The sequence below is a fragment of the Lutra lutra genome, chromosome 2 (assembly GCF_902655055.1).
Source record: "Lutra lutra chromosome 2, mLutLut1.2, whole genome shotgun sequence".
NCBI lineage: Eukaryota > Metazoa > Chordata > Mammalia > Carnivora > Mustelidae > Lutra > Lutra lutra.
This window is the reverse complement of record NC_062279.1, coordinates 81,333,995-81,406,083: the sequence shown is the minus strand read 5'-3', so window position 1 is coordinate 81,406,083 and position 72,089 is coordinate 81,333,995. Positions and strand designations below refer to the sequence as shown.

The following is a 72,089-nucleotide window of genomic DNA, read 5'->3' as shown; positions in this document are numbered from 1 at the left end:
CAATAATTTAGAAATTTCTGCTTATATTATTTTTTGTTTGAGCCAAGTGAAGACTTAGAGAGAATAGAGGGTATTTTCTTTGAAAAGAGTTGATGTGTGTGTGTTTGGGGGATGGGGACTTTGTGTATGTTTTTATCATAAGACCAATATGTGTTTATCATAAGACCAATATTTAATTTGAAGATCATTCTTGAAAGTAAACTTTAATTGGATGTCTGTAGGGAAATAAAACATACAAAAACATAATTATCGATAATCTTTGCAATAATGCATTTAGGTTTTATAGATATTTCACATTGTTTTATGGCTCATCTGCTTTCTACATAAGTACAAAGGTACATATTTTCAGTGAAATTTATTTATGCTCTTATGCAAGGTATGAAATAGCTTTAGGTTTTCCATCATGATTTTGACCACTATGCAGTCACTTTTTAATGAAGTATTCTTAATTAACTGAGAATATAGGCAACACCACCCAGCTATCTAAGATCAATTAGGGCTAGTTCTAATGTAAGTCTATTCAATTAGTTATATTAAAAAAAATTAACACGTTGGGGAATTTACCTTATAATATATTTGTATAGTATATACTGTTAGGTCCCCCAGTAATGGGTCTGTGATTAAAGGAGCGAAACTGATACAGAGCGAAGGTCAAGCAAAGCTTTATTTCGCGCCAGGCATCAAGAATCAGACTGACCGGCCAGGGCCTCGCCTCTTACAGAGAGAGTGACCTTTCTCTGTTTCACAGACTAGCTTTTAAGGGCAAAGGCCATGCGGTCGGGCCTGGCCATGTACAGGTGGCCAATGAGATTGTAACACACACAGGAAACTCCAGTCTTAGGTCACACATAAGTGACCAATTGAATTACAATTTACCCTATAGTAGACATTTGACCTAGCCTATCACACTTGTTAGAATTGATGCCCAAAAGGCTCCCAAAGGGTGGGGCCCATACTCCTTGGTAGCTAGGGAGACAGTATGCAACCCCTCACTGATCCGATGTCTCCACCTGGCCTGACCCACCCTTGTATCTGGGCTTTGTTACCTGGGGCTGGTTTCTGGGACTTGTTTTTAAGTAAGTCCCCTGGGGGAAGGGGAGCAAGGATACTTTAAGGGTTAAACAACATTATTTTTTTAACCTTGATGGAAGCCTCTGGCTAAATAGGTCCTTACATATACCTCCATTTTTCTTAGAGCACAATGAAATATATGGTAACTGGTAAAGCAAAGGACATTTTATTAAGAAATTTGTACAGCAGAAAATGAAGTTAGTCACCGAAAAGAATGATGTGAATCAGAATCAAGTCATTATTTCTTTTAAATGACTCTAGTGGCCCCGGACAATGGAAACAGGCTGGGTGCTCAACATGAAGAAGTATAATTCAAGCAAAACAAAAAAATTATATTTAGAGGGACTGCTACATGGAAGGGTGTTATATAAAATTCTTACACTTCTTTTGTTTTGTTTTTTTTTTTTAAGATTTTTTAAATTTATTTGACAGAGAGAAAGATCACAAGTAGGCAGAGAGGTAGGCAGGGTCGGGGGGCGGTTGGGAGGGGAAGCAGGCTCCCTGCTGAGCAGAAAGCCCGTTGCAGGCCTCCATCCCAGGACCCTTAGAGCATGACCTGAGCAGAAGACAGAGGCCTAACCCACTGAGCCACCCAGGTGCCCCTTGTTTTTTTTGGTTTTTTTTGTTTGTTTGTTTGTTTGTTTGTTTGTTTTGTTTTGTTTTGTTTTGTTCTTGCTTTTGTTTTTGAGAGAGGTAGGAGAGGGGCAGAAGGAGAGGGATAGAAAGAGAATCTTAAGCAGCCTGCACGCACAGAAGCCATGTGGGGCTTGACCTCACAACTCTGAGGTCACGATCTAAACATAAATGGAGTCCAAGCCTTAACCAACTGAACCACTCAGGTGCCCCAAAACTCGAATGCTTTTAACATTTTTTCTTTTTTTGTTAAAATGAATGTCAGAATATATTGTGATTATGTGCTAAAAAATTTAGGGAAAGAAGAGAATTCTCTTTGACATTCATTTAAAAAACAGAACTTTTTCACAAACAGGATGTACAGTACCTAACTAGTAATTTTCTATCCTCCGCTTTCTATTTTTGCCAGCCTCTATGTAGAAATAAAAGCCGTCTCCCCCACAAACCTCCTTTCCTTTCACATTCAGCCAGAAGCAAAGCATAATAAAACAGTCACTTCACTGGTTGATAATGGTAAACTTCAGAACCAAAAATGTTCTATTAAAATGTTGTAAAACTGTAGAGAAATTTTAAGAATATGCAACTTATTCAGTATATAGTTTGTTCACTTCTTATTTTCATATTTTTTCATTTGGTTTTTGAGTTTGATTCTATAGAACTAGAGTTTGATTCCATTACTGGAATATTAGTGAGCTTAACTTCATTATTTTCTTTGTGATCAAAGAAGTAGATTTTTTTTTAACTCTTAAAGGCTTCATGATTGAATCTGTTGAATCTCAATTATTGTATTTTATAAAAATGAACAGACTTTTACTGTTGATAGATCTTCTACCCTATGTTGGGATCACAATATTACATTCCCCTCTGGTAACAAAGTGCATCCTCACAAGAAATGAACCACCAAAACTTTTCATGGAAAAAGCCTAAAGGAAATAAAGAAAATTTTAAGTTTTACAGTACTTTCTCCAATGGGTATTACAGTCAACCAGTCAATCAATTTTTAAACTGTATCATGAACCAAATATGAATGAGAAGAATTTGGCTTAATCCTCAACAATGAGGATTAGTCATTAAATGAGACAAGTCATTTAAACATTCCAGACCTCTGGTAGTTTGTCTAAGCAACATACAATAGCCAGTACAGTGAAAGGATAGTATGGTCAGATTCACATTTAAAATGTTTACTCTAGGGGCACATGGGTGACTCAGTTGGTAAGCATCTGTCTTCAGCTCATGTCATGATTTTGGAGTCCCAGGAATGAGTCCTGCACTGGGCTCCATGCTCATCAGGGAGTCTGCTTCTCCCTCTGAGCCTTCCTGGTCTCTTGCTCTCTCTCTCTCAAAATAAATAAATAAATAAATCTTTAAAGATAAATAAGTAAATAAAAATGGTTACTCTGCTTGGCTTATGGAGCTAAAAGAAGCAGGAGAAAGTATCAGTCCAAATGATTAAGATGAATAGGTAGAAAAAAAAATGAATAGGTAGATAATTGAACTTCAGTGGTAACATTGGATGTGAGAAAAGGGTTAAGATTGACAGATATTGGGGCACCTGGATGGCTCATTGGGTTCAGCCTCTGCCTTTGGCTCAGGTCATGATCTCAGGGTCCTGGGATTGAGCCCCGCATAGGGCTCTCTGCTCAGCGGGGAGCCTGCTTCCCCCTCTCTGCCTGCCTCTCTGCCTACTGTGATCTCTCTCTCTGTCAAATAAATAAATAAAATCTTAAAAAAAAAATTGACAGATACTTAAAATATAAAAGAGACAGGTTTTAGAAATGAACTGGATTATTCTTCACATTACAGTTCTATAAACTATAAAATTCCACAGGTTCACACACACTTCCAATTCTTCTCTGTTGCTTTTCTCCCCGCTACACTGGGTCTTCACCCATGTCTAGTGGTGAAAGCCCCAGCACACCCATCAACTTGAAGCTTTAGTTCCATGTCTCAGAAAGGTATACAGTGAGGGTAGGGTTTTGTGCTCTCCTGCAACAGCATTTATTTCTGTCTGGCTCACATACATCACTGAGCAAAGCTGTCTCTAATGTTCTACCTCATCCCCAAACTTTTTCATGTCACTAAGTGAAAATTTGTGGGAAAGAACCAACATCTAAGCACAAACTACCCATGCAGCTAAGGCCCTTCGTGGTTCTCTACTTTCATGATAATGCACACCAGGCCTTTAGCAAGACCTTTACTTTTAGCTGATTTATTTTTAACCACTTGATGGTAGCTGGTACCTCTTGCTTCTATTCTATTCTTCACCACAAGAGATCTGGGCATAGCACTCCTCCTGGAGATACCTGTCCTACTTTACAATTCAGAATTCTTGGTTGTCCCATAATCCTAGGTCTCTGATGGGTTCAAAAAATGATGATTTCATAGTTTTTGTGTCTTTTCTTCATTGTTAGTATCAGAGTGATGGGTCCCCTTTCCAGCTTTTTACTTTCAGAACAGAAGTAGAACTCCTCCCAAGATTTAATTGTTAATTACACATTTTTTAATATTTATGAATTCTGAAAGAAAGTTCAACACAGATTAACATATATATCCTATTATAAGTGGCTACTTGTAGAATTCACCATGGAAATCCAGACCTTGAAACACTTAGCAGGTTCCCTGTTTACTTATTGCTTGGCCTTTATATTGCTGGAAACTGCTCATGTCCTCTGCTCCAACTCCTTTCCCCAGCCCATACCACATCCCCACAACTACCACCAGTGGGAATCCACAGCTACCTGGAATCCACATATTCCCCATATGTGATCCATTGACCCTGGACTTTAAAGAAAGAAAAGACCATTTCCTGTTTGGAGAGTAATCTCTTCCCAAAATCACTGACTGTAGGACAAACAACTGCCTTTAGGGTTATCTCATTTTATCCACAAGGATGTATCCAAACAGGATAGGGTTATCTCATTTTATCCACAAAGATGCCATCTGCTCCTGTGAAGATAACTACAGTGCTGCTAAAATCCATTTCCCTAATGTCTGGGTGATTTATTTTTAAGCCACAACCCATCATGAAGACCAAAGCTAATTTAAAGTTTCCTGCTTTAAGACCAATGATACAGTTATTTTCTCAATCTTTCCTCCATTGTGAGGTAATGGGGAAGACAGAGCCTGCATTTACTTCTGGAATAATCCAGTATAAACTATTATCTCCTGTAAGCCCATGTTTGGACATTAGCTTGTGTGCACCTGCACACACACACACACACCCCTATGAAAACACACAAAAACTCATATATCTACACCATTCTTATTAATGCAAAAACAATTTGACAATCTTCATAATAAAGATATACAAGTACAGATAAGGAAAAAAAAACCCTACCTTTCAGAGACACAGTTTTGATTAAAGATTCCCATATTTCATTTGAACAAAAATTTTAGTTTTCCATTTGGACTTTTCCATTTGGAAAAGTTTTCCATTTGGACTTTTTCACTTAACTTTCCTTAAATTTGACTTATAGTTAAATTTAAAGGTCTACTGAAGTAGCTTATACCATACTCAATTCCCATCCTCTGGTAAAAAAATAGTCCTCTGCCTCAAAGGCAAATCTGAATTTCCAAATTAAAAGAGATAGTTACACAGTTAAAAAAAAAAAAATCTTAAAGCTTACCCTCAAAGAAAACTGCACAACATTTCTGACAAAGGTTAAAAATGAAATAATTTATTTTGATTGACTCTTTATAAGGTAAAATAGTATTTGGAAACATTTAAGACTATAGTTAAAAAAAAATGAGTTCTAATGGGGTCTATTTTTCTCCAAAATTACATTGTGTTTGGCACTTCTGAGTTGTAATAACCTTTGTCATCTTCTCACATTGACACCTCTAAGAATCAAACCATAACTTCTGTTCTCACACCTTGCATTACAAATTAGAGCTAAGAAAGTTCTGTCATGTTGGGAATTCTCATAACAAGATGAACTTTGACATTTCTCAGCCTGAAGAGAGGACACTTTCAAAATCTCCTGTCAAGATTTGATAAAAATTGTTTCTCAGGGAAGAGAAAAGGAGGGCTATTTCGTATTTCAGGTTTATACTATTACATGTATGTTAACTTTGGATATCTGTTAAATAATTTTCAAATAATTTCATAATAATGTAGATGAAATATATCTGTAAATATCAAGTTATAAGCAGAACACCATAATGTATAATTTATATGTTTTAATTATGAAGTGTTTCAAGCACAGAGAAAAGTAGAAGACATGAAATACCAGACCATTTATACTTGCTGGAGAAACTTCAAAGGTGTTATTGATTTTCAGTGTTTGCTTCACATCTTTTTTTTTTTTCTTAAATTTTAAAAACATAAAATCGCAACAATATAGTGTCAGCATTGCTTTCCTATGAACTTCTACATAAATATGATCTTGAAGTTGGTATCTAAATAAATCTCGTGTTTTTATATATCCACTGCATGTGTAGGTATGCATAGAAATGCACATAATATTTTTTATCATTAGTTTTATATTACTGGCAACATATAGTTTTTATCCTTTGGCAATATTTTTAGGATGCAATATTATGGGTTTTTTTCTTTAAATCTTTACTTATTTATTTATTTATTTATAAGATTTTTTACTTATCTGACAGAGAGAGACAGAGCAAAAGAGGGAACAAACAGGAGGAGTGGGAGAGGGAGAAGCAGGCTTCCCGCCAAGCATGGAACCACATGTGGAGCTCAATCCCAGGACCCTGGAACCATGACCTGAGCTAAAGGTAGATGCGTAATGTCTGAGCCACCCAGGTGCCCCCACCATGTTTTAAAAATTTCTTTTAGAGAGAGAGAGAGCATGAGTGGGGGTAGGGGGAGAAGAGAGGGCAAAGGAGACAGAGAGGGAAAAAAATCTCAAGCAGACTCTGTTCTGAGCACATAGCCCAACATGGGGCTCAATTCTTCACTGTGAGATAATGACCTGAACCGAAACCAAGAGGCGGATGCTTAACCCACTTGAGCCATAGACACCCATCAATATTATGTTTTTAGGATCCATCCATGTTGATGCAAATAAATCTTTTTTTTATTCATTTTGACTATAGTAGAGTATTACATATATAAAAATAATACAGTTTATCCATTCATCTGCTAAAGGATAGTTATTTTAGTCAATTGTTTTCACCTGATAACCCGTGATAAAATAAAAAGCCTTATAAATATCTCATGCACAAGAGTGAGAGTGTCTCAAAGGTAAAAATTTTAAAGTAAAAGTACTAGGATATGCACATTTTAAAGTATATTACCCTCAAAAATAAATGTGTGCTTCATCTAATCAGTTGAAAGCCTAAGAGCAAAGAATGAGGTTCCCGAAGAAGGAGGAAATCAGCCCCTAAACTGAAACCTAGAGATTCTACCTATGTCTCCAGCTTTTGGGTATCAGACTACTACTCTTGTGTGAATATCCAGCCTACCAGCCTGCCCTACAGATTTCAGACTTGTCAGCCCTATGTTGTATGAGCCAATTCCTTAAAATATATTATATATAATGTATATATGCCATATACTTATTTAATTAATTATCTAATTAATTACTCTATATTCTTGGTTCTGTTTCTCTGGAAAACCTTATCTTAAACATTCCCCCCGCCCAGAGGAATAGATTTCAAATTAATAGCTAAATATTTTCTACCTAATACCTGCCTCATGAGCTTCTATTTCAAACTTTCTTTCTTTATGCTTTTTATTATATTACTTTATTTTTCCCCTAGCATATTGAATTGAAAAATTAATTGTGTATTTTCATTCATTCATTTTTATTGATATAGATGCTTATAATTATAAATCTTCTTTTTCTTCATCACTGTAAATATAGCCTACAAGCTATAATAGGTACTTTTGAGCTCACTATTTTTAGAGATTCTGTCATTTCAATTTGTATTTTCGTCTTCACCAAGAGTTGTTTAATAGAAGCTTTTGTAATTTCCAGGTTGAAGGCCTTTTTACAATTTGTTTATAATTTTTTTTTTATACTACACTGTGGTTGGAGATTGTGATATTTCTGTTACTGTTATGTAATCAATAATCAATGTTGTGATGTCCCATGTAGATGGGAGAAAAGTTGTATTCTCTGTCATCAGGGTATTAAATTTCTATATTTATCCAAAAGATCTATCTTGCTGATCTCACTGTGTAGATTATCTGTGTACATATTTATCTTTCAATCTGCTAAAAGTCTTTTACTGAAGGTAGTGTACTAAACTCCTGTATCCATTCTCACTGGTGTAAGGTGGTATCTCATTGTGGTTCTGATTGGTATTTCCCTTATGGCAAGTGATGTGGAGCATTTTTTCATGTGGAGAAAGGGGAACCTTCTTACTCTTTTGGTGGGAATGCAAGCTGGTGTAGCCACTCTGGAAAGCAGTATGGAATTTCCTTGGGACATTAAGAATAGAACTCTCCTTAACCCAACAATTGCACTACTGTATCTTTGCCCCAAGGATACAGATAAAGTGAAAAGAAGAAATACATGCACCTCAATGTTCACTGCAGCAACGCCCCCAATAGCCAAACTTTGGAAGGAGATGAGATGTCCTTCAGTGGATGAATGGATAAAGAGGATGTGGTTCATGTATGCAATGGAATATTACCCAGCCATCAGAAAGCATGAATATCCACCATTTACATCAACACGGATGGAACTGGAGGGTATTATGCTAAGTGAAATAAATCAATCAGAGAAACACAATAATCATATGGTTTCACTTATATGTGGAACATAACAAATAGTGCAGAGGACAGTAAGAGTAAGGGAGAGAAACTGAATGGCAAGAAATCAGAGAAGGAGACAAACCATATGAGATTCTTGACTCCAGGAAGCAAAATGAGAGTTGCAGAAAGGGAAGTGGATGGTTGGATGGGGTAATTGGGTGATGGGCATTAAAGAGGGCATGTGATATAATGAGAACTGGGTGATATACTCAACTAATGAATTATTGAACATTATATCAAAAACTAATGATGTACTATACCTTGGCTAATTAAATTTAAATAAAATAATAAAATAAAATAAAACTCCTATATCTTTTTATATCTCTTAATCCCATTTACAATTTTAGTAAATATTCACATGCACTTAAACATGTGAAGAAATTTATGTTCACTAGATATTTTTTATCAGTTATGTTGCTCATATTATCTATTGTATAGTTTTTTTAGATTTTTCCTTTAAGTTGTTAGCTGCAAACAAGTTCAAAACTGCTATACATTCTTAGTGAACTCTTTTATATAATCATCCTCTTCGTTTCTGATAACCTATTTGCCTTAAGGTCAATTTTGATTACTTAATATTAAAACATTTATATAAGCTTTACTTTTATTAATTTTTTTCATATATCTTTCTATTCCATTCCTTTTAGTGTTTCTCAAATCTATATCTTGACATGTTTTGGGGGCATGTTTACATTGTGTTTTTCCAAACATAGCTAATAAAGATTTTATTTTATATTTCTTGTATTAATATTCTATTATAACTTTTGCTAATAATCTTTTATTTTAAATTGTTTTCAAGTATTTTTCCATATTCTAGTATAGAAATTTTCTTCACAACATTTATTAAATAACCTGTCTTTTCTTCAAATTTTGCCATTCTCCTTTTGTAATGTATCTAACACCCATACATATATGGGTCTTTTTCATTCACATAAATACATGGGTCTGATTTAGGGCACTTCATTCATGTATCTATTCTGTTCTTCGCTATTCTATACCACTGTCATTTTTCTTCCTTTATAATACATCTTAATATTTTGTAGGGTAAATCTCTCTCTCATCAATGTTCCACTTTTTAAAATGCAGACTTACTTTTTTTTTTAAGATTTTATTTATTTATTTGACAGACAGAGATCACAAGTAGGCAGAGAGGCAGGCAGAGAGAGAGAGTGGGAAAGCAGGCTCCCTGCTGAGCAGAGAGCCTGATGCAGCTTGATCCCAGGACCCTGAGATCTGACCTGAGCCAAAGGCAGAGGCTTAACCCACTGAGCCACCTAGGTGGCCTGCAGACTTAGTTATTTTTAAATTTTATTTTATTTTGTTCAGCTTCTACAGGGGCTGTGCATGAAAAGTCTTAAGATTCTTTTATCTTACATCCTTGCCATAATCAAACATCTATATTATTCATTCCTTTATATAATTATTTTAGGATTTCATGAACTAACCTGAAAAAAAACTTTTTAAAACTTAATAGCTATCCAGAAAATCAATGTTTCAAGGAATATATCTTTGGAAACAGCACTCTAGATCAACTTTATTTGTAGGTACATAAATTCTGAATAAAATATTAGCAAATGGAATCCATTTGTGTCATTAAAACTAATATACCGTGACCAAATTTGGTTTACTTTAGTATGCAAGAGTGATTTCATATTAGGAAATCCATTTGCATAATTGATTATAATAATTAGTTGAATCTAATAATAATTAGATTATAATAATTAATTGACTATCTCCATAGAATCCAAAATGTCTTTTGATAACATTCAACATCTACAAGATAGAGAAAATTTACTACCCCAAATAAACAAAACACAACTTTATTAGTATACTATAATAGAAAAGTTTTTATAAAAAAATCATATCTACCATTAAATTAATAGAAAAAATTACAGTAAAACAATGTTATTTATATGAATGTCAAATGTACATTAGTATCTTAAAAGTATATGTTATCAAGCATTTTGTAAAGCATCTTATTTGTGTAACATAATAAGAGACAAAATTGAGATAAAACATATTATCTATAAATAAATAATAAAAATCAAACAATAATAAAAACTGTAGCATAAATGTTAGAGTTCAGTAATATAGACTAATTTAAAATTACTATAGATATTCAGAACCATCAAAATGGTTCTAATAAAAGAGTTTGAAGGATAAATGAATAGAACAAAATGCAGATTCAGGAAGCAGAATTTATTTATTTATAATAATTTATAAATTCAATTAATTAACCATTACTGTATCATTAGTTTCATAGGTAGAGTTCAGTGATTCATCAGTTGTATATAATACCCAGTGCTCATTACATCACATGCCCTCCTTAATGCCCATCACCCAGTTACCCCATAGGTAGCAAAATTTAACATCTGTTAAATGAGATGTTTCAAATTGGTGACCAAGAAGTAAATTAATCAACAAATTTAATTATACTAATACACACTATTTCAATAAAGCTAAATCTCTATTTCACAGAATACAAAAATTTAACTCTGTATAAATTATGGATTAAAATGCAAAAGATAGTATGCAATGTATGAATATTATATTTTATATTATCATGCAGAAAATGACAACAAAACACTATATCCATAAGCTATAAATGAAAAAAGAAATTCATGGCTACATAAAATATAAAACTTTTTATATACTATCAATAGAGTAAAAACATAAATGATGTATGAGAAAGATATTTACTATTTTTTAAAAGATTTTATTTATTTATTTGACAGACAGAGATCACAGTAGGCAGAGAGAGAGGAGGAAGCAGGCTCCCCAAAGAGCAGAGAGCCCGATGTGGGACTCCATCCCAGGACCCTGAGATCATGACCTGAGCCGAAGGCAGAGGCTTTAACCCACTGAGCCACCCAGGTGCCCCAAATATTTACCATTTTTAAGACCAATAGATACCTAAATTCATTGTTACAGCAGGAATTTTTATAAATAAATAACAAAAAGATTATCAACATAATTTTTATAATGGAAGTATCTCATTCCTCATTGTGATTTTTTTTTTCAAATCTTCAGTCATTCTCAGCCTACTAAGAAGAGAAAAGATTGGGGCGCCTGGGTGGCTCAGAGGGTTAAGCCGCTGCCTTCGGCTCAGGTCATGATCCCAGGTCCTGGGTTCGAGCCCCACATTGGGCTTTCTGCTTAGCGGGAAGCCTGCTTCCTCCTCTCTCTCTCAGCCTGCCTCTCTGCCTACTTGTGATTTCTCTCTGTCAAATAAATAAATAAAATCTTAAAAAAAAAAAGAGAGAGAGAAAAGATTAAAAATTTCCCTAACTCAAATGAGAATCTTTGTTCTCTTGTGTATAAATCAGGTCTTGTTTTCAAAATCCTCCCCTGCATATGTGATTATATGAATTTGCCTGCAAGGGGATATTGTTATGAATAGGCATGTGTCTGAGGAGGGTGTGCTGATAATTTGTCTGGGTGTTTACACTCAGTCCACCTGGTGAATGGATGATCTTGTGTTTACCTCTACTTTCCATGCCATAGCATCAAATGACTCTCTCTCTGGATTAAGACTGCAACTTCAGAAGGTAGACCTGCAGAAAGTTTTCTTGGGCAAATTCCCAGAATCTACTGCTCTTGATATTTACTTAATTTTCTCCTATGAATATTTCTAATCATCTCAGGCTCTGTTTGCATCTTTTACAAGTACCAACTGTGTAACCGGAGTTCTACCTGAGCAGATTGTCTTATTTAGAAAGTTACTTTAAAAAAAAAAAAAGTTACTTTCAGATCTGTGAGCCTTGGAGAAAGTGCCCCTGTTACCACCTCTTATACTATTTGCAAAGGAACGTCCTAATGAACATGAATATTCAGAATCTAATTTTTCAATTAGTTGCTCTGATAATTGCATCCTTTTCCTGAAACTTTTTTCTTTGTATTTGACATTCTTCTGAGATACTGTAGTGGAAAAGTTCTTACTTTAACATTAGATTTATATTTCAAATGTCTTTAATAAAGTTTGTTTCTTCTTCAAATTTATCTCAATTTCCCTATATTTTGGAATTTCCTCAATATTTTTAAAATATCAATTGAACATTAGATCATTATCTTGTCTATGGTATTGTTTTGGAAATATATATTTCTTTGAGAAAAATGTATTATATTTACTATAATATCATATATATTCTTGAATATATAAATATGTATGTATTTGTCAAATTAAATACACTTGAGGCTAAAGAGGAAATAGACATTTTTTTTCCTCAACCACTGTGTACCAGTTGACCAGAAATATTTTATTGATTTTATTAAGCACCAGGAAAGTGTTCATCCTTTTAAAGAGTGTAAGGGAAAACCTTTTGTCCTATTCTCCATCCTCTGACAAGCTTTTTGCTTTGTGATAAGGACCAAATTCTCTTTATTTTCAATGACACTGCTACAGACCATGTCACAACTATCCCTATTCAAGAATATTGCAATAAACGTCTAACTTAAGTCCCTGCTTGCTGTAGCCCAACCCCCTCCAAATCTAATGCTCCGAGGGAGCCTGAATATAAATAATATCATAAATTTAATTTCCTAATAAAAACCCTCATATATCCTTTTCTCATACATATAAAAAAACTCCAAATCCTTTGACCTAGTATATTTAACCCTGCCTGCCAGGCCCCAGAAATCATTTATCAGTTACATTACATATACTATTGATCCCACCTTAGAATCTTCAAGACAGCTTTTTCTTAATTTTGAAATTCTCTTTCCTCTAATCTCTGCCTCCAAGAGGTCCTCCATGATTGCCTCCAAAGGGTCCTCCAGATTTTAGCTTAAATGTTTTGTCTTCAAAACAGTCTGCCATGACCACTTAATCTAGATTACTCCTCTAACCAGGCTAACTCATGATTGTAATTCACTTTTCTGATAGCTGCCTTCCAACCACATTTCTGATGACTACTGTATTTCTTTATTACCCTTACCGTGCCATAAAGTCTATGAGAGCAGGGACCTATTCTGTCTTGTTCACTTTATCTCTTGTGCTTAGAAACGTGCCAGGCACACAGAAGTTGCTCAATACATATTTATTGCCAAAATGTATGGCCAGATGGATGGTGAGATTGGGAAAAAGGCACAGGTATTCATGACTCAGTCTGGGTTCTTGGCTAGCTTTCTCTGTTGCTGCTTGTTGTGTTCTGATAAGGATTGGGGCTCTTCTCTGCCTCCTATCCACTGAGTGATAAACAGTCTCCTCCTCAAACCACATCCCAAAACCTCCATCAGTTGTACTTATGACTGGATGGGTAAAATTAATTCAGGGAAGAATGAGTAGAAAGTCTCTCACTAGGTTTTTACCTGCATTCACAAATCCATCTGTCTTATTAATAGAGCAGATATAGTGATCATTATTTGTCCTTGTGCATAAGTTATATAAGAATTTGGAATAGGAAAAAGAAATCCCTGAACATAATACACTCAGGAGGAGGAGACCCCATTAGAAAACTTATTGATTCTAGGAGATTACATAGATGTAAGTAAAGAGAAAGAAGAGTGCCAATCATATTGTTGAGATAAGGTATGAGCAAAATTACAAAGGTACAGACAAAAAATAAATTGAGAAAGACTGAAGACTCCATTTTTTACTGGAATAGAAAACCTTGTTCATCATTTGCTATTCTAGACTATGTCTTGCAATACTTCCATTACTCTAGTTCATGTATATTAAGCACTACAATTAAAAAAAAATACATATTTCTAAGTCTCCATTTCACTAGCACTTACAAGTTCTGCTCTACTTTTATTTTCATCTTAACTAATCATCCTAACATAACTATTAAACAACTTTATGTGAGCATTTGTGATAAAGGCAAAATTTAGAAACAATTTCTGTCTTCCTATGGCCCTGTCCATCTTAATTAAAATTGAAAAGACAATTAGATTAAAAATTACCTAAACAAACTGGCTTGATCTATTACAATCAGTGTATTAAACTGACATATCACTTATTCAGTCTAGTGGCTAAAAGCTCTGCTGAGAGTTATCTGATGTACTTGTAGTTTTTATTATAACATCTGTGCAAAAATTCATGCAAAAGAAAAAAAATGGTTGCTTGACTAAATGAGAATGCTTATGCTCACTAAAATAAAGCACAACCAGCACCAACTACCAGAGGGATGGGTGAGACCATTTTCAACAAAACAACCTCCCTCAAGCCACCAGATGAATGTAATGTAATCACCTCAGTGCCCAAGTGAGATTCAGTTCAAGTTGCTAAATACAAAATCATTGCAAGAGCAAATGGCTAGAAGTTTTAATTTTGAGAGATTTGGTGCTGGTTTGTTTTGTAGCAGTAGATAACTGAAACACTAACTTATGGAGTTTTTATAAACATTAAATGATTTAATATTCCTAAAATGTTTATAACAGTAGCTAGCACATTGTAAACACTCACCTCATATTGGCTCTTAATATCATTATTGTTTTTTCTCCTGGCTTTACTATGTATCTCAAGGATGGTAAGTATGAATCTAATAGCACATCCTTTATCCATAAGTTGGGGGAATAAAGGTAAAGGATGGTGTAAATGTAGGGCATTGAGATCTGATAAATAAAACTAATCCCTTTGCACTCATTTGCACTATGACCTTGGGAAATCAGTGTTCATCTCTGGTTCCTAACTTCCTCTTCCATAAAGTGAGATGGCACTAAAGTATCCAATCTCCTTCCATTTGTATATTCCTGAGTCTACATTGTGTAGATACCCAAAGGTTAACTTAGAAAGCACTAAAGCTTCTGCTTTTTTTTTTTTTTTTTGTAAAAAAAAAAAATCTGTGGATATTTTATTAAAATATGTTACATTTCCCAACCTTCGTGGACACAGCGTTGAGACAGTCAGGCACCTTGGTAACAAACCTCTGGGTACCTGGGACACTCCTTGGTGCAACTTTTGTTGCAGAATAACTTACAGGCTGTTTTTGTTTTGTTTTGTTTTGTTTTCTTGCAGAGCAAAGCACCAGCCAAGGAGCAAGCTTAGACCAATTCAAACTTGTCAGAGATAAGCTTGCCACCAAATGTGACCCTTCTCTGACCTTTTCCTTCGTCATATTGCTAAAAAACACACCCAGAGATGGAAACCTAACATGTAAATGAAACATATGATGTATGAAGAAGCATGTTTTATCAACTGCACCCCCAAAGTCCTGGATTTCCCTGCCCCCACATGCTTCAACATCAGTCCTTTCCCACCCCAGGCCCTTTCAAACTTTACTTGATTATTTTTCCAGAATCCAGTCTGACATGTTAATTGTGACCATGTCTCCCTTCAGGGGCTGCTATTGTCCCAATAAAACCTTGCCTGTGCTTCTCATGTTTGGGCCCAGGCTTGTTTCTGCTGTCACTGTGTCCAAGGACCTGAGTCTGGTGACAGTATGATCAATCTCATGGAACCATTACTAAATGACCCCTGATCACTATAGTATAATATTTTTCCAGATATAAGGACTGGCTCTCATGAAAGGAAATGTTGAAAGTTATCAGGCTATTTGTGTCTACACAACCTCCTCCCAGACTGTTGTGCCACATGAATATTTGTGTCTGCTTAATTTTTTCTAACTGTGTAGTTTCATCTATAACTTTACAAAGTGACCAACTGGTACCTATGCTGGGCATTAAAACAAAAACAAATAGTTTCTTTTATCATTGGCTGTGATGAAAAAGAAGAAGAAGAAGAAGAAGAAGAGGAAGAAGAAGAAGGAGAAGGAGAAGGAGAAGAAGACCTTTAGAACTATGGTAAAAAAGGAAAGTGAATAAGCACCAGTCTATAGTCTGGAGATCTCTTTCTTAAAAATAAGCAAAGTCGGTGAAATTTACATAAGGATAAATGCATGTAATTTACTGAGACACAGAAAAATCATTGTAATGAATAATAACAAAGTTCATGCTTAATGTATTTACAATTTTAAGAAGCAAAACAATGTTAGCAGCTTGAAAAGACTATTTGAGCCCTTGCTAATCACCCAACTCTCTCTATACATATGCATGTATACACATATATGTACTCATTCTTCACTTGTGTTGGATTTGGAAGTGAATGTTGTTTGGAATATAGCCTATAGAAAACAAAGAAACAAATGTACATAGACATCCATTTTGAAAGAGCAATGGAAGTTAAAAATGCTATGATAGTAAGATCTAATCTAAGTGAATTACAAGACGGTGTTTATTGGTAGGAAGGAAAATGTTAAAGGACTTAGTGAAAGGTGTTGAACATTTGTAGTAACTGACACATCCTCTCTCTGAAAGATATTCCCAGGGCACACCCACACTAAGTTTCAGGATGTTGGAGTCTTCTGGGTTTTTGCTTTTTAAAGATTAGGTGTGGGAGCAGAAGAATGGAAACAATAATTAGTTTTTAAGCTAGGGGAAAATTGGAGGTCCTCTTTTTGTTGTTGTTTTGGTTTGGTTTTGTTTTGAATTTTATTTTTTTTTTAGTGTTCCTAAATTCATTGTTTATGCACCACATCCTGTGCTCCATATAATACGTGCCCTCCATAATACCCACCACCAGGCTCACCCAATCCCCAACCAACCCCCCTCAAAACCCTCAATTTGTTTCTCAGAGTTCACAAACTCTCATGGTTCATCTCCCCCTCTAATTTCCCCGATCTCACTTCTCCTCTCCATCTCCCAATGTCCTCTGTGTTATTCCTTATGCTCCGCAATAAGTGAAATCATATGATAATTGATTCTCTGTGTTCACTTAGCATAATCTCCTTCAGTCCCATCCATGTTGATGCAAAAGTTGGATATTCATCCTTTCTGATGGAGGCATAATACTCCATTGTATATATGGACCATATCTTCTTTATCCATTCGTCCGTTGAAGGGCATCTTGGTTCTTTTCACAGTTTGGACCATTGCAGCTATGAACATTGGGGTATAGGTGGCCCTTCTTTTCACATCTGTATCTTTGGGGTAAATACCCAGTAGCAACTGCAGGGTCATAGGGTCACTCTATTTTTCCTTTTTAAAGAAGCTGTGCTGCCCTAGATACTCAAATTTGCAATCACACATCTTTTTTTAGAGTTTTAATTAATCCAAGGAAGGGAGCATATCTATAACAAACTCTTTTCCACTCAAATCCTGAGTTAATGCTCCATGCTTTAGTCTCTTCTTCCCTTTCAATATTATAAGAAACTCAAAGTCAACCTTTGCAATCTTCCTTTAACTATTTGTACTTTTAGATAGATAGTAGATAGACAGATAGTCACTGCATGGGACAAGGCTCGCACATATTTTGTCTAATGTCTCATTGTCAACTTTTGTGCATTTGTCACTTTTCTAAACCCAACTACATTCAGTAACCTAGTAAAAAACCAAATATTTGTCAAAACCTGTGAATAAAAATAACTTAAAAAATGCATACACAGTTATATGATATATATAATATAGATACATATATATACATATATACACATACTTGGGAAATACCATTTTCTTATTATTTCAATTTTAGTGCATACACTCCCTTCCCCACACACATACTACATACTTACACACATACATACATATGTTTGTGTGATTTTTGTCTGTTTTGAAATCATACCTAAATGGAAATATATTACACCTATTCCTTTATGATTTGCTTACTTTTTATCAATATCTGTGAAATTCATTCACATGGTTGCATGCAGTTGTTTTCTTTATTTTTTCTTTCTTTTTTTTTTTAAAGATTTTATTTATTTATTTGACAGAGAGATCACAAGTAGGCAGAGAGGCAGGCAGAGAGAGGGGGAAGCAGGCTCCCTGCTGAGCAGAGAGCCCGATGCGGGGCTTGATCCCAGGACCCTGAGATCATGACCGGAGCTGAAGGCAGAGGCTTTAACCCACTGAGCCACCCAGGTGCCCCACATGTAGTTGTTTTCATTCGTATTTATTGAGTTATGGTATTCCATTTGTGCCTATATGATACTTTTATTTGCTCTAATCTTAAGAAATAGTTGGGCTGTTCTAACTTGGGCTTTAATACACAATGATGTTACGGATATTGTATGCAGTTGCTTTACTCAGCTCAGGCTGCTACTGCAAAAATATCATAGGCTAGTTGGCTTAAATGACCAAAATTTTTCACAGTGGTGGAAGCTGGAAATCTGAGATCAAGATGTCAGCATGGTCAGGTTCTTGTAAGTGCTCTGTTCCTGGTTTGCAGATACTCATCTTATCCCTCCCCATATTTTTATATGGCAGAGAGAGAGCTCTAATCTATTTTTATATGGACACTAATCCCATTCATGAAGAGACCACCCTCATGACTTAATTACCTTCCAAACACCCTATCTCTAAATACGATCACTTTGGAGATTAGAGTATATATATATGCCTATGATAAATGTATATATCAATAGATCTATGCATTTTCGAGGAACACAAACATTCAGTCTATAGTAGCAAAAATTTCCCTACTTTTAAAATCTAGGAGTAACATTGCTGAGTTTTAAAATACAAGCATATCCAACTTCACTATATAATGTCGAACTGGTTTCTCAACGTGGTTGTACCAATTTTCTCTTATCAATAGTGTATTAGAGTTGCAGAAACATTCCAGCTCTTGCTATAAAAAATTACCAAGTCTTGGTAATGTCTGATTTAAAAAGTGTTGTCCATTGGGCATGTGTGTGATAGTATCCCACTGTGTTTATAATTTGTAAATTCATTGATCATTAATGAAATTTAGAATTTTATCCCATGTTTATTGACCACATGAATATTCTTCATGTGCCTCTCAATTCTGTACCATTCATCTATTGTCCCTTTCCATAATATACTATCTTTATAAGGCATATCTTTCCAACTTAATTCTACTTCTTCAGGGATACTAGGCCTATTCTCAGAATTTTGTACTTTCTAATACACTATTGAATCAATTTGTCAACTTCCGCTATCAAAGAAAAAAAGCCTACTGGAATCTGTAGAGACTGTTTAAATTTGTAAGTGAATTTAGGCAGAACTGATTTATTATAATACTGGGACTTCTAATCCATGAGCAAGATATATGTTTTAATTTATTAAGAATTATCTATATATCTCAATATAATTTCATAATTTTCTGTTCTTTGAGTTATGAAAAATTTTCTTATATGTTCGGTGCTTTACATTATAAATTTTATATGAAATATAATTATTTCATTATCTTATAAATTCTATATTTATATAAACTCTGTATTTCTATCCTCTTACCTTTTATGTACATAATCACACCATCTTAGATCAAAAGATTTGAGCTTTTCTATCTGAAACTTTTGTTTCTTTTTGTTTCCATTTATTCTGGTGAAGACCTCCAGTATATAATTAGATACAAAGGCCAATAAATGGCATCTTTGTCTTGTTTCAGATCTCAAAGGGACAGATACTTATTATAAGTTGTTTATGCTGATATTCTTTATCAAAGAAGGGAAATTGCCTTCCCTTTTTTAGTTTAATAGTGTTACTATTTATGGATATTTAACATTACTGAAAGCTTTTCCTGCCTCCAGTAAGATCACCCTAAATTTTGCTTTGTTCTTTAATCAGTTAGTATGATGGATGCCAATGATTAATCTCCTTTTTTAACCCTCTCACATTACTTGGATAAAACAAAATTGATTATTATAAGATGTTTTAAATTTTATGTATTTATGGATTCAGTTTTCTAATATATTGTTTAAGTTGTTTACATATGTGTTTACCACCAAGAATAATGTGTAATTTTCCATGTTCACAAATTATTGTCAGGTTTTATTATATAAAAGGTTGCCCTCATAAATTATATCAGGGAATTTTCTTTCACTATTATATGGTGATTTTTAATTGAAACTACTTATTTTTTAAATACTTGTTAGAACTCACCACTGAACAAAAAAATGAGCAGTAAGTTCTCATGATAATAAGATGCTGCTTACTAAGTTAATATTTTAATACTGAGATTATTGAAGTTTGCTGTTTTTATGAGTCACCTTAGTATTATTTTTTCTTTTAATTTATCTATTTAAATTATCAAATATTGGGTTCCTGAGTGGTTCAGTGGGTTAAGTATCTACCTTCAGCTCAGGTCATGATCCTGGGATACTTGGATCACATCCAGCGTAGGGCTCCTTGCTAAGCAAGGAGCCTGCTTCTCTCTCTCCTGCTCCCCCTGCTTGTGCTCTCTCTCTCTCACTCTATGCACACACTTGCTCTCTCTCCCTCTCAAATAAATAAATAAAAACCTTTAAAAAATAAATTATCAAATATACTGACATAATTTTATGACCTATTAGTTTTAATGTCACAAGCTTCTAAAACATAAGCATCTTACCATGCACCCCAAAAATGGTTATTTGTGTCTTTAGTATCTTTTTGTTGATGTCCCAGCCCTGGTGTGCCTAATTTGGGATCTCTTTTCATTGAGAAAAAAAATATACTCTGATACTTGTTTACCCTAACCTTTTTCTGATTTTCTGTTACTAAAAACCAAAACTATTTCCTAAAATTTTTTCTGTCATTTACCTCTACTGTTATCATTGATTTATAAATATCCAAACTGCAAAGTGTTTGGACAGGTGACTATTTCTTATTCTGTCCCTACTGGATGCTATGGCTTTGAGAGAAAGGCCTCTTTTAATACTCATATTAAAGGTAGTATTGATTGATAGTATGAGGAAGATAGACTTTCATAGAGGTTATGTTGCCAAAGGTTAAATAGTCAAGAAATACAGCCAGTATTTAGAGCCAAGTTTGCCTGAAACTAACCCTATACATATTCACAACTACACTGAATTTTCTTAAGAAATGCACAATGTAATTGTAATCTCTAAAGGTCCAGATGGAATTATTAAAATACTAGACCAAATAATTAATGCAGAACTAAATCCAAAAGTAAAATACGAGTTTTTTTAAAGCAGTAGATACAAAGTATCTACAAAGTAGATGCAAAGTATAAAATAATTCATATTTTCCATGTTATAACTTACATTTAAGTTTTTGTCTAAATACTGTGAAGAATGGTCCTGTACAATTTAAAGAAATCTTCCATACTTAATGTAACAGTATTCAGTTTTTGTAAAAATTATAGTAATGTATAATCTATTTAATAGTTTCATCATCATTACACTATGGGTAATTAAATGTATAGTGTGTCAATGCATAATTTAGAAAGGTAGATAATGTCAGTGCCATTTAGTGAAATTATTTGCTTGCCAAATGTTTAATGAGTAGAAGTCCCTAGATGCTTTTATATAATGTTAGGCATAGCTATTAATTCTTGCTTTCCATTGTTGTATCATTCTCAGATTTAGTAGACAAGAATCATAAAAGTAAGTAAGATTAAAGGAATGAAAGAATCACTGCATTTAATGAGCACACATGGTGCTCTGTCAGAACAGATTACCCCATGATGCTTGTGATTAATGCCTCTTGTTCTGTGAGCTTACAGTTCCAAGAGCCAAGTAAGCATAACAGCAACAGTCAACAGAATTAGAAGTCTGCCTTAATTTCATATTTATCACCATCTTGTCATTTGTGATCACAGTTCATCATATATGTGCTTTTGGCTGGAGTGATCAAAATTAAAATTTACTCCAATAGAAGTAGCTCAGTGGAGAACCAATGAGGCTATTCGGTGCGACAAATAATAAGGTGTACAAATTAGAATGAATTTGTTCCAGTTTGAAAATAACAACATTACAAGAATATCATGGGATTCCCTTTCTTTAGTGCTATCATGTATTTCCATTACAGGGAAATATGTATCATTAAGTCTATTGGGAGTGATGTGCAAATAATAAACTTTTTTATTGTACTTCCTCGTGATGGGATTTCATTGTAGTCTGATTCTAGAAAAGAGCCCTAGGTAAATGTCTCTTTGCAAAGGTGTTATGAAGACTGGATATTTACTGCAAAGCCACACACAGTAAAAATGCAACTAAATAATGTAGAAACATGATCAATCATATCATAGCAGTGTATCAAATTCAGAGCCTAGGGGAGATTACAAAACATATATATAATAAGTGGTGCTTTCACTCCATGTTCTTGATAAACATAGTTCTTTATTTTGAAACCATTTTTGACCAAGAATTAAAACTCTATTCTCTTGCAATCAGGCAGGGGTTGTCCATGTCTCCAGAATAATCATCTACAATGTTCCCTAATCATTAACTGTAAACTATAATTTCTGCCCTCCATCTGTGCTACCTTTATCTGTCACCTCTATAAAACTATATAAAATTGCTCCAGCTCCAACTGCCTCACCTTACTCTACATTCTTATTGCATTCATAACCCCTTGATCTCCATTTGCTTCCCACATACTAGCTTTTATTCTACCCAGTAATAAGCTCTGGGGGTCAGGGAATATTATATACTTTATTTTCTCTCCACAGCATCTAGGACAGTGATGAATATCTCATAAATGCTCATACATTCTCATTGAATTTATTTTTTTACTCTTGTAAAATTTTAAGAAGCCTCAAAATATGATACTCTTCTTTTCTACCCAAGTTCTGAACTACTTGATAAATGAAAGACATCATATTTAGAATAAAATCTTAACTTTATTACCAATGAAACAGAAATCTTAGAATGTGGCTTGAGTATTGGGACAAAATGAATTTCCTAATTCTGATTGTACTCCATCATTAGAATGATTAGTCATGGGTAAGTCAGCTTCTTATCTTTTTCTTCTTGGAACTCTGCACTCAAGATGTCTGCTCTCTCATCTTTTTTTTTTTTTTTAATAAACCATAAAGCATAGAAAGGCAGCACAGAAGGATGCTTCTTCTGTGCATATTCCTAGATGCAAAAAGATAAAGAGATTTAGCTGCTCATGACCAATTCCTCTTTTCAACCTCACCAGTCAGCTAATAGATGAAAGACTGACAAGGTAGAGAGAGGCCAGGAATTTTATTTTAATAAGTAACATTCCACATGGAAGACTATTGAATAAGAACTCTTCCCCAATACTGTTACCAAAGCAAACAGAATAATGTGTTTATACGAACTTTAGTGATTTCAGATTATTGTGAACAGTTTGTAGATTTTTTAATTCAAGGAAATATCCTGGGTAGATTTCAGTAATCAAACATACTTGGTTCCCAGACAATTCAAAAGAACAAATCTAAAATCCATAGGAATCTCAAATTGGTTTGTTCACCTTATTCAAGAATAATATGAGGAACATATTCAACCCCACACAAGGAACATGTGATATGTGTTTTTGAAAACAGTATTATGCATGTAATTAACAAGGCATGTAGTCTGAGCAAAATCTCTATATCAACAAGAAAAACAATTAGACTGATACCAGTGATGGATAAAAGTAGTCAAATACAGGGCCCCTGGGTGGCTCAGTGGGTTAATGCCTCTCTGCCTTCGGCTTAGGTCATGATCCCAGGGTCCTGGGATCAAGCCCCGCATCATCTGGCTCGCTGCTCCTCCCACCCCGCTCCCGCCCTCTGCCTGCCTCTCTGCCTACTTGTGATTTCTGTCTGTCAAATAAATAAATAAAATCTTTTTAAAAAAAGAAAAAGAAGTAGTCAAATACCATATTCAGATTCTTCTGTAATTCAGTAATATAAAGTTTGAACGTGTGAAAGAAACTAAGCTGTCAGTGGAGAAAATTTTTCACTCAAACTATAGCAGGAAAGTTGGTTGAATTATTCAATAATCATCTTTGTCATTTAGAGTATTCTTAAATTATTGTTTTATTGACAGATACACAAAGAATTAAGAGAAACAATAGCAGCTGTTAATAGTTATTAAAAAAAAAAAAAACTTCTGCAAAGGTAGCATATTGGTTCCCTTTGTCCTAATAGAAGTTTAAATACTTTCTGAGAGTCTACCACTGGCATGATATTTATGAGTGTGTAGCATTTTGAAGCCTTAACATGGAGCTTTTAGAAATGTCCCTTTTTGGGAAGTGCTTTTTGCTCGTCAGTACCTTATCAATTGTTCTTCTATGACATTATACAGCCTTAGTTTCCTTTTGAATAATGCTAGTTTTTTTGTTAATGTACACAGATTCACTGAGTCACTTTGCTCCCCAAATGACGATTATACAGAATCTAGTCTCAGAAGAGAATTAAACTCATTTGTTCTGGTCTGAAAGCAAAGAAAAATGGGATATATTTTTGTACCATATAATCTTCCATTATAGGTTTTCTGAATAAATTGTGCACTTGAATTAGGTTATTACAGTAGTTATGTGTGTCACAGAAAATGAATGATTAAATGAATTAGTGAATGTATAAATGGACATCTCTTGTGTTTTGCAAATCATCCTTTTGAATGACAGGCTAAGTGAGAACATTTAGAAGTGCCACATATATCAATTCCTGGTACCCATCATCAATCAAGGCATATTTTTTACCTCATCACTGTTTTTATATAATGCTAATATTCTAGACTTGCCAGTGGAAATAAATTCTGGCTCTCCTCTGCTATTTATACAAGCAATTCCTAAATCTACATTTATAGCTACATTCTATCTTCTGAACTCCAGATGTGTATTTTAACTATCTAATGAAAATGTATACTTCTATACTTCTATTTGTGTCACATAGATAAAAATCTATAGTTGTATACCCCAAGAATATTTCATACATGGAATAGCTATCCTTTAACTTATTTTTTCCCACCCTAATCTTCTTCTCATGTTCCCTACCTCATCAAATGGCATTACTAACCCAGCTAAATAAACAAGAAAACTAAACACAATACTTTTAGCCCTTCTCTTTCTCCATTCCCTACATCAAATTAATTGCTTCTCTCCTAATAGAGTTGAGAAGTGAATGGACTTGAGAATCAGACAGCCTGGATTTAAATCCCTATTCTTCTCTTAGTGTTATGTGACCTTGAGCTTCTTTGAGTCTTAGATTCTTTATTTTTAAATTCCTTTAAGACATAATTTTAAAATAAAATTTCTCATTTAAAAATATCTACCTCAATCAAAGAAGAACTAAATAGATGTTCTACATTCATGTATAGCAAGACTCAGTATTGTTAAAATGTCAGTTCTTCCTTATTTAGTCCATAGATTCAATGTAATCCTGATCAAAATCCCTATTGGAGAGGCTAAAGACCCAGAATAGCAAATGCACGATGTTTCAAAAAGACTTAGTAGCTAAGTAAGCTTAGTAACTTCCCATTGGCCAAAGAAGAGAAAATTTTACAATTTAAAAATTAAATAGGAGGAACACAGAGGGTATTTAAGGCAGTGAAAATACTCTGTATGATACTATGGTGATAGATGCATGCCATTATACGTTTATCCAAACCCCTGAAATGTACAGCACTAAGAATGAATGTTGATGTAAATTTTGGATTTGAGTGATAATGATGTTGCAGGTTCATCAGTTTTAGCAAATGCACCACAATGGTGGGGAATGTTGATAATGAGAACGGTTATGCATGTGGGAACAGGAGGTAATCTCTGTATCTTCCCCCTCAGTTTTCCTGTGAATTTTAAGCTCTTCTTAAAAAATTGTCTTAAAAAAACATCTAATTCATAGAGATTTGGGAGGAATAAATGCCATAATGCATGAAAGTATTTACTACAGTGTCTAACAGGCAGTGCTTAATAATAGTTGGATATTCTTCTACCTACTATTAATATTATTAAATATGTTTCAAACCCTTCTACTCATTCTGTTATTTCTACCTTTCCCATAGTTCATTCCAACTCATGTTTTACTGGGACACTACAATTACTTAATACTCTGATCCTATTTTCACTCTCAAATGCTCCCATCTATTATACTCTGTGATTTCCCTTACGTTCAGGATTTTACATGTTATTTTCCTTTCTCTGCCTTAATCTGTCTTCTCTTCTCATCCTAACCTTTCTAGCATTTACTTATATTTTGGTTTATAAATTAAATGTCAGTTTCTCTAAAAATTCTTCTCTGACTCATAACCTTCTCCAATAGAAGCTATTTCATACCGTTTATCATTAAATATGTTCTACAAATTTTTCTTTCTGCCTTATTTTCTATACTCCTCATCAGATGGTAAGATTCTTGAGTTCTAGAACCATATATTCCAGGTTAACTATTATATTCTCGGTGCTTAGCCTAATGATCTTTACATAGGTACTCAACAAATAGATTTTTTAATAAATTAATTCCTAATCTATCCATTTTCCAAAAGATTTTGTTTATTTATTTGAAAGAGAGTAAGCAAGAGAGAGAGAAAAAGAGAATGAGCAGGGGGGAGGGGATGAGGGAGAGGGAGAAGCAGGCTTTCCCCAGGGCTCAACGCAGGACTCCGAGGTCATGACCTAGGCTGAAGGCAGACACTCAACTGACTGAGCCACCTTGGCACCCCCTAATCTATCCATTTTTACTAAGCCATTAGTAAGTGACAGTAGATTCTGGCTATAGTTTCCATAAATCCGGGCATCGTGATTCTGCTCCTTAGAAGCTGCTAGAAGTTTTCTGTTTGCTAATTTTGTTTTTATTAATAGAATTCCATGATAATCAAGTACAGACCTTTGATATATTGTTTCCCAATTCTATTCTATTTGTTACATTGTAATGGTTCTTTATAAATACTAGAATTTACCAATACTTTCCCAGTAACTGCTATTAATATCTATAAAAATTCTTCTTTAGTTTTCGGGAAAATATCTCTGCGGAAATACGCTCCCATTTGTGTTTTGAGAGGTTTAGTAGGTGATATAAAATGTAGTAAAGAAAACATGTAACTTCAGAACACCACATGTTGAGTTTGCAAGCCTTCCATAGTACTTAAGAGATCACATTTTCCTAAAATAGTACAATGAGAGAATTCAATACTTCTGACTTCCATTTGGGAAACATGACAAACAAAGGTCATCAATCTGTTCTCAAAAATAGCTTGATGTTTAGACTCAAAATCTGTGAAAATATTTCTTATTTGTGGTGATCTAATATGGCTCTGAAAGTTCCCATTAGTCAAGGTGCAAGGTTAAGGAAATGAATCTGCATCCACTGTTTGGAAAAATAAGTGAGGAGACAATTGGGAAGAGTTATAAAATTTCTCCTCTTTGTTATTTTCACTTGAAGCAAAAAGTATAGATGTCTTTCAGTTCAAGCTGATTCCACCCCTAATGCCCGATTCTTCAGCCTGCAGTTCTATTTCACTTTATTTAATGATTACCTCCTTGAATGCAATCACTGCTGGATTCATCCATCCCATTTCCCCTTTTATTGATCTCATACTTTCAGACCTGCTTTTATATTTACTTTCCCGGATGCCTAAGTCTAGGGGAACAACTCCTGTAGGTGTTAAAAGTTTAATTTTTTTCTATTATGGGGAATTCATCTTGTAAGAGAGCACTATGTTTTCTCTTAAGAACATTTTCTTTATTTTCCTTCCTCAGGATGTACATAAAAATGATACAAATTGTTCACTATATGTTCTCCAAAGTGTTTCCTTGAAACACTAATCCCTGCATTGTTAATATGGTCAAACACATTTAGTAAATACATTTTAAAGGCTGCATATCTCTTTATTGTAAGATTTCTCAGAGGTTTTAATAAATTAATGTGAATTGTGACTTTCTAAGACAACATAATGTATGTGATATTTCTCAAATTTATTTGCTACTTTGTTTCACATATTTTCTCTGAACCGTTTGTGGAATTTTTCATAGAAAAGACTACACTAGGGGCACTTGGGTGACTTAGTGGGTGGCTCAGTGGGGTAAGCCTCTGCTTTTGGCTCAGGTCATGATCTCAGGGTCCTGGGATCAAGCCCTGCATCAGGCTCTCTGCTTGGCAGGGAGCCTGCTTCATCCTCTCACTCTCTCTGCCTGCCTCTCTGCCGACTTGTGATCTCTGTCAAATAAATAAATAAATTTGCGGGGTGCCTGGGTGGCTCAGTGGGTTAAAGCCTCTGCCTTCAGCTCAGGTCATGATCCCAGGGTCCTGGGATTGAGCCCCGCATCGCATCGGGCTCTCTGCTCGGCGGGGAGCCTGCTTCCTCCTCTCTCTCTGCCTGCTTCTCTGCCTACTTGTGATCTCTGTCAAATAAATAAATAAAATCTTTAAAAAAAAAAAAGTTTAAAAAAATAAAAAATAAATAAATTTGTAAAAAAAAAAGAAAAGTCTACATTAAATTTTCTGGCATCCATACAATAACTTTTAATTATTACTCAGTTTTTAATTAAATAAGGCAAAAACTTTAGTAAATTACTGTACCGGTAGTATTTGCCCAAGGGCTTTATTCAATTAAGGCCAATTCATTTTCTATTTGAATTTTTAAAAATTCATATTAAAACTTGATACATAGAAATGAGTTTCCTGATTTCATTTATTGTAATATGTTGCTCCAAAGAGTGAATCCTATGTTAAAAGCCAAAATAACAAAAACAAAAACAAAACTAACTTTTCCATACCATCCATATTATTTATGGCCTTCAGTCAGAAAGGAAAGAAGATCTACATTTAATTCTACTCATCTTTAATTCATTGATTGAGCCAATTCAACAATGACTACTATATAACAATTAGTTCAATAAAAGTTGAAAATACAATGATGAAAGAATAAACTATTTTCATGGAACTTTGGGGAGGTAAAACACAAGACTTTGTTAGACAAGGCAGTGTTTCAGCTAATACCTGAGGGACAAGTAGACAAGAGATAGAGAGCTTTCAGTAATTACATCTAGGGGCTACAAATAGCTCTGCTCTTCTGAAGGGAACAGTGTGAGGAAAAGAACAGTGTGAGGAAGGGAACAGTGTGAGGAAAAGAGGACATTCTTAGTACATGGTTCCTATTATATGCTGCAGCTTTAGTCTCTTTCAAAGATAGCATTTTAACTTGATCTCATACTTTTCCGATATCTTTTTTTTTTTACAAAAAGTAAGAGCTATGCTTACTGGATTGATTCTTCAGTGCAGTAATGACTCTTAAGAACAAGAAGAACAATCTGAGGGTTTTGAAGGGGTGGGGGGGTGGGAGGTTGGGGGAACCAGGTAGTGGGTATTAGAGAGGGCACGGATTGCATGGAGCACGGGGTGTGGTGCAAAAACAATGAATACTGTTACGCTGAAAAGAAATAAAAAAAAATAAATTAACTTAAAAAAAAGAACAAGACTCTTGCTCATGTATATACTCACAATATTGTAAAGGAGAGCTATGTGAGGGGATGAACGGCAGCTCTATTTTTGCAATACTAAATATGAGGGAAAATGGAACACAAAACTTGGAAGAGAGAGAAAATTCAATGCGATAGTGAAAGTAGATGGGTAAGAGAGATAATAAGTTTTAGAGAAGAAATCATATTTTTTCATTACATACCATAAAAAGTATGAACTCTTACTATTCAGTGTTAATGAAAACTGGAAAACATACATATACTGAGTACTGTCTTGGGCAAAAGGGAAAGATATATCAATAGAATTGGAAGTATAAAAGATTCCTTCAGTTTGAAAGCAAAAGATAAAGGCAAGTACTTAAATCTAAGTGATACCAGAGCTCACAGAGCAAGTGCGTAGTATTTCCATCTGGAAATCTTTCTTGTCATTTCTTTATCACACTTGCCTAAGATTTTCTCTTTTCTCTAACATAAGCAAAGCTCCATTGAAGTTTTCTAAACCTAGGGGGGAAAAAGAAAGGATTAAAGAAACTAATTTACTGAACCAAGTGGCAGGGTTTTCTGAACTTCATGAAAGGCATGTCATTGAAATGTAGAAGGATGATCTGAGCTTTGCAAAAGAAAAAGAAAAGAGAAGGTATTAAAAGAATTGTTTTTCTGAAAAGCTTCGTAGCTGTGGACTGGAATAGGATGGAAATAATTGCTAACTTAAACAGCTATTTCTGTGAACCAAATAGTGTTCTCAGTACTGCATATATTCAATGCTTTAATCTTCTAAATGACTCTAAGAGATAGATTCTATTATTGTCCTCACTTTAAGAATAAGGTATTCTGACACAGCGGTGTTAATGCCTTGCTCCAGGTGACATAGCTAGTAAGTGACACAGAACAATTGAACTCCCTGGATTCAGCCTCCAGAATCTACAACCTTAATATTGATGCTAAACATATTATTAATGCTAAATGATAATATTTTTGTGTGTTGAATACATTTTATAAAATCAGATATTTATTATTTCTCTAAAGAAAGAATTTAAGTGTGTAAAGAATATTTCCTATCCAAAACATTTAGGTCATCTCATCTGTCATGACTCCTATTCAAGGTCAGGTTTGAAAGTATCAGTCTGACCATCAGATGGTTTTTATAAACACTCTATAAGAAGCAGATCAAGCAGGTTTTCATTTCCTGTGATGGATATATGAATATTCTATATATGGATTTATTCATTCTATGCCTCATTTTTAAAATTCTAACTGTAAGCCAAGATTAAAATAAATACTAATTAAAGCAGAGAAAAATTAAATGTTCACAATGTAAAATGAAATCAATATTAAGTTAATGTATAATATGCAAGCTGTAAGATCCTATCTACTTGTAAGAAAAGAGCTACAAATGTTGTTTCAAGATTTCTGTCTGTCTACAAACACACACACACAGACATGAAAACAGCAAATTTGTCAGAAGAATCATTGTTAGCACAAAAAAAATAAGTACGTTTCTCTTCTGGATTCTTACAAAGTAATAACTATGGTTCAGATACTAAAGGAATAACAGTATCTACCACTTCCTTTATTAAATAAACAACAGACTCTGTATAGTGTTGTTATTGTTTTATAATGCCCTTCTTGTAAACTGACAACACTGTCCCAAAGCAGACTAATTTTATATGGTACCAGAATAATAGAGTCCAGGCACATTATTTAGTGATGTTATAGATTAACAGTTAAACATAAAATGTTTTATGAATGAGAACAAAATATGTATTAGCATATATAAATATAAACAAACACATATGTAATGAAACAACAGATACTCTTAATGTATAAGATGTCCTCTGAAATTTGCATTGTATTCTGAGTTCATTTAGTATTTAAAAGTTGGACAGGAAGTATTCAATTAATTTCCCAACCCACAAATGTCTTAATGACCTATGGATTGAAAATAATAACTCTAAGCAAATTTGAATCTCACACAATACTTGTTATTTTTCTCAAAATAAAACCTGATAGATATTGAACAGAAATAAATTTTAATTTGCATTTCCTAAAATAGAAGATGTGACAAATATTATATTTTAATGATTAAAGAGAAACACTTTCTTTCACAGTTTAACAGAAATTTGGATTCTGGGGAAAAGTTATTATTACCTTACATAGATGCAGAAGGCTGAAAAGAATCTGACAAGACACTGTATGTGATTATTCAAACTTCAGATGAAGGTGAGCCAAGGGAACAAATAGGAGTCTGCACCAGTCTGACTCAGAAAATCATTTTTAGTTCACTAGTCTAACACTGGGACAAATAGACAGTGAAGCCTTAAGGTTTTTTTGTTTGTTTGTTTGTTTTTTAAAGATTTTATTTATTTATTTGACAGAGAGAGATCACTAGTAGACGGAGAGGAAGGCAGAGAGAGAGAGAGGGAAGCAGGCTTCCCGCTGAGCAGAGAGCCTGATGTGGGACTCGATCCCAGGACCCTGAGATCATGACCTGAGCCGAAGGCAGCGGCTTAACCCACTGAGCCACCCAGGCGCCCCAAGCCTTAAGGTTTTAAGTTATTGACCGAAGCCCCAAATATTTTATCTTCAGAATTAAAAATCTCAAAAGAACCTTGTTAATGTGTAACTTTAAACAGTGTGATTTCTTTGTAAACTCTCAAAAATAAACCAAGTTTAAAAATACACCATATATTGTAGTTGTGGGAATAGTTAGTTCATAGTAGCACAGGTAAAAGGATATATTTGCAAAACAAAGTAAAACAAAAACAAAAAACAAACAAAAATGATACATTTGCATTTTACAAATGATACCCATCCAAGAAAGAACGGCTCATGGCATCCTGGCTATGAAGTACTTTTTAGAGCTGGTACATGGTGGGGAACCAAAAATATGCTTCTAGAACTAATTAATTAATTAGTGAAGGAGGGTTACATAGAAAATGGCAATTGCTGGGGCACCTGGGTGGCTCAGCGGGTTAAGCCGCTGCCTTCGGCTCAGGTCATGATCTCAGGGTCCTGGGATCGAGCCCCACATCGGGCTCTCTGCTCAGTGGGGAGCCTGCTTCTTCCTCTCTCTCTGCCTGCCTCTCTGCCTACTTGTGATCTCTCTCTGTCAAATAAATAAATAAAATCTTTAAAAAAAAAAAAAGAAAGAAAATGGCAATTGCAGTCTAGGAGTACGAAAAAAATGTGTTTCCATAAAAGAACAGATAGAAATGAACCATATCTACCTTGATTTCTTTTAACAGAAAAATAAACTATATCTGTATATTTTTCAAGTAATCAAAAAATTCATAATTGGAGGTGCCTGGGTGACTCAGTGGGATAAGCCACTGCCTTGGCACAGGTAATGATTTCAGGGCCCTGAGATTGAGCCCCTCATCAGGCTCTTGGCTCAGCAGGGAGCCTGCTTCCCTCTCTCTCTCTGCCTGCTGCTCTGCCTACTTGTGATTTCTTTCTCTCTGTCAAATAAATAAATAAAATCTTTTTAAAATTCATAATTAATAGGTATTGAAATGGCAAATATATTTTTAACTTAATGAAAGAGGAACAATCTTAGATAAAGTCCACAAAAATATAAAACTGAAATGTTCAATGCTGAATGTTTTGAAATTATTTTACAAATTTTGTGCTTTTATACTTTCATCTTAAACCACCAGCTAATGACTGACTCATCTGAGAGATTGTATATAACTCTGATAAATTTTATCATTACTCTCTTCCTTCCTTTATCTTTTACCTCCATAACTCAGCATAAAAGTAAATAATTTATTATTGATATTGTACACTATAAAAATGCTAAAAATAAATGTTAAATAAATACAGAATGATTAATACAGAAATGGTTAGAATACAATTTTGTAAGGGATTTGAAAAAGCATTTGAGAGGGCTAGAAAGTATCACTGTTTACAAAGATTATGACACTCACACATTTCTTTCTCTTATAGATAGAAACTATAGCACTTCATCTTGTAAGTAAGAATTTATTATTTACGGGAAAGAACACTGTAATAAAAGTATTCCTTTTCTTCCTTGTGGAATTGTAAAATTAATGAAAATTGTTTATCATTTGTTTCATGCATAAATATCAAAACTAATGTCTGAAAATAAAATTTGTAAAAGCAATATTTTAAATTATGCTGGCAACTCAAAATTCTCTCAACATTGTTAGAAGAATGTAAATGGATGTTTACTTACTTTTTTTTTTTAAAGATTTTATTTTTTTTTTGACAGACAGAGATCACAAGTAGGCAGAGTGGCAGACAAGAGAGAGAGGAGGAAGCAGGCTTCCTGCTGAGCAGAGAACCCGATATGGGGCTCGATCCCAGGACCCTGGGACCATGACCTGAGCCGAGGGCAGAGGCTTTAACCCACTGAGCCACCCAGGCGCCCCATGGATGTTTACTTACTTTTTACTGTGCTTACAACTCCTCATTTTTTTCATGCCTTTCCAATGTTTTGCATTTTTTAAGAATACCTAAATCAAAGGGAAAGATAGGCCTTTAAAATGAATTTACTCAAAATAAAGTAGTCTAGTTTTCTTTTGATTTTTGAAAATGCCATTTCCATGCACTTTGAAGTTTAGAAATTAATCTCTACCAGTTATGAGCATATAACCAACTGCTGATTATTCATTCTGATTAATCAATTTACTTTATCTAACTACGATTTATTTCTAAAAGCCTCTAGATATACACATTTCACTTAAAATTAGATTATTTTATCCCTGTCTAAAGTAGGCATAGGTCAAGCCAAACTGTATTTTCCTTCAAAATAGAAAAAAATTAAATACTATTTGTAAGTATAACTTCGATGGGCTTACGTCCATGTTCACGAATTTGACTACTAAATTAGGTAAATAATACCATAATAGTTGACTTGAGTAATAATGAGAGTGTTTATATCCAATGGACACCCTCTCTGTTATGCAGAAGAAAAATGATTCTCTTCCCATTTGTCATTTACTAAATTTTTAAGAAACTTTGTCTGTTTTCCACATTTATTGAGGAGGTTTTCAAAAGACCAGTCAGTGAATAGAGTAAAAATTGTTGCTGAAAATGAATTCGCACCATCTCTGAAAGAGTCAGATCTCACATAGGTGCCAAATGAAAGGCGTGATGACCCTCATAAACACCTTGTGTGAGTTAATAAGAGTGAAGGTTCATTTCCATAATGACTCCACATTTGCATCTGTTGCACACCACTTGGGGTGTACCATAATATAGGTTGTGCATGGTACAGGTTGACAAAAGTCAACTGTGAATCAGGTAGCCTGTGATACTCATCACCTCGGTAATAAAAATGACCACACAGACTTTGTATCTGGCCCAGTGCCCAAGTAAGAGCCATTAAATTGGCTTAACAACAACACAGCCTTTGAAGCACACCATCTGCTAGTCCTCTTTGCTACTACTTCCTCCTCATTGTAACTACATAAACATTAATATACCATCAAGTATAGACTTCCAGACAACCCACCTAGGACAAGGTGAAAAAGCAGATTCCTTTACTGATTTGCAGAATAGAAAAGAAAAGAATATAGGATAGAAAAGAAAAATGATAAAAATGTGAGAAGAAATAATATGTATTTGAAGGTTCTGCTGACATGAAAAATACAGATTGCAGCCTAGAAATCCAGCGGTCATATTCTTCAAACACAACCACAGACTCAAAGTATGAAGTTGAAGAGAAAAGTTTCATCCATTAGATATTGCTATACCGACAAGGAAAACTACCCCTTTAACCATCAACAAAGCCCAAATTATTTCATTTCACATTGAGATAAAAAAAAGCTATGCATGTGATTTTCCCCTTCACTATTCCCATTAAAAGAGGAACAAATTTTCCTTTAAGAAGGAAATTTAAGTCAATGGAAAGAGAGAAGCATATAACTGATATTTACATATTTATAGAAGGACTAAGATATAGAATATCAATATGTGTCTGATAATGTAAAATACTTTTAGAATTGAATGTTTAAAAACAGCAGTAAACTGTCTAACTCTGACTTTGGTTTGACAAATATTAATTTTTACTCTGAAAGACCCTAAAGTGATGAAATGAGAAATATGCAAAAAAGAAAAAGTTGATAGCTTTCTTCTCTGCTTAAGAGAAACTGCCTATGTCAACAACAGATGTGAAACTGGTGGGAAAGACGATGGGGGTGGAAGAATATCCAGAAGAAGATGGAATGGAGAAAGTAGTGGATGGAAATAGTATAATTGGTAATGCCCTGGTACATATCGGAGAGCCTAAAAAAGAAAGGGATCCATTAACCTTCAGGCAGGTTGAATGATCCATCTCAAGTCCTTCCCTAAAGGCTCAACCACTACACTTTCTTATGCAGAGACCTCATTTTATTTTATGACTTTAACTTCTATTTTATACCCAGTGGTGTTCATATCTATAAGCTCAGTCCTGTTCTCCTTTTCAAACTCAAGCAATTATTTTCATCTCTTAGACTCTTTCATTCAGATAGCATCCTGCCTTTTGAAACTCAACATTAACCAAAGTTGTTTTGTTTTGTTTTTCTGAATAAGGAAGACACAAAATTTCTTTGAAATCTTTCACCTGTCCTATCATTTTTTTTTTAATTTTAATGTCACTAGTGTTGTACTCTACTTCTTCAAGACTCAATTCCTGAAATAATCAATTTCATGGTCTCTCAAACTAAATTCTCTCTACCTTGGTTCAGTGTTCTCCTGTCAGACTAAACTGACTCAAATATTGTTCCCTGATTTGCTGGTTTTGTGAAAGCAAATTTCCAACCATATTAAATGTATTATTTCTTTGCTTGGCTTTATTTAAGTTTTAGCTAGTACCTATTGAGGACAGACACTGAGTTAAGTACTTGACAAGGATTGTCTCCTTTATCAGCAGGAATGTGGCAGGTGATGTAATGTTTCTATTTTAATAATATGGAAACTGAGGTTTACAGGGTAAATAACTTACCCATGGTGGGTCATAGCTAGTAAGAGTAAGGTAAGAATTTAAACCTGTATAAAAAAGAAATAATTATGTGATGGAAAAATGTATTAGTTAATGCTACAGTGGTTATCATATTTTGGCATATAAATACATCAAATCAACATGTACACCTTAAACTTATACAATGTTATATGCAATTATATTCCAATTAAAAAGTAAAAAAATTAACACATCAAAAAAAAAGGCCATATCAATCAGACTTCAAGGTTGGTACTCTTTAATAACTCTGCTACATTGCTTTCACACTACTTACATAACTTCTTCCTAATGTCAACACATTTTCTTTTCATTTAGAGTCTCTCTCTCTCCCGCCTATGTCTCTACACACACACACACATTTCTTTATGCCATTTTCTTTACATAAAACACCTTCCTTACCCTTCATATTCCTTATTTAAATAAGACAGGACAAAGTTCAAGTCATTTGCAAGTTCTCTTTCACGCAGGCTTTCATAAATATTTATCATGATTTATTTCCCTATGCTTTTAACTCTTACACAACCCAATTTTTTTTTAAAGATTTTATTGATTTATTTTGACAGAAGAGATCACAAATAGGCAGAGAAGCAGAGAGAGAGAGAGAGAGAGGAGGAAGCAGGCCCCCTGCCGAGCAGAGAGCCCGATGCGGGGCTCGATCCCAGGATCCTGGAATCATGACCTGAGCCTAAGGCAGAGGCTTTAACCCACTGAGCCACCCAGGCGGCCCTATCATGGAAATTTTTATACAGTATGCCAGTACCATTCATTATTTTTTCTTGTATTCTTATCTCTACAACTCATATAGATCTTCAAGGCACAGAACTTGTAGCTCTCTATAATATACTATATAAAAGCAAGTTATCATTATTATTTCAGTCATTAGACTTCTGTATACTTTGCTTATACTAGCATACTGACGTATAATGGGTACTTATTGGGATTCATGCCAATTTATTAATGGCAAGGGTTGGAATTTAAGCAGATTTTAGATTTCCCAATACAGAATGAAACTATTGCTTAAAACCAACTATAAGTCTTTGGAACTAGAATTCTGGTAAAGGAAAGATTTTTTGTCCTCTATAATTTGAAGGACAAACATTTTGTCCTATTTAAATGCAAAAGGAGCAGCTGGATTTGTTATTAATAGCAATGAAATAATTCAAAATGTGTATCCACTGAAGAAACTTAATATTGCTGTTCAGTGGATAAAGCCACTAGTAGTCACAGGAAAATGATGAAGATAATGAAGATATAAGAATAAACACAATAAAATTATTCAGTTTCAAGCTTCTCCGAAAAAAAAATTATAAAGGTAATTTTGAGTAAAAAAAAAAAAGGATATTTTGGTTCAGACTAAGAAAGAAGTTTGAAGTTGCCAGAAATATAATAGTAGTGAAACTTTACCAACACTGGATGATTAGCCATCAGAAATGTAGTAGGATAGACTCCTGTCTGAGAAGAAGCACAAATTAATAAAGTGTAAACCCATTTCCAAATGTTTCATTCTTAATTCTAGATTTATATATTCTTGAGTGTCTGAAAATGTAAATGGGTGATGCCAGTGTTGCATAACACAGAGCAGAAATTCTCCACCCTGGATACATATTAGATTCCCTTAGAGAAGCTTTTAGAAATATCGGTGCTTAAGTGCAACTATAAACTAATTAAATAAGAATCTCTAGGGATAGGATCTATCTGATCATATTATTTTAATGCTGGCCAGGTGACTCCAGTGTGCACCTAGGATTAGGACTAGACCATAGACATGGCCTGAGACTTATGGGAGGTTGACAATTACTAACTGGTTGTATAAGTTATATAAAAACTGTCAAAATTTCCAATAACAAATCTTTGATCAGAGACATATCATAATAATGACATAAGTAACTATAAATCAGGTAAAACAAGCAAAAGTCAAGAAAACTGTGTTTTAGTTCTCACTTTTCTATAAACATTTTGTGGCGTTCTGGTCCACTAAATCACTTTTTATTTCTGAGCCTCATTTCTCAGTTTATTCTCATTTGTGACTCTAGAAATTGGCCAGTAGGACTGAGATTTCCTTTAACTAACCTTACAGCCGCTAAATATTGCATTAAAAAAAAAATCCCATTTATCTGTCACTAACAGAATCTGTTGATGTCAAATCTTCCAGTTTCTGGTTGAAATACTGGGGATTTTCCATTATAATGATGGCCAGAGCCACAAACATACAGTTCAGGATTATAATAACATTAAACCAGAAGGCAGTATCAGAAAATAGAGGCAGAAATAAATATTTTGATTGTGAGCAAATTTCTGCCTTTATCTATGTTTACTAAACAGCTCAGAGATTACTGTTCTTAATATAATAAATTCAAATGAGGGTGTGAGAAACACAATTTGATAAAAATTAAAATTTAAAAGCTAAAAATAAACCTAAAAGAATATTTGTTGCAGGTGATTAAAACACACACACAGAAATGCATCATAAATAATACTATGTGACTTTAGCTATAAAGACTAAACTGAAAATATTTGAAGTTCTGGCCTAAATCTGTAATATTTTAAACCACAAGTTGAAGGCAAATTAATAAAGTTTTGCAATGACCTAAAAAAATAGACACAGACACTAGCTAGGGTGAAATCATGAAATAAAGTGTTAGCTTTTAAATGATTATACAATTTATCAGAAACTCTTGATTAGCAAAATTTTTGAACAAATGTGATATGATACAGCTAAGGTATAAAATATACTTCCCGGGGCGCCTGGGTGGCTCAGTGGGTTAAGCCGCTGCCTTCGGCTCAGGTCATGATCTCTAGGTCCTGGGATGGAGCCCCGCATCGGGCTCTCTGCTCGGCAGGGAGCCTGCCTCCTCCTCTCTCTCTCTGCCTGCCTCTCTGCCTGCTTGTGATCTCTGTCTGTCAAATAAATAAATAACATCTTTAAAAAAAATTAAAAAAAATAAAATATACTTCTCAGTGCTTTTGAGAAAACTGTCATTTCCAAAACAGGAAAAGAAAAACTATTAAATTAGGCCAAATTCTGTGTTAATATTTGACATTCTATTTTCAAAGCAGCCTTAGTGAATATCCAAAGGCTTGAATCTTCTTCTTTTACCCAGAGATGGACAACATAGTTTTCTGTGTGAGATTTGCTTTTGGATGTGCTATCTTAAAGGCTGTAGCTCATCCTCCTGACCAGAAGCAATAAGAGCGACTTCACGCTTTGTTCATGGGAATGCGTAAAGAAAACTAGGCTCTATGTCTTTGCGACTTCCAGATCATTTTCTGGAAATTTTCAGTCATTTTTTTACTTGAGTATGCCCCTAGGAGCTTGCCTGGATGACCACCACTCAATCATTAGATGTTTATGTGTATAGCAAAATCTTTTTTTTTTTTTTTAAGATTTTGTTATTTATTTGACAGACAGAGATCACAAGTAGGCAGAGAGACCGGCAGAGAGAATGGAGGAAGCAGGCTCCCTGCCGAGCAGAGAGCCTGATGTGGGGCTGGAGGCAGAGGCTTTAACCCACTGAGCCACCCAGGTGCCCTTCATAGCAAAATCTTAAAACCATGCTTTACTTCAGTAATTTGAAAAAGAAAGTTGGGGATTCACCTTCAATTCACTCAAAAAATCAATCAAAAGCAACACTATTGGGGTACCTTGGTGGTTCAGTGGATTAAAGCCTTTGTCTTCAGCTCAGGTCATGATCTCAGTGTCCTGGGATGGAGCCCCACATTGGGCTCTCTGCTCAGCAGGGAGCCTGATTCCCCATCTCTCTCTCTGCCTGCCTCTCTGTCTGCTTGTGATCTCTCTCTGTCAAATAAATAAATAAAAATCTTTAAAAAAAAAAAAGCAACACTATTTCATAATTACTTGGTTTTATTTACTGGATAGATTTCAGAAAATATACAAGACATTCCGATAGGAAGTCTGACTTTATTCTTGATAGGTTGTAGTTTATAACTACAGTTTATTTTATCTACTAAACCGGAAGAGCTGTCTCATTTAACCAATGGCAGTTGAGTGAAGGAGTGAATCTTCTCATAACCCCAGCAATTTTATCCATTAATAAAATTTATTCAAACTGATGTCTTGTTTTGTTTTGTTTTGTTTTTATTGAGAGCCAGTGTTCCTTTTGCATGACTCCCAGATTTTACTGATTAGCAACAAATTCACAATAAATGGTTATCTGATTTTCCTAACTGTCTTATCACTTGTTCCAAGATCATTTTAGTGTTGTTTGTAGAATACCCTACAGAGTTTCTGAATAATCCTATACTCCATTCCTACCTTTATAGGGTAAGGAAGGACAGAGAGAAGTAGAAATGTCAGCTTCCTTGGTAATAAAAGCAAACATCATCCATCTCTTTCACTGCAGTAAGAATCTCAAAGTTACATAAAAAAAGAAACCATTTGACCTACTTCCTATTGCTTACTTGGTAAAAAATATTTTGGGAAAAAAAGTTATTTTTGATTAAGAATGAGTGAGGAAGAGCAAAAATAATTGAAGGAAAAGGAGACTACCCCAAAAAACTATTCAATAAAATTTAATGTAATTGAGAGATAACCTTCTAGATTGAGGTGACAGAGTGCCCAACAGAGTGAACAAAAATGGACCTAAACTCAGGCATATCACAGGAAATTTTGGGATATGAAAAACCAAGATAAGTTTCACTAAGTTTCAGAAATTAAAGGGGTGGGGAGAACTCATGCTTATGTGGCAAAGGATCAATATTCAAAATGGCAAGATGGCTTCAGAGTTCTATGAAGCTACAAAATACTGAAATAGAACCTTCAAAATACAGAAGTAATATTATTTCAGTCTTGAATTTCATTGCCAGCCAAACTATAAATAAAGTGTAAAGACAGAATAAAAAACATTTTTAGACAAGCAAAGTCTCAAAAAGAATTAACTTTCCCAAGTATTCACCTGAAAGAAGGTATTGGGGAATCACTTACTCTTAAGGTGATTTCAATAGCCAAAGCCAAAAGGATGTGACCAACTAGAAGGAACTTCAACATATGAAAAACGTAATGAAAATATGGTGATAGCAGTGAAGGGACATTCTAGGATAACAAGAATGAACCAGGTAATTGGAGAATTGATTTCTGCTGGTCTTAGTCTATTGATAGTAAGGCTATTGGTTAGAAATACCGGCTGTGTCCACCAGGAGACAGACCACAGACATTCTTCCTTTCTGAGCCAATGTTGATTGAATCAGCCCTTGTGGGTCCTACTGTGAATGCAAGATGCAATTCAACAACGACAATCAGGGAACCTTAAAAAAAGAAAGCCTTATTACTTATAAATCCTGGAGGGTATACAGTTTAGGGCCCACACAGTGATGTTTTAGGAAGAGGGAGAAAGAAAAAGAAAGAGAGAAGACAGGAAGAGAGAATAATGAGAGAGCATATGGACCAAGGCTCTGCTTTCATTGGGGGTGAGTGTGGGGTGACTAGGGTATCATGGGTTCATTCTTCATTGGTGAATTTAAAACATAAGAGAGGAAATTTAAATAAAGGATGGAGAGAGCAAGTTGTGGAAATTATCTAAGTCAACCAGATATATCTAAAACAAAGCAAGCTTCAAGGGTAGAGTGACCTCTCTAGTTGTGTCTTTGGAAATGTGTTTCAGAGAGAGCTGCCTTGAAGTGGAGGCCTCAGCAATGTAAAGCTTACTGTCAGGACTTGCACTGTAATCAAAAAGGCCCACTTTCATCCTCTTACACTGCAGAGGATAGAATGAAGATGGGGAAATATTGGACATATGTGATAAGGTAAGGTGTGAAATGATTCAAATGTATTAGTGTATAAAAGAAACTAAAGATGAAAATGACGAGAGCCATTCAAGTGTATATTTTAATTACCTAATTAGAATGATTTATGATAAAATGCTGTGTTTCAGTGTGTGTATGCTTTTATTGTTTAAATTAGAGTTTCAGGGAATTTAGGGGCACCTAGGTGGATTAGTCAGTTAAGTATCTGACTCGATCTCATCTCAGGTCTTGATCTCAGGGTTGTAAGTTCATGCATGGTGTTGGGTTCTATGCTAGGCATGGAGCCTACTTTAAAAGAGAGAGAAAGAGAGAGAGAGAGAAGAATAAACATTTCAGGGAATTTATTTTGAGTTTTGAGCTGATCAGCAAGGTATCGGATTATGACCTCACCATTATGGATCATTGTTTTGCCACACAAAACTACTCAATAATTATAAGCAGATGTTTGGTTTCTTTGTCCTTTGACAGTTATTCATATATTTTCCTTTGTCTACAGAGGCATCTTCTTCACTTTCATTAGATTTGTATCCCCATCCACAACCACTGCTTGACTAAACTGCCTAAGAACATAAATAAACCCACTGATGCTAAATTTAATAGACACTTAAAAAAATTCATTTATTTATTTCAGAGAGAGAGAGATGGGGGGCGGGGCAGAGGAAAGGGAGAAAGAAAATCTCAAGCAGACCCCTCGTTCAGTGCAGAGCCGATGCAGGGCTCAGTCTCATCATTCTGAGATGGTGACCTGAGTTGAAATCAAGAATCAGATGTTTAACCAACTGAACCATGCAGGCACTCCTAGACACTTTTTAATCCCCATCTGACCTGATATTTCAGAAATAGGTGGCTAACATATTCTCTTATTAATAACATCCTCTGCCTTTCTTTGTCTATGTGGAATTGAATTGGGGGTCCACTCAGTTCTAGGGACAGAAATGTAGCCAATGCCTGACTAATCATTACATATAATTGTAATATCCTTAGCTGATGTTTGACTGAATGAATGGACTGAATGAAATCAGCACTAATTCTAAGAATATTGATTTAGTGACCAAACAGGAGGCAATTCCTTTTCTATAGACTTAGGGAAAGGAGAATGTAAACCTAGAAAATGGATCAAATAATAAAGGGCAAAAGTTTTAATAAGAACTTTTCGAAAGGATCTCAATCTAATATGGAACCAGAGGATATGAAATGTAGAATCTCATGCATGTGGTTTGAGAAGTGAGAGACTAATTTTCCATAAATGTCTGACTTACAGAAAACTGAGACTTATCCCCTTAGCAGTGGACATTCATCAAGAATCTTTCCCCATCTTTCCTCAGTCCTTCTCCAATGAAGTTACTGCTTAGACTCTCATTCTTGCCTTTTTCTCCTGCAGCATTCTACCTCTCAGCAAATGGCAATTCCTTAGAATTTCTTGAATGATTCCTTAGATCGAAGCCAAAGAATCATTATCAATGCCTTCCTTTCTCTTAGCTTAAATTCAGTCTGTTGCTAAGTGATACCAATTTTCTTCTACTCATATATACAGTTAGTTATCTTTATCTCTGTTGCTACCCAGATCACCATTGTCTTTTTTAAAAATTTTTATTATGTTAAGTTAGTCACATACAATACATCATTAGTTTTTGTCTTTTATTTTTTTTAAGATTTTATTTATTTATTTGACAGACAGAGATCACAAGTAGGAGAGGCAGGCAGAGAGAGAGCGAGATGAAGGAAGAAGGCTCCCTGCTGAGCAGAGAGCCCGATATGGAGCTCGATCCCAGGACCCTGGGGTCATGACTCGAGCCGAAGGCAGAGGCTTTAACCCATTGAGCCACTCAGGTGCCCCTTAGTTTTTGTCTTTTATAACTGTATTTCATTCCTCCAATTTTGACCCTATCTCTATCTCATATATTTCCACAGAGAGGACAGAATGATGTTTTAAAAAGTGAAAGTCAGCTATGGTACTCCTCTGTTTGAAAGCTGTCAATCTCTTTTCATTTTCATTAGAATATAGACTCAAATCTTTACTTTGATCTATACTGTGCTTCAGCACCTTGACATTCTTTCTGTTTCTTGAATGATCAAACTCTTTGCCCACATGAGAGATGTTGGCAGGCCATCTCTTCTGCCTGAAAGTTAATTCCTGGCCTAGTCGTATTTAATCATATCTTATGACTGTTTCTTTAATATCACAGAGTATTTTGTAATTTTCCAATATTTATCACAAAGGTTGAGACTTAAGGGGGCTCAAAACATGCATTCAAATGAATGAGCGACATTTATACAACATTTTTTTTTTAATCAGAAAGAGAGAGAGACAGCATAAGCATGGGGAGTGATAGGCAGAGGGAGAGGCAGGCTCCCTGCTGAGCAAGGAACCCAATGAAGTATTCAATCCCAGGACCTGAAAATCATTACCTGAGCTGAAGGCAGCTGCTTAACCGGATGAGCTACCCAGGCATCCTTATATAACAATTCCTTCCTGCTTATTATGGCAAATAAAAATGGAAAGAAATGAATTACTATTGCCCGATTGTTATACAGTTGCACTTGGAGACTGAGAGAGTTACTTTTATGTGTCAACCTGACTGGACCACAGGGTGCGCAATATTCAGGGTGTTTCTGTGAAGGTGTTTTTGAATGAGATTAACATTTAAATTGGTAGACTGAATAAAGCAGGGTTTTCTTCTTCCTCCCCAACAATGAGGTCTCATTGGATGGGTCTCATCCAATAAACTGAAAGCCTGAATAAGAAAAAAAGTCTGACCCTCCGCTGAATAAGAGAGTATTCTTTTCTGCCTGACTGTCTTGAGGTGGAGATAATGGCTTTTTTCCACCTTCATCTCAAACTAAAACAACAGTTGTTAGGTCTTAAGCCTGCCAGCTTTTTAATGGGAGCTACACAATTGGCTCTCTTAGGTCTCAGGCCTTTGGACTTGGACTAGAACTAAGCCACTGGCTTTCTTGGGTCTCCAGTTTGCTGGCTTGCCCTGCCCATCTTGGGACTTGCCCACTTCCATAATCACATGAGCCAATTCCTTGTAATAAATCAGGACATAGACAGGTAGAGAGAGAGACAGAGATATGAAGAAAGAGACAGAGAGAGAGAGAGAGATCTCCTTATTGGTTCTGTTTCTCTGGAGAATCCTGACAAATACAAAGGCATTATAAAAATATAGCCAAAGTGACTTTTTTCTTTAAAGATTTTATTTATTTATTCGACAGACAGAAATCACAAGTAGGCAGAGAGGCAGGCAGAGAGAGGGAGAGGAGGAAGCAGGCTCCCCGCCGAGCAGAGAGCCCTATGCAGGGCTCGATCCCAGGACCCTGGGATCATGACCTGAGCCAAAGGCAGAGGCTTTAACCCACTAAGCCACCCAGGTGCCCCACAAAGTGACTTTTTGATTAATTAAGAGTGTCTTTGAATAGGTGAGCCTTGGTCATGTATATCATTGTTTTAGAATTTGAGTGTTCTGATTTAACACAATCCATCCCCAAAGAACAGTTGTATTCTCTGCTATAGTTTGCATAGTGCTTGGTATAATGGACATCTCTACAAAGGTAATCTAAGTAAATATTTAAAAAGACTTACTCTACTAAATCCATAATATTTCTATGCATATTTAAGCAGAATTGTATAAATAAGTAGTTCTATGCATTATATAATAAATAGTTGTTCAAACAACTGTTTATCTACATGAGAAAAAAAATACATCCAAATAGAAAACATAGACAAAAATCAATTCCAGGTCAATCATAGATTTAAAATCAAAAAGCAGATTTAAAAAAAAATACAAAAAATAGTAAAATGTCTTTTTGACTACATAGATTAAATTCCCTTAAGAAGGCACAAAATACCTCAAAGGACATGATAAATAAATTCATCCACAATACATTTAAAACACAAAGGATTTTCTATAATTTAGATATGATAAAATAGCTAGTATCAGAATAAATTTCCTGTCAAAAGCAATTATCAAAGTGAGGCCAAAGATAAAAAAAAAAAAAAGACAATCATCTGAAGGAATTGGAGAAATAAAGAATAATCTGTGACTACTATCCTTGAGAAAGGAGAAGCATAGCCAGTGAAATCCACTTAACCCTATCTTTCCTGAGGCCATATCCAGGTTCTTCTTGCAGGAGTCTAGAACACAAGAAGGCTGGCTGCGATCTCACTGGGAAGGGAAGACAGAGGACAGAGACTGTGGGAGGCAAAACAGGTGAAAAGTAAAAGACAAAGTAATGAACATATGCATAGAAGAAGAAGAGGTTCAAAAATCTACATACAAGTACCTCGTAAGTCATTGCCTGATTCTTAACCAGTCATATCAATAAAAACTACCACGACATGCAACAATATGTCTGTATCTCATAAGCAGAGTGTTGAATGCAAGAAGCTAGACACAGAAGAGTACATATTGAATAATTTCAGTTATGTAAAGTTCAGGGATAGAGAATAGTAATACACAGTGACACTATTTTTGAACTTTAAATGAATGATGTGGAATGATATATATCAATAATACTTAGGGGAAAAATGCATTAAGGAAACAAAGCAAATTGCCAAAAGAAGATGTATAATATGAGAGTATTCAGTTAAAACTTAAAAATCTCGGGTTGCCTGGGTGGCTCAGTGGGTTAAAGCTTCTGCCTTCAGCTCAGGTCATGATCCCAGAGTCCTGGGATCAAGCCCTACATCAGGCTCTCTGCTCCATGGGGAGCCTGCTTCCTCTCTCTCTCTGTCAGCCCCTCTGCCTACTACTTGTGATCTCTGTCTGTCAAATAAATAAATAAATAAAAATCTTAAAAATAAATAAATAAAACTTAAAATTCTCAAAAGAATCCTTTATTGAGTTTATGAATATATATACATTAAATCTGAAGTTAATATTTGACAAAACTTGGTAGAGGATACATTATTTTATATATTATTTTGTATGCTGAATATATATATATATTATATATTTTTTTTTCTTTTTCAACAATAAGGTCTATGTAGTTCTCTTTAAACACTCTTATCCTAAAAATTATGTCGTCAGTTGAAAAGTTGCTGCAATGGCAGCATTACCTGTAGTCAAAGAATTGTGTGTTTTTGACAGCATTATTACATTAAAAATGAAATTTTCAGAAGGATGGTTTAATTTATTGAGGGCAGTTTAGATTTATTACTAAAAAATTCATCTAAAAAAGTTTGTCTTATAGCTTAAGACCATTCATATTCTATTTCATATATGAAAACTCTTAAGTATTTATAATTTAAGAATGTATATGATATCTTTATAATAAAATACACTAGTGTCTATGACATAATTTCTTCCTCAAGAAGTATATAGTTTAATAAGAAAAAGAAAATAATTTGGTACCATACCTCCTTGTACTTCCAAATCTAAATTTCTCAATTGACCAAAGAAAAGAATCAAATAGGGACATGCGCTTGGCTCAGTCTGTTAAGCATCTGCCTTTGGCTCAGATCATGATCCCAGGGTCCTGGAATCAAGTGCCCCATCTGACTCCTTGCTCAGCAGGGAGCTTGCTTCCCCCTCTGCCTGCCATTCTCCCTGCTTGTGTGCTCTCTCTTTCTCTCTCTCTCTCTCTCTCTGAAAAATAAATAATGAGATCTTTAAAAAAAAAAAAGAGAGAGAGAAAGAGAGAGAGAAAATCACATAGTTTACCATAAAATATATGGACACTTAGAAAGTTTTTGTGTTTTTCCTCTATTTTGGGCCCAAACTCAAAGATAGTATGTCAGGCCTAGTATATGTCAGTGTTTGCATTTTCAATGTTTACTATTTGACATCCTTTAAACCCCAATAGAGAACTTTTCTCCAAGAGACCATACATATTTTTAAAAAAGTAATAAAGAGCTTAAATTATTTAGTACATAGTTTCATATGCCTTTAACTTGGTTACTTTGAAGAAGGCCATCCAGCAACTAATGAAGTAAAATATACAATGTCTGACATTTAATAAAAAATTATCAGGCAAATAAAAAGTAAATATAAGGCCTTTAATAAGGAGAAAAAAATCAATCAATGAAATCAGAGTCAGAAACAATACATATATAGTACGTCTAGAAGATAATGAAGTTAAAAAAAGCTATTGTAAATCTACTCCGTATGATCAAAAAGGTAGAGGGAAAAATTAGGATGATAAGGAAGAATATGAAAGATAATTTCCTTAAAAAGATCCAAATTGAACACCTAGAGATAACAAAATAAAATACCTCAAATAAAAATATTTGAGATAAGATTAACAGAAAACTATACTACTGATGAAAAGATTAGTCACCTTAAAGTAGAAGATTTTTGGGGTGCCTACGGGGCTTAGTCGATTTAGTGTCGGACTTCAGCTCAGGTCATGATCTCAGGGTCCTGATCAAGTCCTGCATCAGGCTCCCTGCTCCAGAAGGAGTCTGTTTCTCCCTCTCCCTTTGCCCCTGCTTGGGCCTGCTCTCTCTGTCAAACAAATGAATAAAAAATATTTTTAAAGATTGTATTCATTTATTTGAGATAGAGATAGAGATAAAGCACAAGTTGGAGGAGAGGGGCAGAGTGAGAGGGAGAAGCAGACTCCCCCCTGAGCAGGGAACCTAATAGGGGGCTCCATCCCAGGATTCTGGGATTATGACCCAAGCTGAAGGCAGACACTTAACTGATGGAGACATTCAAGCACCCTTAAACAAATAAACTCTGAATAAATAAATACATACATAAATAAATAAAGAAGAAGACTTTCTAAAACTCTCCCTCCCCCATGCACACTCATAAGACTTGCTGTGACTCCCAGCTGCTCCTACATTAAAACCAATATTTTCAGTGTAGCCTCAAAAACCTGCATGGTATGTTTGTTACCTATTTCTAAATCTCACCATGAATCATGGTTTCAATCTCAGCAGGTTTTTGCTGCCTTGCTCTTCATCTTTATGGCCTTTAACTGAATATTTGTCAATTACACATGATATCTCACTTACAAAATTTCATCCCCCCATTGCCTCACTTTTTTGCCTTTTTTCTAATTACCTACTTTAAGGATCACCTGCAGCATTGTTTCTTTGAAGGTCTCCATGATTCCACTGATTAGGTTCTTATCTCCCTACCATATACTCCCATAACTCCTGTGTTTGTTTATCTTTAATTTCTCACTTCCTTGTAATTCTATATGTTTTGTGTCATTATATTTTTAGCACCCACCATTTCCAGTAGTGTGCAGATAAAAAATAGATTTTGTCCACCAGTGAATTCCCAGCACATTGCCTGACACGTGTTAAGTAATCAACAATTTTTTTTAAAAAAACAATAAGTGAATTAATTGCAAATTAAGATTTTTCTTTGGGCTATAATGTGTTTGGTTTATGAAGTCTCTGTTTCATTCAATATAATTATGCAGGCACAAACTTCATTAGCATTTAAGCCCCAAATCAATTAGTTTTCTGTGTTTGGATTTTCTGTATTTGCATTATGCCTAAGTTGTAATTTCCCAGAAATATTAAGTGATTTATCAAGACTAACATACTAAGCTCAAGTACAAAGAGATTCATGTTCTAAGTAAAAGCCACCAAAGCATAATAAATAAAGTACATTAAACTATAACAGTATACTTATCAAAATGCTAAAATGTCTTAAATTTTATAAAATTTTACTTATGGTGAGAGCTTAATGAAGATTAATTGTTAAATAATATAAAATCAGCTAATAATATCTAATATCAAAAGTATTTTGCTTCTCATTATTGAATTATATAGTGCATGAATGACAAAAATAACTGTTTATTCAAATACCCGTAAAAGGGTGGCTCAGTCGGTTAAGCAACCGCCTTCTGTTCAGACCATGATCCCATGGTCCTGGGATTGAGCCCCGCATTGGGCTCCCTGCTCAGTGGGGAGCATGCTTCTCCCTCTTCCATTCCACCTGTTTGTGCTCTGTCTCTCTCTCTCTCTCTCTCTGTCAAATAAATAAATAAAATCATTTTTTAAAATACCCATACCAAAACACTTAAGTCTTAATGAAAAAATGTAGTGAGGATACTAGTCAATATGTACTAATAAACTTCTTCCCAGTGTATTCAGAGATAATGAGATCATTTCCACAAATCAAGGTGTATATTACATTTAGGGAGTAGAAGCATCAGAGTTAGATTTTAAACTACTTTAATATTCTGTAATTAAAAACTAATAATAATAATAATAATAATATAAAATGATTTTCCATACCAGTGTAACCATTAGGTGCTTGACAAAAAAGAAATAAAAACCACACTGTAAAAGAGCATAATCTCATTTCAAGTCTAAAATGACTTCCACTAAAAAAGATCCATGCAGTAGAGCTTACACTTTAAAATTACAAAATGTACAAGGTTTTACAACAAAGGGATATGAATAGACACAACAAAGAACAGACTGAAATCCTCCAGAAAACTTCAGAAAATAGCTGACCATCAGAAAGATACTATAAAATGGTATATCCAAAATTATTAAAAGCCTGAAAGAACATAAAACAAGACAAAAAATATAAGAAAAGCTAACTTAGAAAAAGAGCAAAAAAATTTTCAGAAATTAAAAAAGAAAGTGAAAAATGAATAAGAAGTAAAATTGTAGATTGCTTAATATAGCACATTGCTGGCAAACACAGAATTAATAAACTCAAAGAAAAAATTGAGCAAATTACATGCATCACATGAAACAAATGGATAGCTATGAAAATGAGATTGAGAGACTTAAAGGTAAAGTAAGAAAGAACTTGTATTATTGCTGTCAATCAAGGAAGCAGAACCAATATGACTGCTATGAAATAAGAAATTTATTATAATAACTGGACCTTACACAATTATGGGGGAGCCAAAAGCATGAAGTCAGATGACCAAAGAAAACAGGACCTCAAAGAGGAGCTGCTGAAGAAGTGGATGAAAGGTTATTGCCTTCAAATCTGATGGTTGCCTGAAATTGCTGTACGTCACTAGGACAGTTAATTGATAAGAATAAGAGGACGCGGAGCAGAGGATAGCAAGGACAAAGAGCAAGCAAATAGTAATATGCTCAAAAATAACCTGGATGCCATAAAGCCTAGAATCTAAGATGAAAACCTATAACCCATGAAGACAATCTAAAACTCACAGTTTTCTCTGACTCCATCTAAACTCAAAGATACAAGGGACATGCACGGGATATTAGTGCCTTTTACAAAATGAAAGCTCAGCTAAGGGAGGAGATATAATAAAAGCTGGAGCAGCAGGGACGCCTGGGTGGCTCAGTTGGTTGAGCAGCTGCCTTCGGCTCAGGTCATGGTCCCGGCGTCCTGGGATCGAGTCCCGCATCGGGCTCCTTGCTCGTCGGGGAGCCTGCTTCTCCCTCTGCCTCTGCCTGCCATTCTGTCTGCCTGTGCTCGCTCTCTCTGACAAATGAATGAATAAAATCTTAAAAAAAAAAAAAAAAAAAAAAAAAGCTGGAGCAGCAGAAGGCCTGAATATTGTCCCCCACCAACAATATGAGCCAACAAATCAGCAATAATATGGAGGAGCTGCAGTGGTGCCTGGGAACAGATAGAGAAAGGAGAAAATTCTGAGAATGATAGTTCTAACTTAGCTACATTGACAAAGCATGAATTCACCACAGATCTCTTCTTTATAAATTGATATCCATACATCACTCTTTAGCACACATTTAATTTGCAAACAAATACGCAGTTCTGCTTCCATCCATGCTACAATCCCATCCATTACAGCTGAAAACAGCCAACTTTCACCATAAAATAATACAAAGTCACTTTATCTGTTTCTGGGTGATGTTTGTTCCTGTTCTATTTGAGTCTCAATCCCTCTTTGATATCCTTTAATGTAATGCTGATAAATTATATATGTGTGTGTACACACACACACACACACACACATACCCCTAACACAAACATATATTCTTTTTAAAAAATTAAGAAGCATTCGTAAAGCATGCGATCTTATTTTTGTAACAAATCATGTGGTGGTAGCAGGTGTTTAGTAGACCTTCTTCTTCCCTTAATAATTCCATATTCTTTTTGCCATCAGTAAAACCTCAGCTCATTATGGTTCCTTGCCTGATGGGGTAACCCGAAATTTCATTCATAAAATGTCTAGGTTATCAATGAGCTGCTTATATTGAACTCACTTCCAACAAATAGTCTGGAAGGGAGAGCAATAGTATCTTTGTAGTAGTGAACCCTGGACAACGCCACCTTAACCAAATATTTTAAGGATAACATCCCTAAGGAGAAGTCAAGTTGAATTCACTCACTCTTCATATGATGAAATGAGGAAAGCATTTTACTTCTATAGTATTCTCCTTCTAAGTCCATCACTCCAGTTTAATCATGAGAAAATACCAAAGTCTTAACACTAATAGAACAATGACATGTTTATAAATATGTATGCTAAATATATGATGTGTATGTATATGAATATGTGTATATCATGTATATATAAAATGTATAGTGTGTGTGATAGAAATTTAATGGGAAAAACATAAAGGTAAAGTCGAATCACTTTTGCCATTCAGTTAGAAGAACATTTGTCTTACTTGGTTTACATTTGTAATATTATTTGAACTTACATGCTGAGCATATTTGGAGGAGAATTAAGATTTGGGGCATAAAAAATAAAATACTTGTTATTAATCACAGTTTATGTCTTATATTCATTCACTCTACCAATACTATATTAATTCTAGCAATTCTCCTCCAGAGGAAAGACGAGGGTTATTCTGATCGAAGGACATGCTTAGTCTCCCACTTTTAATAGATGCTGTGAGGTGATGCAAGCAGCAATGTATGCCAATCTTGGAATATGAGTTAGGAATGTAGGAAAGGATTTCTTGAACATATAGTAATGGAAATGGAGTTGGTCTTTTAATAACTGCAGCAGCTGTTGAAATAAAGAGGAAACACTGAATATTTTATGTGGAAATAATCTCAGGATGTTTATTTTCTTTATTTAAAAAAATATTTAATTCAATTATGCTGTTTCCATGGTAAAGCCATATAATTGCCTAAAAATACACTTGAAAATAATGCCTTGTATTTTTCCAGTACTAGCAGAAAATTATCAAGGAATAAAGACGGTCATGCCTAAATATCCTAGGCTTATTTCTGAATCTCATTAATGGTGTTTGTTCCTTAAGCAAGAGAATCACATTGCTGACCTTATCCTAGACAAAGCACAGGTGGTCAGCACATAACAGGAACATTAAAAATATTTGTTTTTTTTAATTCCTCATTTTTTCTCACTTTTGGTGCATGTATTATCCTATTATTTTTCCTTAATTCAATTTAACACTTCCCTGGGTTATATTTTTCAGTTATTATCTTCATAATCACTAGTTTTTATTCACATCAACTCACCATCTTTATGTCAACTTTAAGCAAGATATTTAAGAATATTTGTGGCTATAAAGAAGAATAAACCATGTATGTTCTTTTGCACCCAAGGAATTTACAATTAGGAGACAGTCATGTAATTGTAAAAATAACCCTGTTTTTAAGTAAAATAATATTGTTATATACTTAATGGTATAGGAGAGAAATAGTCAGCATCTTAAATATAGTCTCTAGCAATTAACATACTTCCAAAGACCACCATTTGTCTATCATTTTACAGCATTATGCAAAATAGACCAGGAAGCAGCAAGTACTCTGAATGCTTTTAAAAAACAAGCAGATAATGAGAAATAAAAGGAAAAGTTTGCAGATCCAGGAGCTGTCACATAGGTAAATTTTTTAGGAATATACTGGTCTATGGCAAGCCAGGATATCGCATCTTAGGCAAAAAACAAGTTGCTACACCTTGTTCCCTTATCAGTAAGTCACTAAGTGGTATACCACTTGGTAGGTCTCTTTGGAATGTTGAAACCATATATACTAAACTGGAGAAAAATTCTCTAACCAATTGTCAGGGCATTTGAAAGTTTGTCAATTTTAAGGGTGGCCAAGAACAAGAGATGACTTTGTAGCAAGTCCTAGGTTATAGAGGTATCTACCCAGTCACCCAAGTCATGTAATCCAGCAGATTTGATGATGTTAGATGTATCTATAGTGGATAAAGGTGCTGTATGTATACCAAGATGAGCAGTACCAGTCAAAGAATTACAAGTCACGTCTTGACTCAGTTATTGTCTGATTCAACAAGTCATATAGTTGGGTGCTGCTACACAACCCATGATACGATGGAAATAGTACATTTAGGATCACACCTGATGTCTATAAAATATAAATAAGGTTAAAGAGCATACATAAGTAAGTTAGATGATCAAATGGCCAGATTCTCACATCACTTGTCCTTCTTATGCTGAAGCATGCCACTCAGCTCACACTTAGGATTTCTTGGGAGGTTGATTTCTATCATTCTCTTATAGAAGAGGGAAAACCTCATTTGAAATGCATTGTTGCAGGATGTAGAGGTAAATTAAAAATGAATTTCTATTTCAGTGCTATTTATGTGTGGTCCAAAAGAACAGAAGTAAGAAGTCATACCACTGGCAAAGCTTCAGGGAGCACATTTGATTGGCAGATTTGTTTGGAGAAAGAAGTACTTTAAGATTTGCACATATTAAAAAAAAAAAAAGATTTGCACATATGCAGAATTCTGGACACGGATTAATGGTTTGACTGGTTAATCAGAGATAAGGAATATAATTAGAAGATCAGAGACAAAAAAAAAAAATCTGGGCAAGGGGCATATGGATGAACCTATGAAAGTGGCATGAGTATGGAGATTTATGTGTCTAACCCCACCACAGAGCATCTAACACAACCGCCCAGGTAGATGGGGTGGGGTGAATAACTTATCCTATGGTCATCAGTAGTCTCTGTCCTCAACAATCACAATGCATGACAGATAGTGACATAAATGGAATGGTCATGGTGCAGGGATGGTGGCTGAACATGGGATTAATAGCATGGGCTCCCTCTCACTCTAGTTGATTTAGGCACTGTCATACTTAGTGCCTAACTTGCTAGCATCAGAGACTGACACCGAGCTCTCAATATGACAAAAATCTCTCAGGCCTGTCACTTAGTACTAAGTGGATTATGTGAGCTTCTTCTACACTGGAAGAGACAGTGATTGAGCTTCACTAGAACTGATACTTAGAAATTTAGATTTCTCTTTCCTGGCTGCAGGATCACTGCTAGCTCCAGTATCATAGAATGTTGTATCCCTCAGACTGAGGGAATCACTTTATGGCAAAGCCAGAACTACATAGGGTCTACATTGTATAATATACAGCATTACCTAGAAAGAGTCAGTCAGCTATAACTCAGTTGATCATTTTAGAGTTCTTTTGCCAAGGGAGCAGAAAGAATAAGAAAATAGGGATATTATACTAGAAGGTAGATAATTAACGCTTATTATGATAAGGACCTAAGAATGCTGTTAGATAAGGAGACAGGAAACAGTGTGCCTAGAATTCAAGGATCTACTAAGACATTTTTGACACTCCCATGCCTCATTAAATAATGATTGACGCTAAAGTAAATGCAAGATGATCAATGCCTCATAACACTTATCATGATGTATGGATCAATCAATCAGGCAAACATCAGTCCAGTTGATGTGGTGTCTAAATGTGAAGAAAATATAGAATGAGTAGTAGTGGAAGAAGGAACTGACTACTGGAGCAAGGACAATAGCTTGTTCCACTGATAAGCATTAAGTTCAGAATTCTTGCCGAGGGACTTATGCATATTGTGATTGGATCCAAGTGGGGCAAGAATGGACCATGTGAATATTACTTTTATACTGACCTATATTCTCTGATTACAGCCATAGCTATGGTAAACAATTCCAAGCAGGCTTTAATCTACTTCATACTCGTGCTGACTAAAGTGAAGTGTGTACCATATGTATATATTCAGGACTTTTCTGATGCTGAGGCACGGGATGCCTGAAGAAGACGCTTGGCATCTATATGCAAATACCATAAGAGTTGGGGGGTTGTTAAAGTCTAAGGACCAAATCTCAAGGAATGGGAGAATGGAGCTGATGGAAAAATCCTCCATTTCATCCCTCAGACAGATAATTACACAGCTCCTCAAAAGGTCCTGGTGGAGTCACCTATCCAAAGCCCACAGTGATTACCATTCAGTAACTGATTTTTATTTGGCTTTCTCTCTTTCTTTTTTCCTTCTTCTCAGTCTTTATTCTTGTTTTGTAATTTTTGTTCCTTCATAAACTATGTGTATACAGGCCTGTATGTCAGCCTCTGCTTTCTGGAGGTATCCATGTTATCCAAGCAAAAATTTAACTTCTCTGTTGAATTGTCTTAACTGGATTTGGATAACAATAATAATATCTGTATCATCTGATTGTTATAAGAATTAAGTGAGGTACCAATTGTAAACTACTTAGAACAGTGTCTGGCACATGGTAAGTATTTCGTATGTTACTAACAATTAAAGAACAGATGAGGATAAAGTTTCAAAATATTAAACAGGATGGAATTAGAAATTAATTTTTCCAGAATATATAGCTTTCTTATTTGTACTACTATCAACCCCCAAACTTTTCTCATTTCTATGCTGTTAGAATTAATTTTATGTTGACTCTACTTACATAATGAATTTCTGGTGATAATGTAACACATGAGACCCTAGATCACTCAACATAATGAAAATCATCCACTTAGAAAAATAATAGAATGCCTAAGTGAACAAATTGAAGATGCTGCTGGTAACAAAATCTGAGCAGTATTAACAAACTACATTGATATATCAAGGCAAAGACTTTAAGCATACACTTTCCAGATTACCATTATAAGTAGATGGGTAGATAGATGATAGATAGATAGATAGATCCCTACCTCTTGAAGTTGTGTAGAAAATGGAGAAAGGAAGGAGATATAGTATCTTACAAATCCCAATTCTAATGGTCCATTTCCTTAAGCAGTAGAAAGGGAGGAACACATCTGTGACATTTTCCTCAGGCCACTGACAAGCATCCTGCATTCATCTTCCTCCTGTAGAAAAAGAGTTGATTCACATGAATATATATACACATTCAAATAGCCTCTAGCTTTGCACAAGAAAAATATTCCTAAGAACTACTGAATTATCCTTTTCTAATGTACTATTTCTTCAAATAGTCCATAAAATTAATCTCCCAAGTCCTCTTTTCCTCAAAAGTATAATAAAATACATTATTTTATTGTAATGAAAAATATTTCCATGATTAGTTATATAAATAAGCTATATATGTATATGTATGTGTGTGTATATATATATATGCACATATATATAATACTCTTAGAAGAAAAGGAAGTTTAGTAAAGGCTTCATGTCTGCATGTAAGAAATTGGCTGACAAAAGGAGTGAAACCTGGAAAACAATAACAAAAAAAATCTCCCAAAGCATTTTTCTTCAGTATTTTCGATACTTAAAAGTATCATTCAAATATGTTTCTTCCTTTTTCAGTCTTCTTCTGGTTATAAATAGTATTATCTACCATGGAGACAGCCTGTATGTTCAACTATCACCCACAGACATGAACAGCACCCCATTTATTCATTATAGTATATTAAAAAAAATCTAAGGTTGAAATATTTCAAGCAGTATTACTGGGATTTTATCATTAAGTGGGTTTGGTAAAGAGTATTAAAGGATTCATCTAACTACAAAAAAATCACTTGAGAATCATCCTTGGTTCTTATTTGTCCTCTGGGTAAAATACTGCCTCTCCCCAATCATATTTTTGGAGAATAAAGTGTTATTCTTAACTACATAGTCATTCTTCAGAGAACAATGTTAAACACATCTGCTCTGGGTCTATTATTCAGCCCCTCCTTTCATCACATCAATCTACTGTTATGCAGAGAAAGGGACAGAATGTATAATAGATGAGAAATTTATTATTTCATACCACTTGTCAACCTGACACTTTAAAAAAAAAAAAACACCTGCATGGAAGTTCTGTTTCAAAGAAATGACATTTTTCTCTTATGGAACCAACATTTCTTAGTAAATCAAGGAGCTGTATTTTGTAAAGAATGCACTGAAGGTATCTAATCATGTCTAAAGGGTAAATAAAACACTATATACCTAGTTACCATTCCATGATGGAATATGGACAATTTTCTTCTACTGTTTACTTTAAATATTAGAGAGTTTGGCTCGCTTGACTTTAAATGATACTGTAAATCAAGTGTGGAGTGGAAATAGTTTTCAAATTCCAAAATATCTCTTTCTAAACTGTCTGCATTGTTTTTACATATTTAACTCAGATTATTTTGATTCCATGTAAGTCAGAATAATAAATGAAAGAAAATGTTTGATTTACTGACAAGCTTAGTTTCTCCTTCTGTCTGAGATGAGGTCCTAATACTTCATCTTTCTCAACTGTAAAGGAGAACGTGTTCTCATTTCCTTATCTTTGCATTCAGCTTTCATCTAGTTTATATCTCATGATACCAAAGTGTATTCCTTACCAGATGCCCACCAATACCAGAACTCCTCTCTCTGTGAAATATACCACCATGGTGCTTAGAAGGAGAGTATGAAATGATTTGAATATATCAACAAAAAACATGTAGGCACAATGCTAACTTTCTTTGTTTTTATAACTAGATATCTCTATGTGGGGTCAGGGGAAGCCATGGAATTCTACTAGAAAAGTTGTAAAAGCAATACAAATTTCATTCCTGTCATGATTGAGTTTATAAACAAAAGAATAAGAAGTATACTGAAGAGTAAGAAAGTTGGTAGCAACAACTCAAGTCACAGAATTATTGTCCCCAATGCCTAATAAAATGAGCATAAAGCTACAAATCATAAAAGAGAAGAATTCACAGTAGTAACCAAGAAGGAAATGGTACAACCTCATTCCAAAAAAAAAAAAAAAAAAAGATTGCTTGGTACCTCAACCCAAACTTCATACTATGCTCAATACACACACACACACACACACACACACACACATCACTCTGAAAATTAATACCAAGAAAGAAGATGTGTGACTGAATGGCACAATTGTGAGAATTCCCATTATTATACTTGACATTGGAAAGAAGTAGATTAAGATTTACACAGGATTTCTGCAGAAGCAAGAAAAGTGTCAAGTTTTGACATTTTCCAGTGTTCCTTGCAGAAATGTGGTAATGATAAGAAGCCCAAAGTTATAAGTCCTTATGAAAATAGGTATCTTAAATCTTGTTAGAGGATATTTGCCAGGATCTTAGAAGAAAAAAACAGAAGGTCAATTGAGATTCTGCCACATGCTCAAACTATAAAAACAGAATAAAACACCCTCTAATTGCAGCTCAGGGGGAAGACAAACAGTCCCAGATAAGTAGGGAGTTACTTGTATAAGAAAAATGGCTTTCAAGATAGAATAAGCAGAAGGGCTGGCCACCTTGAATTTGAGCAAATAACAAGTGGTATAGCACAGCAACATGGTATCTGTCATGAAGACCATAACTAATGAGAAAAAAAAGGGGGGGGGTAAATTGATGGTAATGAAAGAGAAATAAAAGAAAGAAAGAAATGTAGTAAAGCAAAAGAAACAAAATAAGGAGCTCATTTTAGAAGAAAACATAATGGAATGATCAGTGGAAAATGTTAAAGACAAGAAAGAACACAAATTAAAAAATCAAAGACTACACTGATAAGATTAAAAATGATTATTATCTAAAAAAGGAAAAGCTGATAAAATCAAGAATCAAAACAGCCAAATGAGAGAACTGCATTACAGAATGTCCCATAACAGAACAAACACAGATGAAAATCTGGTTATTGGTCCAAAAGAACTTAGGTTCATCAGTGTGAACACAAAAAAGAAAGTCAAATACTAAAGAAATCAGAGTCCATAGCTTTTATCTGATTGAACAAGAATTTCTGTGCCCTCAAGAAAAAGGTAAGAAACATTGAACACCTTTGAAAACCCAAAATATGCTTGAATTTCAGAATATGCATGTCCATTTCCAAAACACAAAGCTCTGTTAATCTCGTTATCTCATTGTGCCTTCCCAATAGTCACATGAGGTTAGAGATTTAACTTTTTTCTCTTTAACAGATAACCAAACTGAGGTGCAGAGAAATTGACTTGGCCAATATCAAATGTCAAGGAAGTTAAGGAGAAAAGTTATTAATGTAGATGTTCTTGACTTAGAGCTGATGCTTCCCCCCCACCCCCTGAAAATGGCCAGTTAAGTAAAGCATATAGCAGTGGTGCGGGAAATACTAAGTGTGAAATTTTAAAGACAGGATTAGAATAGGGGCATTTATCTGTTGTTTAAAAATCTCTTATATCAGGTGCCTGGGTGGCTCAGTGGATTAAGCCTCTGCCTTCAGTTCAGGTCATGATCTCGGGTCCTGGGATTGAGTCCCACATGGGCGGGGGGGGGGGGGGGGGGGCGCGGGGGTTCTGCTCAGCAGGAAGCCTGCTTCCCTCTCTCTCTCTCTGCCTGCCTCTCTGCCTACTTGTGATCTCTCTCTGTCAAATAAACAAATAAAATTATAAAAAAAGTCATATCTTTCTTTGAATAGTAAGCAACATCAGATATTATTTCAAATGATATCTCCAGAGAATAAAAATAACTCAAATTGGATGAAATGCAGCAGCAGAGTCCTATAGGGACCAATTACAAATAAACAGCCTCATTAAAGCTGTAAATGCTTATAAAGTACATCAGAGCAGGAATATCCAATGGTGAAGCACAGGTGTACACAGTTACTACCAATATTTAGCATAATTTAAATTTGGAACATAATTAAAGGAATTTATGAGAAAATGCAGGCATATGAGAGTTTCCCAACCAAATGACGATAGAAGAAAACTATGGGTACAAGATTGAAATGTCTTGTTCAGTATTATGTTTGTCCAGTTTGCCCTCTCCGTTCCCCTTTCTATTTCTCCCTTCATTTTAGAAACTAGTGCTTTCTGTAATTCATTGATGGGCCCCACACTGACCTTCCTCCTTTGAAAGTTATTCCTTATCTGTTTATACATTCTCCTCATTTAGACAAGTCATTACATTTTCTTCCTTCTAGAGTTTTAGAACTAAGTTTCATTAACATGACTAGGAGGATATTTATCAATATATATCTTAGTGTGCAAATACTTTTCATAAAATGAATTCCTTAAAGAGAGAAAAATTAGAGGAATAGTTATTTGCAGATCATAGAACAGAAAAAGAATGATTATAAAGAAATGCCTGGAATTATAATTTCCATTATTGCTTTCTAATACCAGAAAACTGAATTTAACATGGTAAGTTCATTTTTACCACACCCAATACATTTCATCAATGCAAGTCAATGCATTATATATGGATACTAAAATGAAATGTAACTATCGAATCCATGATAATGGCCTCAAAGTCAGTAGTAAGTAGCTCTATAAATAAGGATGACATCTAGAGAAAAAGGTAATTCATTCTCAATTGAGTTCACAAGCTTAATTTACTGACTATGATTTTTATGTATACATTAGAGAAAAAAGGTTATCTTAAAACACATTATTTGAAATCACTTTGCCTGTCTGCCTCAAACCTAGTTAAATTTGACTTTTAAATTGTTGAAAACTGAAAATGTAAATAGCCTGTATGAGTGAGCTTAGTCAAAATATTAACACTCTTGGGGCGCCCGGGTGGCTCAGTGGGTTAAGCCTCTGCCGTCGGCTCAGGTCATTATCTCAGGGTCCTGGGATGGAGCCCCACATTGGGCTCTCTGCTCAGCAGGGAGCCTGCTTCCCCCTCTTTCTCTGCCTGCCTCCCTGTCTGCTTGTGAACTCTCTCTCAGTCAAATAAACAAATAAAATTTAAAAAAAAATTAATACTCTTGGCTAGTTTCCTCATCTATAGAATGAATATTGGGTAGGGTAAACTAGGTACTTTTAATTTGGGTACAAAGAATCTTTTGTTAAGAAACTATGTTATGGGCAACTAATGAATCACTGAACACTATACCAAAAACTAATGAGGTACTATATGTTGGTTAATTGAATTTAAATAAATAAAATTTAAAAACAGAAACTATATGTTGGCCTCTGTCTTGAAGACATTTCTGAATGTTGCAGAATTTTTTTGTAAAATGACATGTAGCTTCCTGTGTCCATTGTTTTGGAGAAAAGATCAATACATTACATCAGATTTTATGCAAGGTGGACTACATGTTACTTTATCACTCTAGTATTCTATTGATGCTGTGATGTTCCATCTGTGGTTCACTGAATGTGAATAATCTGTGAAGGTTGTAGAAAATATGGATTATTGAAACACACCAAAAGAATTTCTGATTCAGGAGGGCTGGCATCAAGTTGACTTAAGAAGAAGCACAGCTGGGGTGCCTGGGTGGCTCAGTGGGTTCAGCCTCTGCCTTCCACTCAGGTCATGATCTCAGGGTCTTGGGATTGAGCCCTGCATCAGGGCCTCTGCTCAGCAGGGAGCCTGCTTCCCTTCCTCTCTCTCTCTCTCTCTCTCTGCCTGCCTCTCTGCCTACTTGTGATCTCTGTCAAATAAATAAATAAAATTTAAAAAAAAGGAAGAAGCACTGCTATATGCCACAGGACTCATCACAATTATAGATGTGATAACCAAAATGTAGTTTAAAGTATTTTAAAATGATAAAATAATATTTTAAAATCTGTGCTGATTAGCGTTAATTGATTTTCTGTGAAGCCTAGTCCCTTAAAGTTTCTTTATTGATATGTTAATTTTATTACAATGGCTCTCCTGTCTAAACTTTCACAAGCAGGGAGAAGATTGGAGATGAAGTTACACTGTATAGCTTTAAGACTATACAGAATGTCTGATGAAAGGTTTACACAGATAGGAAAGCAAAACTATTAGCTAAAATAACATTTGAGCTCCATATACCCACTATAGTAGCCCTATGGATTTAATGTAGTTGTGTTAGCTCTGGGGTTCTTTGTGTTTGTGTTTGTTTGTGTCTTTTATTCTAAATTGGAAAGATCTACTTTTCTTCCTATAGAGTGGTCATTTTTTCTGGATTGCCTGTAATTCTACAAGGGTTTCTATATTAAAGGAACTCTAAAATCAGTCATGTCCCTATGGAATCAAAGCCATTACTTTTAAATTTCTTTATTCCGTTGCTCATCACTTCCACAAAGTCATCCCCTTTGAAGTCATTGAAGTCTCCTGGAGAATTTTCAGGGGGCATGAGACAACAGTAGTTATATTTCTAATTATTACTGGTAAGAAATGGAAATATCTACTTTATCCAGATGAGGTCATTAGCTAAAAGCTAAGGAAATGACTGCAGTACATTAAAACATTCATCTAATTCACTTTTTAAAACAGTCCTGCCAGGCTGAAAAATTAGGAATTTAACAAACCATAAATGTTCTCATAAAGGCCCTTATATTAAGTTGTAGCAAATTAAGACATTTTTCTCTAAAAAATAAAATAAATAAACTGTTGGCCTCTAACCACAATTTTAAGAAGCAATCATTAAATAAATGTCAAGGAACAAATTCAGACTTAGTAGAAACTTTATTCAGAAGGATAGTTGAAGGTAAGGAAAAGCACTATTGCAATAGAAAGTGCTGACCTTAGGTCAGCAAATATCTTAGGGGTGAGTCAAAAAAGGCATTTTCCATACAGAGAGAAGTGAAAACAGCTAGAAAGAATAGGACATGGGTAAGTTGGAAGGACTTGTGTGATAGGATAATGGAGTAAAAACACTTTACCCTGGGGGAACCTGGCTCCCTCTGCTTGTAGAGCATGTGATTCTTTTTTTTTTCTTTTTAATATTTTATTTGTTTATTTGACAGAGAGCTAGAGAGAGAACACAAGTAAGCAGAGCGGCAGAGAGAGGGGGAAAGAGAGAAGCAGGCTCTCTGCTGAGCAGGGAGCCGGATGCAGGGCTCGATCCCAGGACCCTGGAATCATGACCCGAGCTAAAGGCAGCTGCTTAACCAACTGAGCCACCCGGGCGCCCCAAGCATGTGATTCTTAATAATTTCCAGCCCTATGTTGAATGTAGAGATTACTTATAAATAAATCTTTTAAAATAAATAATGCTTTACACTGAGGTCAGTGTATACTCAGGTGGGCTCTGAAGAAGGGCTATATGATGGCTCAAGCTGAGGGCATCCCAAAAGCTAGGGACCTCAGGCAAATAGAGAAGCTTGACCAATGTTTGGTTAATAAGCATTTGGTTCCAAAGGATCGGTGAGGATAGTGGTTCATTTAGTCATTATGAGGCAAAGAATAGGAATTTGGAGACTCTATGTCTGTCCATGTCATGGGTAAACAAGGAGTATCTACGAATCTTTTCTAAGTTATACAAAGAAGAATGGTTCTTTGCAGTAAGCTGTACTCTTAGAACACAAAATCTGGGGGATTTCTTAACTTTCACTGTTTTCCAGGCTCACAGAACTCATAAAAGTCAACATTGTTATAGGTTTTTCCAAATGTCATAGTAAAATACCACACATACTTTGAATTTCTACCTCATTGTACATCTTTTATAGACAGAAACTAATTTCTCATTTTCTAGAGATGTTCTTCTCTGAGAGAAAGGTGGAGTAGAAGAATGGGGTATCTAGATGTGATAAGTGCAAAGACAGAGTAGACAAATGTCCCCAGTGACAATTCAGAAAAGGGAGACTTCAATGGAACCATCCAGAGAAGTATATTGCTCCATCACTGAAATAAGTCTTATTTATGGCCACCCAATGCAGAAATGGTTTCAGACAGAGGATGTGATAGAAAAAGATGACCCTGGCAACCAATATTAGCTCATGCAATCTTCTATCTGGACTATTAATTGAATTCACAGAAAGAACTTCTCCCTATAAAATGAGTTGACATTGTTCATTATGTTCTAAGCACTATGCTGTTTGCTGGGTTGCTAAGTATGAAGGCATCATTCATATGTAATTTTGGTTTTTTTAATTTTTAATTCAAGTATAATTAACATACAGTATTATATTAGTTTCAGGGCTACACTATAGTGATCCAACAGGTCTATACATTACTCACTGCTCATCATGATAAGGGTACTCTTAATCACCTTCACCTATTTCACCCATCCCCTCATCTATTTCCCTTCTAATAACCATCAGTTTGTTCTCTATATTTAAGAACATATTTTTTTGTTTGTCTTTTTTTTTTTAATTTGTTCATTTGCTTTGTTTCTTAAATTCCACATATAATTGAAATCATATGGTATTTTGTATTTCTCTGACTGGCTTATTTTACTTAGTATTATACCCTCTAGATCCATCCATGTTGTTGCAAATGACAAGATCTCATTCTTTTCTATGGCTGGATAATATTCCATTGTTTATATAAACACCACAACTTATCTTCTATTGATGGACACCAAGGTTGCTTCTATATCTTGGCTAATGTAAATAATGCTGTGATAAACATAGGGATGCATGTACCTTTTTGAATTAATCTTTTATTTTCTTTCGGTAAATAACCAGTGTGGGACTACTGAATCATATGGTAATTCCATTTTTTTTATTTTTTGAGGAACCTCCACACTGTTTTCCATAGTGCCTGTATCCATTTGTATTCCTACCAACAGTGCATAAGCTGCCTTTTTCTCTATGTCCTCCATAACACCTGTTGTTTCCTTGTTTTCTATTTTAGCCATGTGACAGGTATAAGGTGATATCTCATTGTAGCTTGAATTTACATTTCCCTGCTAATGAGTGACATTGAACATTTTTATGTTGGCCATCTGTACTTCTTCTTTGGAAAAAAATATCTGTCCATGTCTTCTGCCCATTTTAATTGGATTATTTGGGGGGGGTGGTATTTAATTGTATAAGTTCTTTTATATTTTGAATATTAACTTTTTTTTTAAAGAATTATTTATTTCTTTGACAGAGAGAGAAATCACAAGTAGGCAGAGAGGCAGACAGAGAGATGGGGAAGCAGGCTCCCTGCTGAGCAGAGAGCCCAATGCGGGCCTCGATCCCAGGATCCTGAGACCATGACCTGAGCAGAAGGCAGAGGCTTAACCCACTGAGCCACCCAGGAGCCCTGAATATTAACTTCTAATCAGTTATGTCATTTACAAATATCTTCTCCTATTTGGTGGATTGTCTTGTTTTATTGATGGTTTCTTTCACTGTGCAAAAGCTTTTTATTTTGGTGTAGTCCCAGTAGCTTAATTTTGTTTTGTTTCCCTTGCCAAGGGAGACATATCTAGATAAATGTTTCCAGCTAGTGTCAATGAGATTACTGCCTATGTTTTCTTCTAGGGACTTTATGGTTTCAAGTCTCACATTTGGATCTTTAATCCATTTTAAGTTTATTTTTGTGTATGGTACAATAAAATGGTCTAGTTTGCATTCTTTTGTGAGTAGCTATCCAGTTTTCCTACCACTATTTGTTGAAGAGACTTTTTACCATCGTTTATTCTTGCCTCCTTTGCCATAGATTAATTGACCATATAAACATAGATAATTCATATCTAATTTTAAATTTTTAGGAGTAACAATTCCTAGGCTATTTTCAGAGTTTATATATGACCTAATACTTCTAAATCAAATTTAGCATCATTAGAAAATAAATTCTTAAACACTTCTGTTTAACAAATAATCTAAATTTGATAATTATCTTAAATATATCTCTGTATCTTCTCCTATCCCCTTTCTTTATCATCATCACCACTATTTAAAACACAAAGTGCTCAAGCTGTAGAATAATCGGACTGTTTCTCTAAGCTATATACCATATGCTCATACTCTCATCTGACTGTTTTTTTCTGCTTACTTCAGAGGAAAGCTGTTGGTCTGAAAGCTGTAGATGGATACTCCTCCATCAGTGGAAACTGAATTCTTCTCTTAGACTTTATAAAGTGTCATGGAGTTTCATAAGACAAGCAAAAGGAAGATAATTTGTGCAAGCTTCCTTGAGGCTAGAACAGATGGAATGAAGCTCTTCCTATACTAAGATGAAGTGGACCTTTGCCTCAGGCCTGGTGCTTTTAGAATGTTCAGCAATTCTTATTATTGGGAAAAAGCAAAGATATATTTCAACAGCTAGTTCTGAAAAGTAAGAGGCATATAACAATGAAAACTATTTCCATATAGAAAGATATAGAGCTGTTATTTTAATCATCAATCTATATAATCACACATTTTAAAAAAATGTATTCTCTATAAGTAGCCCTTAAATTGTAAGCTGCCCTGTTGTGATTAATTTTCCTAATCCAATGTGTTCCTGCTGTCCATATGAACCTGATTTTAGCTTATAAAAATATTGATTAATGTGGAAAAATATTTAGATTACAATGTTACATACTTGAGAAGCATAGCCCTAGAATATGACCAGGTGTGATGATATAATGAAAGGATATAATAATTTTACATATATTGCCAGATGTTAAAGGTAACTTTGAGTAGGATGATGAAACATCATAAGTAGATGTTAATACCTGATTATAAGTTAAGAGGAAGTCTTGAACAACATGCTGGTCCATGAATTTTCATAATTTCTAGCTCTAAAAGATAAATTATGGTCCATGGACTTTTCAACATTTATCTCTAAAATATACAAAAATAACTCTTAGAACTACAGTCTGTAGATTGAAATATAAACAAATATGGTTATTTATCTGTTTTAAGCTGTATACGTTAGTAGAAAATGATGTATGTATATTAATACCAAGCAGGAAGACACTGTAGAGGTCAAGGGTACAAGCTCTGATGAGCTCACCTAAGTTTGACTTTCAGCTGAACCACTAATCTCAGGCAAGTTACCTTGGATGAGCTACTCCTTACCTCATTTTCCCACTGTACTGTGAATATTAAAATAGTACTGACTTCAAAGCTTGTTCTAAGAAAAAAAAAAAGAGTTAAGTAATTATTTTAAAGCTCTGAGAAAAATCCCTGACATATGTTACTCAATAAATGTTAGCTATTATGTTAGGCCACATAACTTTAGCAAAGACTCATTTTTCTATGTGCTCTAAATAAATGTTTATTACATAGTCTTACTATGACAATTATTTTTGATTTCAAGATAAGCACTCTGCTAAACATCATACACTCACACACATACACATACACATATGCACGTGCACAAACATAATTTTTTTTTTTACTTTTTTTTACCATCTAAGGGTTTTTTAATATTATTATAATGCCCATAACACCAAACAGGAATTGAAGCATAGAGTTGCTAAGTAACTTCTCCAAGATCACAGATTTTTTAAGAAAAAAGAAAAAACAAAACAAAACACTACCCTAAGAATCAACAAAACTTAGATTCTCAGTCATGATATATAATTTTCTTGCTGTATTATCTCTAGAAAGCTAACTGTCTGGCTTATTTCCTCACTTGTAAAAGAGGAGTAATGTTCTATATCCCTGCCTGCTTCTCAAGTTAGTGGAGAGAATCAAATGATGTAATAATGATAAAAAAACATTCCATCCAGTGGAATAAGAATAACTGAAGATTCTTCAGCATGAGGTGTCTAGGTCTCTCTGAGTGCTTCAGGTTGCGATGTTCTTAGCCACCTCCTCAAAGAGCACCAGAGCCTGGTTTTCCTTTGAGGAACATTCCTGTCATTCCCTGCAGCTGAATCTGAAGGAAAGAAGGGGCTTAACTTCTATAGTCATAGCTGGTGTCTGAATGTGAACTGGCTTTTCTTCTCTGCCTGTGGCTGCTGGGCTGCCAGGAGAGGTAGCTGCCTGTCATTGCTACATGCACATGGATAGATCTCATTTGAAATGCTAAATTCCAATAAATTTCTCCCTCTCTGGCCTAAAGATAAATTTGTTCTGCTTCTCAAAACTATTTAGGAACTACCAAAAAGGAGCTGCTAAGATCCTAATGACCCAATTCATCTTCTGTAACACAACCATCTCCTCAAAGTAAAGACTCTCAAGAGCATTTTGGTAATTAGGGGTTTGAAAGACATAGATTTAGGGACTAGGGTTAAATTTTATCTCATGTTCTTACCTCAGGAGCCATCAAGTCCTATTTACAGCATAGGCCCTGTTACTCATTCTTCCCCCGACTATCCAGAATTCTGCTTCTCTGTTTTTTACAAAACAGGAGTCTCTTCATCTCTCTTTGGCTTCTTTAAAGGACCCACAATTTATCAAACTAGTCTGCATCTACCCCCAAACTTTGATTCTGACAATAATATATGCTTAAATTTGGCAAAACATGCTTTATATAGTTGCCATTGCTACCCTGATACCAACATGAAAGGAAAAAAATGCATATATTATTGTGGCAAGTAACATGGAATCATAACTAAGGTTATATTACTTGCATTATCATTTTAAATTGGGGAAATCTAAATTAAATACTCTACAGAATTTCAGTCATTAACACAAAATATGTTAAAAGTTATCTTGGGAAGTCTTATCTAATAATTAGTGGGTATCTGATATATATATTTCATATTCTGCTAAGACTGTGAATATTTTTAAAAAGTAATACATGATTTCTAGAGTTAAAGCACTTGGCTGTTTAATACTAAGAGGGGACTTATATACTTTAAACATGAAAATAAGATAGAAATTTCTGACAAAGATATAATGAGGTAAAGAAAAAAGAATTATGGACTTGAAAAAAGGTTTCTTGAAGAAGAGGGTATTAATCTGAACTTTGGCATTCATTTATGATAAAAAATGTTTTGTAAACTAGAAATAGACAGTAAATTCATTTCCCATCTGCAATCAGAAATGAGAAAAGGAGACCTCCTATCACTATTTCTGTCCCACATCATTTTGAAGGTCCTAGCTGGTATGATATAGCAAGAAAAAGAACCACAAATGTAAGAATTAGAAACAAAAAATGAAGCTCTAATGACTCACTAATATGATTGTCTTTAAGAAAATAAAAAATAAAGTCCATATAAATCATTACAATTAAGTTCAACAAATTTGCTGGTTATCATCTTATAATACAAAAGTTTTATTTAAGAAAAATACATAAGAGAAATAAATATTAAATATAATTTTATAAATCAAGGGTAATTTTTAAAAATTAACAAAAGCTTCAAAAGTATTAAATGTCAAAAAATAAACCTCATGGAACATATCCAAGATCTCTACATGGAAAACATAGAACATATCTGAGAGAAATTAAGGGAGACTTAAATAATGAACAAATATTCTGTGCTCCTGGGTTGGAAGATAATATTATAAAGTTTTCTATTTTTCCCTCATTGACTCTTGACTTAGGTGCAGTGAGGGTATGAAGCAGTGGAAAACTTCATCAACTGCCAATAAGAGTGTATGTTAGTAAAATCACTTGCCTTCAGATTATTTGTAATTCAGAAGTAAACGTGGTTGATAGATAGGTAGCATTTAAAAATTTTTAAAATACAGGAGTTTGTTTTATAACCACCCACCCTCATAAAATACAGAACCGTAGCTCCACTCATGATATGGTAGGCCATCTGGTAATATTTTATGTTAACTAATTTTTCTTGTTATCAGTGACTAACCACGGAGGCTAACCAAGAAGGATGGCAAAATGATGATGGAGAAAGGAGGGTAAATATAACTAGGTATGTAGAAAAAAGGTAAATGTAAAAATTTATATCATAACAAAATACTAAGGCTTTATTAATTTTCAGGTTAATTTTTTTTTTAACATCATTATGGACTGAGGACTCTCAATATATTTTTGAACTTGGCCATCCAACTGGCCTCACTGCCAGTACATGCAACCCATTCACTCCCAAATGTGATTTTTACTTTAATGTTCAGATCTGAGACTCACTGAAGAAAAGGACAGAGAAATATGAAGATAGGATATTTTCTTGTTTCCAGAAAGCAGGTGTAATTTCAAAAATGCCCATCGTGGTGCTAAAAGAACAATGGAGCCAAATAAAAGTTCTCATACACTGAGGATAGAAAGAAAGAAAGAAAGAAAGAAAGAAAGAAAGAAAGAAAGAAAAAAGAAAAATTATAGTCAATCATAGTGGTTCTTAACCCGTGAGTTTTGTCCCCTAGGAGACATTTGAATTGTCTGAAGACATTTCTGGTTGTCACAACTGGGGTAAGTGCTTCTGGCCTCTAACAGGTTGGGGCAGAGGTGCTGCTAAGCATCCTGCAGTACAAGGGACAGCTCCCACAAAAAAAGAAACTACAATTTAAAATCTCAGTAGTGCTTAGATTGAGAAATGCTGGTCAACTGAAACAAACTCAGCTCATAAACATATTCCAAATAGGGAAAAACCATATAAATGTAAAGTAAGGTTGTTGCATGCAAAAGAGGAGTAAGTTTAATATGTGTTTTGAAATTGCTGTTAATGTGTGACTCCACTTGTCACCAGCTAGACCATAAGACCTGACATTTACTGACCACCTGCTTGTACTCACTAATCTTTGTCTTGCATTTTGCCTTAAGCTCTTCTTCCTAGCTTAACCTCTTAACTCAGGGAAATGAAACCCAAAAACACCCCTCAGCGGGTGGAGACTGCTCTGATAAGACCTCTCACTATCCCCTGCCAACCAGACATTTGGAGTTAAACCCCCCCAACTCATTATTGCACAGATGGACGATGGAGTGAACCCTGGAATGACCAACAACTACATTTACTTCATTATACTAAAATCTCTGCCCAAGGAGGAACTTCAACCTCATTTATATAACATAAATATATGTTTAGGCATTTTTCTTTAAGGTGAAAACTTATGCCTGTCTCTACATAAGATGAGAAGTCATCCTTATCTAAATATTCATCTGAACTGAGGAGGGAACAGAAGGCAAGCTGAGGTCAAAGCAGAAGCTGACACCCCACAATGCCACCCCCATAGAATATGTGAGATAAATGTCTTAGCAATGTACAAGAACAAAGCATTTCCATCAATGACCTAGCTTCCAAAGGAAATGTAGTTACAATTAAATGTCCTTATAACCTGCAGCCCAATGACAGATACTGGAAGCTGGCAGAGTTTAACATTCCTCCAGGAAGTTCCCAACTAATGCCTTACTAGAGGAGTAAACAACAT

At 34.7% G+C, this 72,089-nt stretch overlaps 1 long non-coding RNA gene across 1 annotated transcript; it reads right to left on the bottom strand.

The window, feature by feature from the left end:
* Positions 1-29,863: 29,863 nt before the first annotated feature.
* Positions 29,864-48,532, bottom strand: LOC125090466 (uncharacterized). Its single transcript, XR_007124338.1, has 5 exons — positions 48,471-48,532; positions 37,836-37,879; positions 36,417-36,460; positions 33,875-33,942; positions 29,864-29,968 (listed from the first exon to the last, which is right to left on the bottom strand). It is a non-coding gene; the product is annotated as an uncharacterized LOC125090466 (long non-coding RNA).
* Positions 48,533-72,089: the final 23,557 nt, after the last annotated feature.